Genomic DNA, 72,089 nt, shown 5'->3' on the forward strand with positions numbered 1-72,089 from the left:
ATCAACTGCTAGGAAATATTTCAATGGCAAAGTTTAATTCTGGTTCAGCAAGGCTGGCCCAAGACAATTTGAGGCAAAGAGCAAGATGGCACCCATTCCATGTACAAAAACTGTCTGGATTGGCAGTTGAAACTTTCTTCAACACTGGTGATGGGACAGCATCCTCCACCGTACCTGAAAGCAGCAGGCCAACTTAGGGGGTACAGGGCAGGTGGTGTGGAATATAGCGCTTTCCTCTAGCATCTTGCTATTGCCTCCCAGCACCTAAAGCCTGAGGTGACCACACCACTCTGCAAACTGTTTGAGCTAGCCCTGTGGTTCAGCATTTTTGTACACTTTAGATAGGGAAAATAATTCTTTGGATAAGGGGCAACTTGATACACATCTCTGCAGCATCTCAAAATGCCCAGCAATTGTCACGTTTGTCAAGAACCTCTTAATATCTAAAGATGTTTGTTTGTATGCAGAATTGGTTTTTACATTGCATAAGAGGAGCTGAAGAGAAGACATAGAGCCTTGCTAGACCAGGCGTTAGCGCTGTGTGAGGCCCGGTTTCCCTCCTGTGCATCCAGATGACGCACAGGGGAATCCGGGGTCAGGCCGCGCTGAAGCCTGCCTTAAGCCGGCATAAGTGAAGTCGCTTATGGCGTGGCTTTTCCACAGCCCCGGCCTGAGGCCGGGGCTGCGGAACGTCTAGCAGGTTCCGTGGCTTTTTGAGGCTACTCGCTTACTCGCGAGTAGCCGGGAAAAGCCACGGACTGGGCACAGCGCTCATTCGAGCGCTGTGCCCATCAGGCCGGGGGGGATCCTGGGGGGGGGGGAGAGAGGGGCAGGGGGAAGGCCAAACATCGGCGATGGCAAGGGGGGGAAAGCCGAAGATCGGGCCTGGCAAGGGGGGGAAGCCGAAGATCGGGCCTGACAAGGGAGGGAGCCGAAGATCAGGGATGGCAAGGTGGGGGGGAAGCCGAAGATCGGGGATGGCAAGCGGGGGAGAATATCGGGGACAGGATCGGGCCTGGCGGATGGGGGGAGGATGAGCGAGCAGGCAGGGGGGGAATCAGGGGCAGGGAGAGCGGGGGGGGGCTATATTTTTTTTTAAAAAAACCACCTTCCTTCTCCGGCAGGGCTCCGGCGCACATGGTGCCTTTTTTTAAAAAAAGAAAATGGCCGACGCTACGGGCTTCCCGTTGCCCCATTGCGTAGTGCGTGTGGAAGCCGGCGACGGCGCGTGCTAACTCTAGCGTGCCGTCGCCCCTCTTCCCTGCCGGCTTATCCTGCAGGTCTAGCAAGGACCATAGACACAAAGCAGAGTAGTTGTGGTGGAAGGGACTGTGTCTAGATATCACAAACATTGGAGAGAAATTGTAGTTTCCAAAAAACAAAGTAGGACATAGACTTCATTTCAGAGCCTTCTATGGCCTTCCCATGCTTATCTTTCTGGTCTTATATCCTGAGAAGTCCCTGGCTGTTACTATTGCTGCTCTAGCTCCACCACCTTCCATTATCAAAAGGTGGTGGAGCTAGATGACACTTTCTCCATTGCTGTTCTGTTTGCCTGGGCTTGCCTTCCAGGACACCTGTGTGATGTCAACTTTCTTACTCCCTTCAGATCCGTATCCAAGATGCACCTTTTTCGTGAAGCCTTTTATCAAGCTCTCTTTTATTTCATCCATACTCCTTCTGCAATGTTGCCTGGGTCAGGTATGCCAAGTAAAAACTTGGGACATACAGAGAAATTAGAAAGATGCATGCTGTAGCATGTTAATATTATGGTTCTTCATGGGTTAAAGGGAGAATAGGAAGGAGAAGTGTCCAATAAGTGTCATATCTCCTTTGGGAGAGGCCCTTCAGTTTCTACTTCAACATGGCTGCTTGTCCTTCTAGTGGGGGAACGAATGTAATTTTGTGACAGAATTTTTCAAAGAAATATGTGCTTGGTTTTATTTGATCAGAAACTACCTTTAGATACATAATTTCCATGGTATCACTCTACAGGATGTGGCGTGTAGTTTTGATGATGTCATCACAATGGCCCCCATCAAAATTCACTAAATCATCAATATCTCCATAAACTAGTGGACTGATTTTAATTTATAAGGTCTCATTTTAAAGATAAAACAGAGAGCTACTGAATAACAATATAATTTCCATGGTGTAACTGGTGTGTGACTCATAATATTGATGATGACATCAAGGTGGCCACCCTCAAAGTTCACTAAATCATCAATATCTCCATAACTAGTGGACGGATTTTAATTTATAAGGTCTCATTTTAAAAAAATAAATCAGAGAACTACAAAATAACATAAGTGTAGCCCCCAAATCAGTAATTTCTTTGTTATTTTATCAACAATTCTTGGTTTGTAAGCATATACAGAAGTGTCATACTGATTGTGTTGTAATTTTTTGTTTGTATGTTTCAGGTAAACAAATATAATTGAACTGTGGATGGAGTTATGTAGATTGATCAGCCTTCATCATCCAAATGCAAACGTGTTACTGGTATAGACTTTGAATTGTGTGTTGTGTCAAGAACAACAAAAGGAGACTGGCTGAAAACTCAAAAATCTACATATTAAGATGCTGTAAAACTTTGACATAAATGTTATGATGGTAATAACAAACTGTTGGCAGAACATTGTGAAAATACATCAGAAAAACTATTCCAATACAAAGCAGAGTGGCATCTGTCCTGTTACAAGAAGTGCACACACACAGGTAACCTGGAAAGATTGCAGGCTAGATATAATAAAATGTAGCAGGACGTTTGGCTGGTGAAAGCATGGTAAATAGGAATGACGCTCCCTGCATGAGGTCAAAAAGTACACAAGTACAAAAGAATGCCTGCCTCTTTCGTGATAGACCTGAAGCTCGAAGACATCCATTACACATTGTTTCCACAATGCATGCGGGTCAGATGATCTACAAGGCGGTTCAGTTAAGTGAGACTAGCTAATAGTAACTGAAGTTGATCCAAAAGATGCACAACTCCATCCATAGTGCTTTCACGGAAAAAGGTGAATGGTGAGTCCCAACAGGCTATCAAGGGTTTTGTTCATTGTGCTTTTCGAAGGAAGAATGGAATGAAAACCTAAGCAAATCCTAGCCAAAAACATCTGGGCATGTATTAGATATAAATAGTAAAATTAGTGCAATTATTGCCTTTTAACTTGCCCTTTAAAAATAACTGCACTGTGCTTAGAGCAGTATGTCTTTCATAAATTCTTGTTTTAAAACTGATTTTCCATAAAAAAAAATTTGGGGAAATATGTCTTGCATTTTTTTTAATGGGATATTAAATGGCTCAGTCAAAGTTTAAAGCACACCACAAAAGCACCTCTCCACTGTGCTTTCTTAATGCCACAAAACTTTTAAACTTCTTTTCATTCACTTTGACATTCCAAAAATGCACCTTGGGCAAGTTGCCAAGAGAGTAAATTTTGTGCCGAAATCTAATTTTTTCATCAAGAGGGCAACTGTTCTGTATTTTATAAATATAGAAACTTATATTTATTGGAAAAAACCGTGTAGCCTTTAATCTACCTATATTCATGTTCTTTATGGTACTGGGAAGTAAAATGATTGCATAAGTGTGCTCCATATTGCAAGACATAGTTCCAGATCCAAAGCTGGTTTTTTTTGGAACAAGAGAAAGACACACAAAATTGGGGTTTGGGGGCAAAGTTCAGGGGCAAAGATTTTTCTGAGACAGGGCACTACATACCCCACAAGTTTGTCAATGGATAAGCACAATCTTCTTCTGTCCTAGGCTATTTGTACAGTGGTTTTTAGCTGTCCTCTTTATGTGCTATTTGTTCTGGTGACTAATATATGGGCTGTATAAAAAGGAGACAGTTTGAAGCCCTGTTTCATCTTGGTGGAAAAGATGCTTTGCAGTCTCTCTCTCTCTCTCTCTCTCTCTCTCTCTGTGTGTGTGTGTGTGTGTGTGTGTGTGTGTGTGTGTGTGTGTGAATTATGTATTTCTTTGGCACTTGGGTGGTGTTGAGCAGTTCTTCACTGGGTGTATTTAAGCAGAGGCTGGATGGCCATCTGTCAGGGATGCCATAGTTGTACTGGGCATTGTAGATCCAGCATTAAGCAGGGATAAAATGATCTCCATTGCCCTTGCAATTAGGGTGGTTGTGTGCAGTGGAGGTTGGTGGCTCTGATGTCAATGGGGGCTATAAATCCACTCAGGTTTCAGTCAGAACCAGTCAGGACTGTAAAGGAGCTACCCAAGGTGCTGGGTAGTTAGTTCCTTTAGAATTCTGACCAAAACCTGCAATGGATCCACCACCCCACTGATAATGGAGCCACCAGTCTCCCCTGGCCATGTGTCTTACTTTACAGAGAACAGTCTTCTATTTCATGACTCGATGAAAGACGAGTAGAGTTGGAAGGGGCCTATAAGGCCATCAAGTCAGGTCTAAAGTCAGTTTCAAGATAAAGAACCGTAAGAAGGGGAAACAGTGGGGGCCTTGAAGCTACCTGTCAACTGTTACACCTTGATAGCAGACTGAGCAGGCACATAGGTCATATTCTCCCCCACTGTGGTGAGATAACAGTACTTATTCTGAATTTGCATCTATACATATAAATTAGCACATGCAGTTCTTATGTAAATCTGTGTCATCTTTTTGTCCTTTTTTGGGGTGATGAATTCCCTGTTCTTTGGAAACGCATAAGTGGCCACTCTACTTCCAATTCTATGATTCTATATTTTTATATCACCTACTAAATAAAGTTCTTCAGGCAGCTGTACTGTACATTTATAGTAAAAGAGGATGTCTGTCTGTCTGTCCATCTGTCGGCACCATAGCACCAAGACCATGAAATATAGACAGCTGAAATTTGGCTTGCACACTAAAGGGACCCTAGGGATGTGTGCTTTGTGGTTATTTTGCTTTTAAAATGCACCAGTTAATTTTAATTAATTTTAATATGTTCAAGTGGTTGAAGTCTTTAATAATCCCTTCAGACACTAGGGGCAGACTTCCCTAGCCAGCACATGGCTTTGCAGTCCATACAGTTTGAAGCCAATGGAGATTTGTAGACCTAGAATTTATCCTTATACATTTTCTTTATGTTTCTGGGAACTAAAATGATCTCAGAACTGCTCTGTAAAACTATCAAGGAACTTCAACTGATCTAGAACATAGCTGCCAGGATATTAAATGGAACTGGCCATCAGGAACATGCAATTCCTTTATGCACAGCTTCATTGGCTTCTGATACACTTCCCATTCAAAATCCTGGGTATAACATTTAAAGCCCTAAGTGGTTTTCGACCAGGACACCTTAAAGATTGTCTTCCCCCAAATGGGCTTGCCCACCCCTTGAGATCTTCTATGGATGCTTTCCACTGCCTCCCATCAACATCTGAGTTACATTTGGTTGGGACACAGGAATTTGACTTCTCTGTGGTCCCACTAGACTGTGAAACTTTCTGCCAAAGAAGGCTCATTTCCCCCCCTCTGGGATGGCCTACTGCTGTTAGGCCTTTCTTTTCTGGTACACATTTAGTCTGCTGAAATGTCAGTTTCCATGATTTCTTAACTGAAGTGCTTTATTGCTGCCTTTTCTTCCTTTAATTGTATTGCTGGTTTGAATACATTGATCAAATCAGCTTAACAGTGTAACTTTGGATGGAAAGGTAGGATAAAACATTTAAAAATAAATAAATACGAAAACATGAAGCTGTGCACCAGATTGTTGTTTTTATTAAACTGGATACATTTTGAGAATGCAACTATGATGACTCCCAACTCAACTACCACTGGGATTTCCTGTTATCTGTGGTGGGGGTGATGAAACAGTTGGGATTTTCCACTACATCAAGTGGAAGTTTGCATTATACACTGATCCTTAGTGGACTAGAACATCTCCTAATACAGTGTATGAGCATGCATGCACACCACTTTGTTTAAATACCATCCTAATGTTGGGTAAGTAAATAAAGAATGTTAAAGGCATCTGATCTTTAGTGTTTGCTGCCAGTGTCTCTGTGGGTAATAACATACATACTATACTATATACCTTTTTCATTCTAAATTTTCTTTTATTAACAAAGCTTCTTCCCCACACACAAGACTTGCCAGGAATTAGTTTAAATGGGTGACATTTGGTGTCACTTGTTTAATGGGGTGCAAATATACCCTAAAATTAAAGCCTAGTGCTCTGTTTATCCCTGCTGTTTGGGAAGCTGTCAACAAACTGCCAACAATATCATCCCTCTAGTAAGCTTCCAATGTCAGCGGCTCCTGTGGCCAACTTTAACCTACTGTGAAAGGATTTCTTTTAGTTTCCCCAGTCCTCCACGTACAGTAGGCTGACTATCCAGGAACCATATTTTATTTTCAGCTTCTTTTCCGCTGCAAACAAAAACAAAAACAGATTCATATCCCTGGGTCCCCACTGTTCTCAATCTTTATACTCTGGGATATATATATAGATAGTTGGGAAGAAGAGTGATTCCACCAAAAATTCATGAAACTGAGCAAGCAATTGAAGGAGAACTGATTTTGTGAAAGAGCCCTTCCTCCAGCTTTGTTTCTCTGAATCATTTTGCTAATTCTTCGGCACAAGGCCAGCCCTACTCTTAGGCAGCTGTCTCAGGTGGCAGATCCTGGGTGGAGGTGGGAGACAGTGACAGCAAGGTGCTGAAGGACAGAGCTATGTATGCCACACACACAGCCTACCCTGTGCCCCCTAAGCTAGCCTGCTGCCTTCAGGTGCAGTGGGGGATACTGTCCTGCGTCCAATGTTTAAGTAAGACTCAACTGCTAATCCAGTCAGCTTCTGTACATGAAATGGGACAGGAGAGAAGGAGCCATTGGCTCAGGCAGTCAAATGTCTTAAATCCACCCTGCTTCAGCATATTTTCTTAGGAGAAAGTCCCATTAAACTTATGTGGGCTTATGTCTTGACTGGATATACAGAGGATATTAATTTATGGTCCCCTGTGTGAATGGGACCTTTTAAACCTTTGGGACTGTTTTAAAGTAAAGCATCTCCTTCCTTCCTTCCTTCCTTTCTTCCTGGTGACTTCTTGTTAAAACTCATAGTGGAATGCCTTTCCCAGAGAAGTTTGCCAGGGCCTGACACTATACTTTTTTAGATACTAGGCCAAAAACTGACCCTTCCACAAAATGTTTGGTTGCTACCATGCTGTATGTTTTTGTTCTGTTTTTGTTGCTGATTTTTGTATGTGTGTGTGTTTATAATGAAAAGAAGGATTTTTTTTTTCAAATAAAGTAAACAAAAATAAATCTTAAATAGTGACCAGGAAGGAAAGATTTGCAGATGATATTCTTGCACCTTTTTTTTTTAATTGCATGGACTACCACGTTTCATGCAAAGGAGACTGAGAGGGGAGAATCACCAGGTATTATAACTTTTGATTATTTATTACATTAACATCCCATCTTTTTTCCTCTTGCAAGGAACCCAAGGTGGCTTGAATGATCTTCCCCATCTCAATTTTATCCACAGCAACCCTGTGACAGCAAACCTTCACCTTGAATTTCGTCCAGAAACATTCAGGCAGCCAGTGCAAGTGGACCAGAATCGGTGTTATATGTTTTGTCCTTCTTGTCCCTGTTATCAATCTGGCTGCCTCATTTTGTTTGGGATGAAGCTTCTGAACCATATTCAAAGGCAGCCCCATGTAGAGTGCACTGCTCTTGGAGGTTACCAGAGCATAGACAACCAAAGCCAAGTTATACCTGTATAGATAAGGTCATAGCTGGGCTACCAACTTAAGTTTGATTGTTTATTAGATTGTAAGCCTATGCGGCAGGGTCTTGCTATTTACTGTGAAATCTGTACAGCACCATGTACATTGATTGTGCTATATAAATAAATAAATAAATAAATAAATAAATAAATAAATAAATAAATAATAATGGTAGAAGGCACTCCATGCCACTGAGGCCACCTGAGCCTTGAGGGACAAAGATGGCTCCAGGAGAACCCCCAAACTACAAACTGCTCCTTTAGGGAAATTGCAACCCCATCCGATGATCATCTCTGACCATCAACAAGTTCTCTGTTTAACAAAGGATGGCCAATCAGCATTTCTAATACCAGTATTTGGATTCAAGGATGTAAAGTCCTGTTGTAGTCACTGTGCTAAAAGAACAGCACTTCATTTTATTCAGAAATGATTCCCACAGAGTTGAAGAGGTTTACTCTCAGGTAAGTGTGCAGAGGATTGCAGCCCCCACACCCACATCCACACATAATATCTCCCCCCCCTCTCTTTCTGTTCTGGTCATTCTCTCCAGGATGCACCTTGTTAAATCAATTCCTTATGCCAGTATGGAATTTGAAACTGGGTTTATTACATATTCTTGTTTGCCTGGGTAGAAAGTTCCTAAAATTTGTGGTTTACGAAATAAATTCCTCTACGTTGATACAGTTTTTTCAATTCCATTCTCCTTTCACTATCCATCCTTATTCTTTCCTAAAAACAACAGTGTGTGTGTGTGTGTGTGAAATGAGAGGTTTAACTAGAATGTTAAGTATTACAATAACACATAAAGAATGCTGAACTATATTTTATAATATATTTCCTTTTGGGGGGGGGACTTCTGAAAGCATACTTTGTGAAGGCATCACATCTCTGATGCTTCACTGCAATTCTGTTTTACAATGATAGATGTTTCATTCATTATTGAAAAATGTGCTTTTTTCTAGTACTGTGAATGGTGCTTTATACAGATTGTATTGGGACCAGGATATCTAGCCTGTCCCTACATATACCCAGCTGACCTTTAAGAACTTCAGAAGAGGTCTCACTAGTCATTCCACAACCAACAGAATATTGCCACGAAACATCTCAAAAGCGGGCCTTCTCAGTAGCGGTGTCCACTTTACCCTGTGTGGTTCAAGAGGCAGAAAATGTGGTTTGTTTTAAACTCCTCCTGAACACAAGCTTGTTTACACAGACTTTCTCTGGCTTGTAGTTAATCATGATTTAGTTGCCTTGAGTGCCATAGTTAATCATGCTGCTCCACTTTTACTTTTCATTGCTGTTTTTGTTGTTGTAGTTTTTGATAGTATTATATAGTGATTTTAACATTGTTAAACCACTTAGAGATTTTATATTAAGTTGTCTTTAAGTATTATTATTAATAATAAATGAATAAATAAGTCAATAATAATGAGTGAGACCTGCAACCAATTATTGTGGTGTAACCTCTAAACTAAATGTTCTGGTTCATGGTTCCAGCCTAGTTCCACCTGCATTGATCCACTAGTGCTATATGAGTTGCACTGGTCCCCATTTTTTTTCTGGACCCAATTCATGGTACAGGTTTTAACATATCAGCCCTAAAATATTGGGATATCTGAAGGGTCTCCTCCACATTCGTGAACTTACCTCAGTACTGAAATTTTTAAGGAAAGCCCTCTTGTGCATCCCAGAGCAATGTGAAGTGCAGGGGACAAAGAAGAAGAATATAGGTGTTCTCGAGAAGAAGCATCCAGACTGTACAATTCTTTACCTTTGGGGGTACAATTCTCTGTATCTCAGACCAGTAGCGGAAAACATGTGGCCTGCAGCCTGCATGCACACACCCCTCCATCCTCTGGTGTGTCCTGTCTGTGTCGTCAAAATTATATTTGGGGACGGGGAGGAACGGGCAATCTCCTGATGAATTTCATCAGCAAGCTGCTGTGGAGGCAGCAAACTGCCCATTGTTTGCTGCTACTACTAAGGGTAGCAGGAGTGACCCATAGTGGGGGTGGGGGTCTGGATGGTGGGAAATGCCCCCCACACACTTCCTGACATTGCCCAGCCCTGGATTAGACCAACCTATCTGAGGGTGTTTTTTTAATAATATTATTTAATGCTATACAGTTTTTGGTTGATTTTTGCTGTGGTTTTGCTGTTTGTTGGTTTGATTTGTACCTTGCCTTTCAACCAAGAAAAATGACACTCAAGGTAGTGATGGAAGTGTTGTTGGTAGTTACATTGATTGTATGTTTAAACATTTCATAATATGTTATTATAAACTGCTCTGGGAATCTTTATGGTCAAGTGGGGGATAAATATAATCTTAATAATAAATAAATAGTGGGGTTGAAGGTGTGCATGTCCAGAAGCTCAGTGAATAGTGGTTTGCCTTAAGGACATCCATATCCTCCTGGGTTTATGGCAGATCTGAGATTTAAACCAATAACATCCTAGCTAACAACTGAAATATTCATTAAACCAAGCAGTTCCTTTCTCTGACATAAAACCCCAGAGATGGGCTGTCTTTCAAAATTAAATCAAAGGGCTTTTTCACTGTGTTTTATTCTTTGATGGATACATCTACAAGTACCTATGAAGCAGTAATGCCACAATATTCTACTACAGCACAGTTCAACTGGTGTCAACTTGGTTCTAGTTACTGAGCTAAAGGCCAGTCAGCAACATACCATGGGAGTGACTCTATGTCTGTGTTTGGACAATCATGGAGGGAAAAGAAGCCATTGTGGCTTCACCCCCCACATACTGTCATTTACATAAATTGGATCTGTGGGACTACCTATAGCATTGGTCCACCATGGGGGGAAAGAAGCCAACTTGACTTCTTCCCCTGTCCCCATGATAAGTGTAAACTGCAGGTTGGAGTGTCACCCAAAACTGGCACATGACTCAGCAGGGGTGACTTCATACCCACCCTACAACCCACGACAAAGTCACCTCTTCTGTGCCATGTGCTGGGTTTGGGCAACATGCCAACCTGCACTACAGCTCAGGTAATTATGTAAATGATGGTATGCGTAGTGACTGGGTGGGGAAGCCCACAAGTAGGACATGAGTGTTCTCCAATGACTGGTATTGAGGCATCCTGCCTCTAATACTGGAGGTAATCTATAGCCATCATGTCTAGGACTTCACTCCACAGATGTGACTGAACAGATGTGAGGAAGAACTCTCCCCAATGCCCAATGAATCTCTGCTGTCCTAGCTCACAATGCAGTTTTTTTTTTATGTCCATGGACATTTTTCTATCTCAAATAGTCTCTTCATGACTTAAGTCCATTTCCTCTTAGTTCCTATTCTGTGAACATTATGGAACAATTAAGAGTGAAATTGGTAAAATTGGTTAGGTTGGTGAGTACAAGAGACAGGGCTTTCACAGTAGTGGCCTCCATAATGTACCCCTTCAATATAGGGCTTTAATAAAGCTTTGGAAACATATCTCTTCACTGCAGCCTTTCTGTAGGACAGTGAATGGCTTGTGTGAATCACTGTTCTCCTCTTAGTAACTGTTCACTCAATCTGATCTTATATCATTCTTTTTGTACATCACTTTGCAAGAGTGTGATCCTAAAAAGGGACTTATAAATACTTTGAGATGAAATTATGATGTCATCCACCTCCCCCGCCCCTGATATTCAATGGGAGCATTCTTTTGCATGAGTGTGTGGGGCTAGTGGTGGATCCTGGCAGCCCAGCGGCATGAACTAGTGAACAGTGATGAATCAATATAGTTTCACAAGCAGAAAGTGGTAACTTCAAGTACATAAAGACTATTGGAGTGTAGGTATTGCAGACTATTGAAAGCAGAGTTTTCTCTGGGACAAGACTCAGAAAAAAGATGAAATCCCAGCTAAACGAGGACAGTTGGAAATTAGGAAAGCAGGTAAAATATAATTAATAAGTAATTCAATATTTACATCCTTCTTGTTCACCTCTTCATACATAGACCTATCCTTGAATGCATTAGGTGCCCGTTTCAGTCTGTGTGAATTAAACTTCACCTATGTTAATATACAGCTTAGTTTCAGCAGTTCCTTGAATATGGTTATATGACTAATGTAACAAATGCAAATAAGAAGTGGTAAGTAAATATGGAATTTTACAGTGGCACTTCTCACATACTTTCAAGGGGAGATCTACAGTTTAATTAAAAGTAGGTGGGGAAAAATATTAGGCCTCAGATGGCACTGGTACAGTTTTAACAGGTCAATGGAACACAAGATATTGCTTCTCAGAGCCAAGAAGGTACCTGCCCAGTTCAATAGCTTAAATGTAATGTTCCTTGTGTTTGGAAGTGGGGGGTGCGGAGATTATTTATATATGGGCAAAGAGGACAGTGAGGAGTCATATAAAATATTGAATGGAAACCTTGTAACAGCTTCAGCTGTATACTTTGGCATATCAGTATAAGGTTAGCTTTTGCTTATTATGGTTGGCTCCTCATGTGGATTGGCAAACTGGTCTACCAGAGTTGGTGAAACATTAACTGTTTGCCTCATTAAATATTGAATTTTGGTGCATTTAGCTTTTATTGTTCAATTTTCCCTTATGATAAGAGGTTTTGATACTTTCAGTATTATTTATGTGTAGGACATAGGCACAGCTCACTACTCTTACATGAAATTCACTTAGAATTATTTTAAGATGGGGAAGAGGGGAAATGAAGTCTATTTTCACATACTAAAGCCAGGACAATCTAGTCAAGACGATTGCTGAGAGGGAGGGGAAGTGGGTAGCAGAAAATATCCATGCACTCACAGAGTCGGTCCTACCATTAGGCAGAGCAAGGCAGATGACTCAGGTGGAAGATGCTGGTGAGGGCGCAGGGAGTGGCTGTAAGGTGTTGGTCGATACAGCTGTGTGTGACACACAGCCAGCCTGCCTTGCACCCTCTAAGTGAGGCTGCTGCCTTCGTGGGCAGTGGAGGATGCCTTCCTGCGGCCAGTATGGATACAACTGCTAGTCTGCTTGTTCAAGCAAGCAAGTCATAGCAATGAGGAAAAGGATAGGAGCAATAGCAGCTGGTGACAATGGTGAGAAGGTAGACTCATTGAGGGAGGAGGTCCACTGAGGGCCCACAAAATCCTGAGGCCGGCCCTGGGAGTTAGTGCTCTATCCTACCAGCCTAACTCAACATTCTGGCAGTGAAATTTTTGGAATGGTTGAAATTTCTGGGCGCTTCTCAAGAGAAGCCTAAAAATTAACACATCTTCATTATGTCCTTTTAAAAAGAGGGGAGACGTTAGAAAAAAAAATTTACAGGAAAATTGGGGCACATCAAGCCCAAAAGGAAAATAGGGCAGATGAATGTGTGAAGCCTCCTGTTGTGGATCTAGGCTAATACTGGAAAGGCCTGTCCACCGAGAGAACTGTACTGCAAGAAACCCTTTGCTTGCTTGCTTGATTTCATGTAGCCTGGCAGGGACCCACAGCCACAGTTGGGTTCCCTCCAAGTTAACTCAAACAAAATAAGCTTTTGGTGCTAGACACTGTGCCAAGTGAAGAGCTACCCCAAATTACAGAGGCAGCGTTTACCAACATATGCCTCAGAAGCAGCTAGGAAAACAACAGAGATATAATGAAGACTTTATCACCAGAACTATAGAAAATATGGGCTGACCCACAGTTCTTTGAAACCACAAGGAAATATATTTATCTTCTGTGGGTTGTTTTAAACTAAAGCCTTGGATTTTTCGAAACAGACAGTGACGGTCTCAGAGTTTGGGAGGGGACAAACAAATTTCCTCCAGGAAGGGCACTTCAGGGCTGCAGTCACCTCTGAGCATTGATACTGGATCCACCAGGTAGAGTGTATAGGCCTTGCCTCAGAATGTCCTGGCTTGGTCTCTTCCCCTTTCACAATTGCCACCTTGGGCTGTCTGTCTGTTTATCTATCATCTATCTAGGCTACTTTTTGAGGTGGAACCCTCTCAAAGCAGCATACAAGATAGAAACTACACAAAGTGGATACAATTTTTAAAAACCAATAAACACCATAAAAAACAAGGTTGCTATTAAAAACAATAACAAAATTTACTAGTAAAAGCCAATGGCCAGAACTTAAGGGGAGACTGGTGACATCAAGTGGGTTTTTAGGGCTTTCCTGAAGACCTGCAAAGATGAGGCCTGATGAACTCCTTATGGAAGTTGATTTCAGAGGTGCAGGGTGAGCGCTGAGGTGGCTTTGCCCATTGTACTCACCAGCCTAACTGTCCTTGGCAGCAGGCTGGTGAGGAGGGCCTCTGGTGTTAGAGAGCCCTTTTATCTCTCCTGGAGATAGCATTGGGCAGCTCATTCCCTCCTGGCCATTGCTGGCAGCTGTGGCTATTCATTAATGAGCTCAGCTGGTCAGTGGGTGCTTGAGATACTATTTTCTGTTGGGTGTGGCAAACTCAGCAAACTCAAGTTTGGCTCAGAATTGTCTTACCCAGTACGCAAGATAAGCAGAAAGGACTGGATTGAAGGGGGAAAGTGGGCTTCTGAACCCTAGTATTAACTATGACAGAATAGAATTGGGTTTAGTTTAGAATAGTATTCCTATCCTTTATCCATGCATTTAGTAAAATGCGGTAGAAATAAATTTTGCACATTCTGCTTATCTCTAACACATATTCACACGTTAATCACAAGAAATGCTTTTCCTTTGTTTTTCAGTTATTTGAAATCCTTGTAACACTGTACATATTCTCAAGCAAATAAATTCTGCAATGCCATGTAATTTTCTGGAACAATGTACACGTATGTTTACTGTACATGCCTGTATAAAGGTAGGAGATGTGCTGCAGCACAAAAACATGTTTTATTAGCTTTCAGGGAGGCCACCCATGCTGAGACTGGCATGGGCAGTACGGAAAATAAAGCTTTCTTGTCCGTGACCTAATCTGCAACGAAAGTGAGCCATAAATTCATCTGAGGTTATAAAAAATTGCACCAACTTTACTAGTGTTTCCTTCTATAGCTATTCAAATCTTCCCCAACTCTTGGTCCACTGCAGGCATTTTTAGCTATATGGAGCTGATACTGTAAACAGCATCCTAAAAATACTGTAGGGCCCTTCACATCTGTCTAAATGTCCTGTTCTGATGGCTCCACTGCATGCCAAAAATACTTAAATGATACCATGCTGTCTGAAAAAGCCAGTTCTATAGTGGTTCATACATATCATTGCAGGGAATTAGTGTCAATGCTGAGCCATTGGTTGTCATCAGAGGTGAGTCTAGGGCAGGATCTGCAGTACTGCTTTAAAACTTTTTATAAGAGTAGCGACAACTGTTGGGGCCCAGGACACACTCTGTATACAGTTTTCAAAATGTTTTCAAAATGTCATATCCTGCTTGGTGTAGATCTGGCCTAGGAGTTGAACCAAAACGTCAGAGGCAAGAAACAAAGCCAGGAGTCAGATCCAAGGAATATATTAGCACCGGGAAGGCTTTGTTGCTCAGGCAAGGTCCAAGCCGAAACAGGAAGCCTTTTATGGCCCTTCCTGTCTAGGAATGCCCAGAAACCAGCTTGGGTGGGCAGAACCAGTTTAGAACCTAAGAATAATACTTCACTGCCAGGAAGGTGTTCTAAGCTTCAGTTCTGCTAACTCACCACACGAGGCAGCTGTCCACAGAACCAAAGGTTCAATGTTCTATATCAAACAGCTCCTGAAGAATAGCAGCACCGACGCAAGCTCCTTCTTCTATTAGTAAGGGAATATCTTATGGCCTGCTCAATGATTCTATGAACCTGTTGTACCAGAATAACAGGGTCTTTTTCATTTGAGGCCCTGGGATATGATCCCAGCTCAAGTTCTTTTTCAGCAACACCATTTGTGCGCTCAGGCCTAGTTGCCAAGTAATGGATGCTGCGTTAGCCGCAATAATGAATACTGCTTTTTGGTGCACGTTCGTTAAAACCAACCCATCGGACCTAGCTGCCTTGCCTGTGGGCTAGTGACACAAGCCTCAAACAGGGAGAGGTCCTTCCCATCCTATTCAAATTTCTTTCTGAAAAAAACCTGGCAGACTTCATAAAGTAAAAAAAAATAAAAAATGGGGGGGGGGGGCAACTTTTCAAGGTAAAACTCTGTGGGATTTTTTTATACTAATGTTTCAGAGTCAGAAAGATTTTTTCAAAGAGGCCTCTACATACTTCATAACATTTGTTAGGTAGAGTTCTTGGCCTTCTGATCATATAAACTCCACACGTACAAACCTTCCTGATAACGAAACATAAAACATTATCTGGGGGATCAATACGTATATATATTAAGGTCACAAAGTTCTCCATCTGCTAGAGCAGGGCTGGCATCAAGAGTAGGCGTAGTCAAGCAGCTGCTGAGGGGCCACACTGACAAGAGCTCCTTGGACTTGATCCTCTGCTTCACCATGGCAACCTGCTTGTTCACCTGCCTTTGGCCCAGACAACAGTGGTGGTGAAGAGGAGGAGAAGGAGATGCAATGGCCTACCTGGGGCATGTCTAAACCTCCTGGCAGAGGGGGCAGGATCTCATGATATGCTGATTGCGAGATCCTCCCCCTGTGTTCACATGCAGCGTGCGACGTACAGGGAGGAAGGAGGACATCACACCCACCGTTTTTAAAAAAAGAAAAGGAGCTGGAGCACAGGTAAGTTACTTACTTTTTAAAAGTAAGTTAAAAAAAAACCCGCTCCCCTCCCCACCCACAATGGGCATGCTTGAAGAGCTCCATGCCCTGTGCCTGGTTCCCGTCTCCTCACATTTACTTGTGAGGAGCTGGGACGAATCCCGGGGGAAATGGAGGGATCATCTCTCCCTGCCTAGGGATCCCCTGTGCGTCATGTAGACATACAGGGATGATCCTGGGGCAAGGCATGGTCTAGACATGTCCCTGCTTACTGGTTCTCTGCCTGTCAAGCAAAGCGGTAGCAATGATGAGAAAGATGAGGAAGAGTAATAGCAGCTGGTGACAGCTGCAGTGAGAAGGTTGACTCATTGTATGAAGGGGTCCATTGAGCATGCTTTGCCCAACAGCTCCCAAAAACCTGGAGCTGGCACTGTGCCAGAGAAACAAAATATATTCATGAGATAGCAAAATAAAAAAGGTTGTTAAATATTTGAAACACTAGTCTCTCTAACCACATAATAAAAGAAAAGAAATATTCCTTGTTAGATAAATGTAATACCACACATGAATATTTATTTTCTTTGCCTTCAATTATAGCTTAGCATAGTAAACCCAGCATTTCTTTAAAATATTAATTTCCTGATCTAGCCCATTGTATTTTATTGGAAGAAATTCAGATGTCTAATGGGCTTTTGGTTAGAAACCTAACAGCCATTCTCTGGTATTCAAGATCTAGAGTTCCAGTCACTGACGTTCTGTAAAACGTTTCTCTACTGTACCATTTGTTTCTGGGGTAAGGGAAATGGCCACCTTCCTGTGCAAACAGAACTTCTACTATTCCCTTAAAGTCAGTAATAGGGCTTCAAGGAATTGAAAAATGCCAAATTTTATTGTGTGTGGCCTCATTGGCTTGAGGTTCTGAATGAGTAAGTGGTTTTTGTTATATATAGAACATTTCACTGTAGGCATTTTAATGGAAAATAATTGAATAGGACACACAATTAAAACGTTGTACCTTTCCAACGGCACATTCTAATTAATGTTAATTGATAATTTATAAATGGTATTATTGACAGAATTCAATTGCTTTTATACAATGAGGACAGGGCATTCATCTCCTACTGTTGGATCAGTAACCACATGTACAAAGTAGGCTTTGTGTGTAGTTCCCACCATGTGATCTATTCTGTCTCTATAGCATCTGTTGCTGTATTATTCTGATTGGGGAGGAAGGGGGAAGGCTTGCAGGGCCCTAATATATTGGTGATAGCACCAATTATCTGCTGGGTCAGTCCTCCCCAACCTGGGGCCTTTGAGATGCTTTGGACATCAATTCCCATCAGGTTCAGCCAGCATGGGTAATGGTATGGAATGCTGGGAGCTGTATTCCAAAAGATCTGGAGGGTTCCAAGTTGGGGAAGCATGTGCTGAGTCATAAGGCAAATGCATGCAGCCCTCTACTGAACATGTATACCTCTTTAGCAAGTTCAGCAAGGCCACATTTCACAAAAGAAAATGTTCTCTTGAGAAGCCCTAAAGAAATAGCTGATACATTTTGAGGTTATCCAATACTATTGATTGGCAGGAATTTCGGGGCAGACAAAAGAAAGTGCTATTTCATACATAACACTTTATGTTCTCCAGTGATGTTCTCCAGCTGTCTGGCTCTTCAAAAAGTAGTATTCATGGAGACTAAGGCCTCATCTACACCTTGAGGCCTTCTGGGATGCTGTGGGGAGGATCTCGGGCTTTCTGGCTTCCAGGATCCTCCACCAGTGTCCAAACAGCAGCACAGTGTCCCAGAAGTAAGGAGGGACGTGGCAGGTGCCATTTTGTGTGTGGAACGGAGATGGGAGCACAATTGTGCTCCACCACAAAGTAAGTTAAAAAAATCAACATCCTTGAAGCTGTTCCCCACCCCCATCCCCAATGGGCATGGATTGGCCCTGCGCAGCTCCGTGCCTGGTTCCAGAGCCCCGCTACTTGTGGGGAAGACCTGTGATTGCTCGCCACACCGGCGGTCCCAGTTATCCTGGGGAAAGCCTCTGGGTGTCCCTGCTTGACCCCGGGGATGACTTAGAGATGACCCTGTGATATATGCATGGTGTAGACATGCCCATAGTCTATCAGTGACCAATACAGAGGCATTTTTCAGATGTTAGGGACAACCAGCAGTGGCCTCTATTGTCTCCATGTTGCTCTGATTGTGAGCTTTCCTGGGGCACCTGTTTAGGACTGAGCGCTGGTTAGACTAGATGAATCTTTAACAGTTCTTATAGTCTTAAGTGTGTGCACATGATACCAAAATGATCAAAGCATTCCTTTGGTGACTTCTTCAAATCAAAATCTCTACGGCTTATGACACTAATCTTTTTTTCTGAAGCAACGGAAGCAACTTTCTTCTTGTACTAAAGTGGCACTAAGCTCAGTCCTGCTTTGTTCTTTTTTAATTTTAAAAGAGGAGATGTGTGTCTTAGAATGAAATAATAATCAGAGCTTTTTTAAAAAAGCAAAATGAATGATGGCAGTACATGAGTGTTTATATGGTAAGACTGGAAAGCACTCACTTTTCCATATATTTCTAAACGACATAAATTCCAAAACTACACAGACACCTGGGGCAGTGGGGAAAATGTCTCATATCATCACTGATGGCCTTGTGAGTTACATTAAAACAGTCTTTCCCAAGTGGGTGCTATCCAGATGTTTTGGATTTCAATGCCATCAGTCCCAGCCAGCAGAGCCAGTGATCAGGAATGCTGGAAGCCCAAAACATCTGCAGCCAAAAACATCTGAAAGGTTGGGGAAGGTTGCATTAATAAATATATAGCTCTATCCCAATAGCACCAGATGAACATTGGGAGAAGAGGCTTTGGATTTTTATCTTCTGAAGCTCTATGAGAATCCAGGAAAACTGTTTCCGCCCCTCAGTGATGTAAAGGTAGAAACACAAGGCAGGAGCCTTCTTAAAAAGCTAAAACGATATAATCTCATAACAGTTCATACCCTTTTTGAGATTTAGTAGACATTTTCAAAACGTTCACTTCAACATTCAGCAGTTTTCTGATACAGCATCATCATCATCATCATCATCATCATCATCTATTTTTTACCCGCCTATCCACTTGGATCGATGCGGGGAACAACAATGAATATAAAACACATTAAAAATTGATTTATTAACACCACTAAGACTAACATGTAAGGCCTTGATCTGTAAAAGCTACGCAAGGGGAAGGGGAAAAGGGATGGTCGAGGAAAGGGAGTGAGGGAAAGGGAGTGAGGAAGAACTTGAGGAAAAAAGGCTAGCAATTACCCCAATAAAAACCATCAGTCATTCCACCACCCAGCCGCAGTGGCGGCTGACCTTGTCCACAATTCCCCAACACATTAAAACATAAGAAAAGCCTATCTAACCCCAAGCAGCCCCCCAGGACTACTCGGACCTGATCTTCCCCTCAACACGCATGCCGTCCAGCCAAGGAAGATGACGACTCCCTGACACTGGACTTTTTATCCCTTCCTCGGCCACCTGGCCCTATGACCTACACCAACCAACGAATGCCCTTCCCGAGACCCCTCCCAACAGGAGTGAGACCCACATCTTAGCAACATTCTTTCCCACAGCTGAAATGAGTTAACATCTAGGCACCCCCTGATAACCCCCAGGTGCTAGAGTGGGAGCTGGAAGCACCAGGCGAAGACGACCTTGACAGGCGCTCCCAGCTCTCTCCCTCTCACCTGGGCCTGGGACAGCGAAACTTGAAACAACATGAAATGCACTTCGCACATTCTTGGTAGACACAAAAAGCAACATTAGATCAAAGCAGAACCGTTTCAGACCCATTGTCCTTCACAAAAACATCCTAAAAGCAATCTAAAATTTCACTGGATAGGCCTGCCGGAATAGATCAGTCTTTATTGCTTTTTTAAATTCTAAAAGACTGTCAAGTTGCCGAATCTCCTCCGGCAGGCCATTCCACAGTCTTCGGGCACAATCTTACACATGTTTAGTCAGGAAAAACCCTACAACCCCCTGGATGTTCCAACTAGCCATGCTGGGGCATGCTGGGAGTTGTAGGACTTTTTTCTTTCTAAAAGGATTAGCATAGGATTACACCCTTAATGAATTTAAAAGTCTAGATATCCTGTTTCCAGATATTCAAATAATATGCATATAATATGCATATAATATGAATTCCAGAATGCATATCATATGCATTCCAGATAGGAATGCATATAAAAATCATTGGGGTATATCTGGATGAACCCATTATGCTTCCTTTCTTTAACACAATTAAATTCTCTTTCCAAAGTTTTGGAGACAAATATCACTTATTCTAATATTATTGAATATCTTTTTTTTTTTAAAGGATCACACATGTCAGTAAGATCGTTAAATATTTCTCATGAGTGGTCATCAGATTCTGGAGTTTTTCCAAATTGTAAAATGCACTCCAAGAATTTAGTCTTGATTTGGTTTATTCTAATAGTTGGCGATTTACAAATGTCTTTTTCTAGTATAGCTTATTTATCTGTTAATTTTTTTAAAAAAAACCCTGCTTTGGGGTTAATAAACAGTTTTCCATTCTAAAATGTTCTACTAGTAGTTCCTGTCCCTGATTGAGTCAGGTCACTTCACAAAGATTTCTGACATGAGTCTGTCTTTTTCTATAACAATTTCTGGTAATTTATCTTAGAAATTATCATGTTTTGATAGGCATTCAGGTTTTCAGTCTTGTCTTCAGCCTGCCAGTCATGTAAAATGGGGGTCCTTCACAAGATTTTTGTTTGTAGCATCTAGAGCATAGTGATTCCTCATACTGAAGGCAACAGAACTTAAATATACTTAGTTTTGGCTGGATCATGTTTACATTTCCCATTAAAACAGGTAGGATATTTCATATGGATTCGATACTTCTTAATCCTATGTATAGGACCCAGATCCTGTGAAGTTGAGGGAAGATAATGGCAACTGCAGAGGTAAAATATGCTAAAAGTGAAGGCAAGAAAAGACCAGTCTGTGTCAGCAAGCACAAGTGTCCTAGTTGCTCAGACCAGCAAACAAGCCTGATCTAGAATCCTTTATAGCAGCCTTTCCAGACCTGGTACCTTCCAATGCATTGGACTGCAATTCTTATCACTCCCAGCCAGCATAGCTATTATTTTATTTAAATTATAGTAATTATTTCCAAATTTGCCTCTCTATCTATAAATTAGCATATTCATTTTTATTGCAAATTAATATCCTCATTTGTCCTCTTGGTGGTGAATTTCCACTTTTTTTGATGATGCGTAAGTGGCCAGGAGAACAAAGCAAAATGTCCTTATAGCTACCAGAGTCCAGGAAAGTCTATATCATCTTTCCAAAGAGTGGCAAGAGCATCAAGTTTCTGTAAACTCCCTGGTTTTAGTCTGCTTAGGCTGATGACTTTGGTAAAGGCTTAGGGATTTGGTCATATGATTTATTCATTAAAGTTTGAGAGTATCCAATCAAATGATCTTATGGCAGGTTTGTGTCATTCAGAAACAAGCACAGGTAAGGAAAGGGCAGAAAAAGTCTGTAGGTGGCCACAGTTATATTCAACTCAACTCATAAGAACATAAGAAGAGCCATGCTGGATCAGACCAGGGGTTTATCTAGTCTAGCACTCTGTTCACACAGTGGCCAATCAGCTGTTGGCCAGGGACCAACAAAGCAGGACATGGTGTAACAGCACCCTCCCACCCATGTTCCCCAGCAACTGGTACACAGGGGCTTACTGCCTTGAATACTGGAGATAGCACTCTTTCAATTCTTCTGAGTCTTAGGGTGACCTAAGTTATTTTAAAGATACATACTACTATCACACTTTATTATGTCCCCAAACTATCGGTATTCATCAACACTATAGGCTTTATATATTCCAATATGCCAAATCTCTAGAAAACGTTCAGTACAAGCAAAAAAATCTGTTAATTCATGTAGCTGGAACACAGTTAGTATATCTGAAGGAAATATAAGCCTAGGCATTTTTGCAAACTACTAAAGAACTTCAGAGTGAAAATATTTTCTTTGGAAAATTTTGTACTTTCAATAAAGCTAACTTGTAAATTATCTTGAGTAACAAAGCTCAGTGCTGTAGTAAAAGGAACTGTTTTCATTTTTATTAACCCATTCAAAATTAGTGTTTTCCTCTAGTAAAAAATTAATGAGGAAGGAAATGTTTGAAATACAGGTTTTAAAAATAATTCCCTATTTCAGTTGGCACATTTTTTTTAATTAGCCAAATCTTATTCCAATACATAGTCTCTACTCCAATAATTTTAGTATGACTATCCTTAATATTCTTTAAGTGGGATCATCCTCTTAAAACATTGCTATTGTTTCTTAAGAACATATTAATTCATATGTCACAAGCAAACTAAGTCCCTAAGGAATAGAAGAGTGTATTTTACTTTTCCTTAGCTGAATCATGCAGAGCTTCAAGAGGTATCGGTTCCTACAGCTATGTCTTTAATGGAAGTTTGACCTGCTGCAATTAGGAGGTGATTGGGTTTATCGTCATGTCATAAAAAGCTTGAGCTGCTGATTTCTGTAGATCAAACAGCTGTTAAAGGCATAGCAGCAGGTTTAGCCATTTGTCTCCCTCAGCAGTTGGCAACTGTAGTTATAGGATGGGGTAGAACTTGGATTAAAGCCATAGTAGATTCAAATTCATAAGTCATGAGACAGTTTCAAGAGAGCATGAGGAGGAGATCAGCTTTATGCCATGAGTTCATAGTTTCCACATCACAGAATCGAATTCGTCCTCGCAGAGGTGATGTACGTTTTGTGACACACACAAACTGAATGTGACACACAATTCCATATTTAAAGCAGTCTGAGAAGCCTGTAGGTTTGAGTGGAGGAATGGGGAAGAGAGGTGCTGCTTCACTTGTGCTACTCAGACTGTTTTTCTGCCTAAAATATTTCTCCAGGCCAGCAGCCTTTCTCGCCACAGAGGAAAAGATTCAGGCGTGAGTAGCTTGGAATGATTTTGAAAGGGAAAATGCTAAGGAAAGGTTTAAGCAGGTTTTCTTCATGTAATTCCTAAGCTTAAACTCAGTTTCCTGAGATCACTTCTGATTATGGGAGTGGGAAGGTGGAAGGAACATGTAGGCCTCTCATGATCTAATTTAGGTCTACAAAATTACAGTTGTCAGTTAATGGAACTGGGAGATAAAGACCTTGACACAACTGGCCCAGTTGCTGCAGTCAGGTGCAAGACATGTTTGGACTTTGGACAGCCAGGGTGGTTATTCTGACAAACCAACCTGCCTGAATTCATGAACCTCAACTGCAGGCAGGCCTGTAAGGGAGGTGGTGGTGGGGTGTTGTTGTTGTTACTATTATTATTATTATTATTATTATTATTATTATTATTATTGAATAATTAAAAACTGTTTACAATTTTGCTTTTAATGGCCTGCAAACCAGATGAACGGCCCTCTTAGGGTTTTTTGGCACCTACCTTCCTCAATATTTTAGGCTGGCTCCTGGCCTGAGTACAGGAAACGTAAGTGAAGGCTTAGGACCCCAGAGAAGATGGGGGACTGGTTGACAAGGGTTTGGCTGTAAGTGGGTCAAGGCACGCACAGACCTCTGAGGCCTACTTCATACTAAGTAAAGAAACAGATCATTGTTGCTACAGGGATTAGGGCTTCAGGATTTCTGAGGCACTGTTCAGGCATTCAGCTGGCCCTAAAGCGAGTGGAAATCTTCTCATCCAGCTAGACTGTCCCCTCCCCTACACTTTCAGAACTGTAGTCAAAAAGCAAATAAATAGCTGCTGTCAGCAGAGCAGAGTTTTTATGAGGATGAGGATGTGATGAGAGAAATATTTTTATTTATTTTATTTTATTTATTACATTTTTATACCGCCCAATGAAGCTCTCTGGGCGGTTCACAAAAATTAAAACCACGAAGAACATAAAAACAACCAACAATTTAAAAACACAAATACAAAATACAATATAAAAAGCACAACCAGGATAAAACCACACAGCACAATTTGATATAGCTTAAAATAAGAGATTAAAACAGCAAAGTTTAAATTTAAGTTAAATTAAGTGTTAAAATACTGAGAAAATAAAAAGGTCTTCAGTTGTCAATGGAAGGAAAACTGTGTAGGCGCCAAGCGAACCTCTCTGGGGAGCTCGTTCTAAACCGGGGTGCCACAGCAGAGAAAGCCCTCCTCTTAGTAGCCGCCTGCCTCACTTCCTTCGGCAGGGGCTCACGGAGAAGGACCCCTGTAGATGATCTTAAGGTCCAGGCAGATCTTAAGGGGGCGTTATATAATATATAATTATATAATAGGTCATTATCAGAGAGGGAGTACAAGTGTTTGTTATGTTTCATTACATCATCTACTTAGGCAGATGTTCATTCTCACAAAGGCCACTTGGGGGCCTTCCTGGGGCTGTGGAGAGCCTCTCCTCTCCTACCTGGTCAAGGGGTGACACTGGGCACCAGAGTGCTGGCAAGCCTTTTGGGGCTCCTCCCCTCCCCATCTCCTTCCACATATGCCAGGCAAGGCCTCAGTTGCCAGTCAACAAGTCACCAGGCAGGCAAATTCTGACAGGCTCACTTGGTCCTTGGATGGGGGTGGACCTTTTTCTCATCAGTCTGCTCTGCTCTATGAAGTGCTGCAAATTTCCCCAACACTGGTTCATGTTGCTTTCTCTCTCACCCTCAGATCCAATTCCCCCTCCACTCCATCAGTGGCACAGCATGCATGCACCACTGCAGCCAACCAGTCCCATTGCTCATTGCATCTTGGGCTTCCCCATCGAATCGGTTGATTATCCTCTCCCCATTCACCTTACACCTAAGGAGCATCAAGTTTCTTGACTCCCCACCTCAAAAATCTCCAGATCACAGCAGCCGGCCTACCGTTAGAGCAAATAAGGCAAAGCTAGTCCCTGCTGAGAGTGATCCGCTACTGCAGATAGAGTGAGATAGAGTAGAGAGCCAGGACACACATGTGGTAATTGGGAGCCCCAAGTGGCCCTCAGATTTTGCAGTGAAGTACGCTGCTTTAAACTGATGTGTGTAAGTGCTAACAGGTGCTCCCTGCTGGCTTTCCCAAAACCCACACTCAACTGGGAGGTTGATGTGGAAGGAAAGTTAGGAGTAGCAAAACTACATTTCTGTTATGAGGTATGAATAGGTTTCTGTCCAAGAATAAAGATTTTGTGGATATTTTGAGCAGAACTTCCCCTGAGCACCATGAACTGTGGCATGACCTTTAAGGATGAGAGTTATTGGTAACAAATAATAAAGGACAGGGAACATTTGAGAACTACCCCTGGGTGAGAGGGATGCTAAGCAATCTGCAGACCAAATCGTTTCAAACTCACAGATCACACCAATCGCAAGGAAGTGCTTATTTTAAGGCAGACCATTCTTCTTTCCATTGTGGGAGAGATTGCAAGGGCTGGAGACTTCTAAAGATAGGCATTCATACTCCTTTCCCCCCAGAAAGGGCAAGCTTAGTGAATGCTTTCAAGGAGTGTTTGGGTCAGGAGTCGAGAACAAGAGTGAAAAGCTCAAGGATCTAATAGAGTTTCTCATGATCTGAGTGTTTGAAAAATGTCACAGTTGTTACAGGTGTGGCAGTAAAAGCAAGAACAGGACAAAGAAATGTGACACCGATGAAAACAGAAGCCATTTTTTCAGTTGTTTGTAGAAAGTGGGGATGGGGTGGGAATGGAAGGGTTATAGAAAAGTATGGATAGGTTGAGCGAACAAAATATTTTATTTATTTATTTGTTTATTTATTGCATTTTTATACCGCCGAATAGCCGAAGCTCTCTGGGCGGTTCACAAAAATTAAAACCATGAAGCGCATAAAAACAGCCAACAATTTAAAAACAAGAATACAAAATACAATATAAAAATACAATTCAAAATACAATATATAAAAGGGCTAAATATTTGCAAATAAAAAATATTTTAAAGGGAATATTATGATGCTACAGTGTGTCACTGATCACTGATTCCATAAAATGCAGAGACAAGATTGGGGTGGCCTTAAAGGGAGTCAAATCATCATGACTGAGCTAATTTAATAGCACTTCTTTAAAGCACTTTGATTATTAAGGAAGTGGCCGTCCTAGCAAAGGAGAAAATGACCAATGTCCAACTCTACTCAGCAATATGATATAATCAGTTTAAATAGGCACCCCACTGGGCAAAGTAATCAATAGTACCTGAGGTCACACTAGAAGGAAAAAACTCCGATCACTATGTGTCTCTAGGAACTTTTTATTATAATGGCCCCAATGAGACATGTATTCCAGCTTGGTCTACTTTTCATGTTACTTGGTTGACGTATGTCCTCAGTATATATGCATCTAGAATCACCTTTCCAAGCCACTTCCCCCCCCCCCCCAAAAAAACACCCAGCATATCATTATGGTCATACATGTGGTAATTGCAACTTGGAGACTCCTGGCCTAAGCCTCGAGAACAGCCCAATTACTGACAGATGAGGAAAATAATGAGCATCATAATCATGAACAAAATGACAAAATACAAACTGTCATGGGAAGGAAAGATATAATGGATACTGATGTTTCAAAGAAACTGTACTTTCATTTAGTCATACTGGAACAAATAGAGAATGGATTAATTAGCAATAGATATTTTGATTAAGAGATAAGTTAAATTGATATTAGACCTTTATGTAGGATTAAAAAATTTTGACTGCATGTAATTTTTTAATTAACTTTATTTTTGGGTGGTCAAAAAGTGTAATAAACAAATTAACGAACTGCCCCATGATAGCTGAAACATAGTACTGTAAAACTGCGCCAAGTAAGACTTTTGCTAAAATTAATTGGCTTTTTTTAATATCATGGTCACTTAATTTATTATTTACAAAATAATTAGAACAAGGAAAATAGTTGTCACTGAATACCTAAAGGTTAAATGTTTAATCCTTCCATCAAAACCATGTGCTCAACTAAGAAGAATTGCTCCTTTGAACTGGAAGCCACAGAAAGGCAATAGATCCCCTCAATCTTCTCTTCTCCAGGCTAAACATGCCCAGTTCTTTCTGTCTCTCTTCATAGGGCTTTGTTTCCCTGATCATCCTGGTTGCCCTCCTCTGAACACGCTCCAGTTTCTCTGTGTCCTTGAATTGTGGAGCCCAGAACTGGATGCAATACTCTAGATGAGGCCTAACCAGGGTCGAATAGAGAGGAACCAGTACCCACCTGATTTGGAAGCTATACTTCTATTAATGCAGCCCAAAATAGCATTTGCCTTTCTTGCAGCCATATCGCACTGTTGGCTCATATTCACCTTGCGATCTACAACAATTCCAAGATTCTCATTGCTGAGCCAAGTATCCCCCATCTTGTAACTGTGCTTTGGTTTCTATTTCCTAAATATAGAACTTGGCATTTATCCCTATTAAATTTCATTCTGTTGTTTTCAGCCCAGCACTCCAGCCTACCAAGATCACTTTGAAGTTTGTTTCTGTCTTCCAGGGTATTAGCTATCCCACCCAATTTTGTGTCATCTGCAAATTTGATCAGCGTCCCCTGCACCTCCTCGTCCAAATCATTAATAAAAACGTTGAAGAGCACTGGGCCCAGGACTGAGCCCTGCGGCACCCCACTCGTTGCCTCTCCCCAGTTTGAGAAGGTTCCATTGATAAGTACTCTTTGAGTCCGATTCTGTAGCCAACTGTGGATCCACCTAATAGTTGTTCCATCTAGCCCACTTTTAGCTAGTTTGTTAATCAGAATGTCATGTGGTACTTTGTCAAAAGCTTTGCTGAAGTCAAGATATATGACGTCCACAGCATTCCCACAGTCCACAAGGGAGGTTATCCTATCAAAAAATGAGATCAAATTAGTCTGACAGGATTTGTTCTAGTAATCACTGCATTGATTTCAAGGTGTTTACAGATTGACTTCTTTATAATCTGCTCCAGAATTTTCCCAGGGATGGATGTCAGACTGACTGGTCTGTAGTTCCCAGGTTCCTCCTTTTTGCCCTTTTTGAAGATAGGGACAACGTTAGCCCTCCTCCAGTCATCCGGCACCTCACCCGTCTTCCATGATTTTACAAAGATAATAGACAAAGGTTCTGAGAGTTCTTCCGCTAGCTCCTTCATTACTCTTGGATGCAGTTCATCGGGCCCTGGAGATTTGAACTCATTCAAGGAAATTAGGTGTTCTTTGACCATTTGTTTATCAATCTCAAACTGCAATCCTGCCCCCTCAACTTCTGCTTCACTTTTTCCAGGGGGGTCATAGGCCCGCTTTTGGGAGAAGACCGAGGCAAAGTAGGAATTGAGCACTTCAGCCTTTTCTTTGTCATCTGTTATCAATTTGCCATCCTCATTAAGCAGTTGAACCACCATTTCTTTCCTCTGTCTTTTACTACTCACGTATCTGAAGAAAGCCTTTTTATTGCTTTTAGCATCCCTCGCTAATCTCAGCTCATTCACAGCTTTAGCCTTCCTGACGCCATTTCGGCACTTCTGCGCCACTTGTCTGTACTCTTCTTTTGTAGCCTGGCCTTCCTTCCACTTCCTATATGTATCCCTTTTTGTTTTCAGTTCATCAATAAGCTTTTTGTGGAGCCACATTGGTTTCCTCTGTTGTCTTCTATCTTTTCTCCTTGTTGGAATTGTTTGTAACTGTGCCTTTAAAATTTCATTTTTTAGATACTCCCACCCATCCTGCACTCCTTTTCTCTTTAGGCTCCCTTGCCACGGGACCTTACTTATTATAGTTCTGAGTTTATTAAAATCAGCTTTCCTAAAATCCAGAGTACAGATTGTATGTATGGTAACATGTACTGTATTTTTGTTTAAATTATAGTAATTATTTCCAAATTTGCATGCATCTATGTATCATATATCTGTCTATCAATCTACCATTATTAGATTATGTAAATGTTATGCAAAATCTCTCTCGTCTTTTGGTGATGAATTTCTTCTTTTGGGGTGATTCATAAGTGTTCACCCTAACTGTCAATGGCACCCCAAGGTTACAGGCAGGGGTCTTCCTCAGACCTGTGCTGGAGATTGAACCTGGGACCTTGTGCATGCACACTATATGCTCTGCCACTGATCTATGGCTCTTACCCAAAGACCAAACCTCTGCTGGGAATAAAGAAACGAACAAAACTGCAGGCTTTCAAGAATGTTTTTTTAAAAATAAAAAAATCTGGCTTCCCCTCTCCCCACCTGCACTAAGAGGGAGAATTATCAGACAGAACCTTCCGTTTCTTTTTGAAGCTGGAGGGAGGGAGATGGGAAGTGAAACAGATTTTGTGTAGCTATGTGTTGGCATTCTTCCACATCACACTGGTTTATTGTCATAGTATCATGCTAGAATATGGACCTTGATAGTTGGAGGCTCTACACAAGTATTCCTTCCCTAAAGGAAGATCTCTGGACCCCAGAGTATGCCTGGATTTATGATACTGAGTTAGGAAGATAACTTAAGGGGAAGGGAACTAGAAGGGTGAAAGCAAAGGGAAACACTGAAACTTTGGAAAGAGAACTGAGCCTTTCAGTGTGCCTGGGGTAATTTTCCCTTGCAGTTTGAGAGGCCCCCATCCAGGAAGGACACAGGACAAATCAAGAATTGGAACGTCTTTCTGCAGCAAGAAGAGCCAAGCAAAGCCAGGGTAGTTAAGGTCACAGTGGGAGAAACGACTGTAAGTGATTGTTCCAGACTCACTGCAATAAAATCTATTTTCAATTAGAGTGAGTATTACAAAGTAGGTCTACAATGAAGATAATTAAAGTATTGCCTCTTAATGCCCTCCTTCGACTGATTTTGCAGGTTAGAAGAAAAGCTCTTTCTCTTCCCTGACCTTTTGATGGCATTGTTGAGTTTCCCTATTCATGATCTACTCTTCATCAATGGCATTGACTACTGGGGACAAGGAACCTTACAATGTGATGACCCCAACTCACACAATGAGTTGAAGTAGATGACATGGCTAGTGCGTAGCAAATTTACCATTTACCCTGTGGCCAGTGTACCATCTAGAATGGCTTTTAATTGACTACATACCTGAAGATATAATGGATTACATATTGACATCTCAACTGCCATCTTCCACATCAGTGTTGGGGAACCCATGGCCCTCGAGACGTTGTTGGCTAAGACTGATGGGACCACTGGCTAAGACTGATGGGACTTGCAGTCCAACAACATCTGGAGGGCCACATGTTCCCCAATACTGCTCTGAATAGTGTCTGCTATGACAGCTGTGAAATCTGCTACAAATGGCTGAAAAAGACTCATGGATGCTCACCGGCTTGCTTTTAATAGTCCTCAATAGCTGAGGTAAAACTCCATGCCTTAGTCCATCATTTTTAGGCTATGCTTCATCGTTTTTAGGCAAAGAGCATGAAACTGAGTGGATATTCTGACCAATTTTGGCTCTCTCACAACTGTTTTCACACATGCAAGTGGGCCTCAGTTACACCACAGCTAAAGCACATTAGTGCCAGTTTTGCCCTGGGGGTGAAAACTCAAAGACAGATTCAATAAACACAGGAGTTCTCTGACTTTGTTTGTGTTTCTTTGAATGACTTGTCAAAATGTTGCTGTCAAATCCCTACCGTTCCAAATGACAATTTGGTATGTGGTCCAAATGATGCATTATAATTAATGAACATGTACAATGAAAAGATTCTTATAATTTGATACAGTCATCCAATTAAATATTAGGTTGTGGCTAGTGGTTTTCATTTTGTTTAAAGAAGTTTTTTACTGACCTGGCATTTGACTTTTGAATAACATACAGTCATTTCCAATTCCTCTATGTCCTCTGTACTTAAGTGGAAATTTCACAAAGGAATCTAATTCAATATACACATGCAACAATACCTTTACATCCAGGGCGTTCGTTCTCTCTCTCTCTCTCTCTCTCTCTCTCTCTCTCTCTCTCTCTCTCTCTCTCTCTCTCTCTCTCGGCTGCAATTTGAATTCACAAAGTGAATTTACATTTTGTTTACATTTTGACTTACAGAATTCTTTGTTGTTTTGTGTTGGTTTGCTATGGATGAGTTGATAATTGGAACTTCTTAAAATTAACAGTGTACTAGCTAAGCTTTATTTGGGATACTGACTGTTTTAAGAAATAATATTTGTAATACCTAGTGTTAGAATAGCCTGACCTATTTTCTTTATTGAAAATGGAAAATCCCGACTAGCAGAGTGAAGCAATGATTAAAAGCACAAGCAGCTCCGTCTTATGAGCAGCTGTTTTGGCAAAGATGTGTTTAAGATGGAGCACACAACGACTATGTGCCAGTGCAATTTCACAGCTTGAGTTCTTGCACTTGTATTTTAAGAGGATTCAAGAACAGCAGAGTAATTTGGTTCCACACAAAGAACTGACAGGCTTTGGTCACTCACTTTTTACAAAAACTCTGTACAATCTCATATCCATCCGATTGCCTTTCCATATTTTCTTTTTCTTTTTTTGTTTCTTCTGGAGTTATAATTCTGTGTTTTCTTGATGTTGGATGGGTTTAATTAAAATACAGTTGCAGTGCTAACCTGTTAGACTGCCTCATAGGAGCAGGGACTTATCTTCTTGTACTTTGTAGAGTGTCATGTTCACTGATAAGACTATGTAAATGAATGCTTCTGCTTTGCATTGATGTGCCCCTGTGACATGCTATTGGCCACTTCTGAGCCTCAGAGCTTGAGGTTTTGTGTCTAGTTTTCAAAGTGTGCTGGCACCTTACCTTATTCCTTTCCTGAGTTTTATGGTTGCCTCCATTCTCTTCTATCTCTTTTCTTTCTGCAGTTGTTCCTCTTCATCTTGCTCCTTGTTCCATTGTTGCTTCTCAATTGGCTCTTTGGCTAGGAACCTTGGTTAATCCCCAACGGCAGTCCCGCTTCAATGCTCCAAGGTGGTTTCACAGTTGCTGACCTTGGATTATCCCTGACATCACCTTCACTGCTGAAGCCCGCTCATCCCAGCCCATGCCTTTCCCCCACTCACATCTTGGTCTAAATCCTATAATAACAAACAGCTATGGGCATTAGCTACATTGGACGAAGGAAAAATTATTGCCTAGTCAAGGACCATCACTAAACCAAAGGTACTGTGACCCTGCACAGTCACCATAAGTCATGGTGTATTTCAGACAGGGTGGCCACATAAGCTTCATCAAAAAAAGGAACTGTATCACCAAAAAGGGGACAGCAATTGATAAATAATAATAATAATAATAATAATAATAATAATAATTCTCTTTCTCATTCATGGTAACTTTTCTATATGAACATGATGGGCTTTGCAAAGTCATGCTGTCTTTTACAGATTCAGGAATTTCCTGACAATTGAGCATGTTTTAATTATGAGTGCTTTGTGGATGTTGGTGTGGATGTATTTTGGTAGGTTTCTGAAGGATTTCTATATAGGTTTTTGATGTGATATCGGTGACTGATGTGACTAATGGAATAATTGTGACCTTTTCCTGTTGCCATAGTTCTTTGACTTCCATTGCCAGTGTTGTATATTTTTCTCTCATTATTATTATTATTATTAGCATTTGTATACCGCCCCATAGCTGAAGCTCTCTGGGTGGTTTACATAATGCAAATTTAAAATCAATAAGTATAATTTAAACTGAAATACAAAAGATCTCATCATGGTGGAGATGACTGACTAGGTGTCCTGTGTGTCTGATCAGTCTGTTGTCCAGATACTGTAACTGCTGATGGACAACATCAAGGCCCCTGCTCTCCCCTTCTTATAGTTCCTTGACTACGAAATAGAGTTTATCTGGACAGCCCATCAAATAGAGGAGACCTTCAAATAGAGGAGAGTTCTCTGCCAGCTCTCCAAGATAGAGGACTGTTCTCTGTAAAGTAGTTCTCTGTAAACTTGACCACCAAGGTTTCAGAATTAATCATCTCTCAGGTCTCCTTCCTATTATCTTCAAATGAATCATTCATCTGGGGCATACCAATGAGCCTCTTGAACTAGACTTAAAGTTCAATCTCCAATTTGAGTCCAACTGTATTATTCCACAAATCCTCATATTTGTACTTTTTGAAAGCTAAGAGAAGCCCTTAGGCAAGGAGTGTTGTCATTATTGAATTCTACTCTCATGTGCCTCATTTATTACCATTTAGTTTTTCTTGCTTGGAAATCAGTTACTGAGGAGATTTTGTCAGGCTCAATTGCATGCATTTCTTTAATGTTTAAATTTCACCACACCAGTTGAAATTACAGGTATCATCACATCAAAATACATTGCTACAGAGATTTTTTTTTTTTTTAAAGGTGTCTTAAAGAAAATGAATTTATTTCAACTGACCTGGCACACTGAGAAAGTTTCTTTAACTTGCCCTTGTTAAACAAACCCAGAACAATGGCTATACAGTGTACACTGTCTGCCTGTACTATTGCATAGTGAAGGTCAGAGGTAGAGAATCAAAGGTTACACTACCACCTGGGACCTATCAAATAGCCAGAGTGATTGTTATGTGTGGTTAGAGTTTGGAAGTCAAAGGTCACATCAGCACCAAGCAATAACCTGGGCTCATAGTCAACAAATATACAAGACTCTGGCAGGCTGAATGACTGTGAACATAGGCTGTGTTCTAGAGACCATGATCTAGAGACCATGGACAGCACAAATGTCCTCCATGAAAACAAATAAGGTAGAAACAGAAGCAAGTTGGTGGAGTTAAAGGAATCCAGGCTCTAGCTTTTAGTCAATGGAGGCCTGATTGGTGAATGAAAAGGCAGAAATGGGTATAGTCATCACGAGGTGGGGAATGGAAAGTAGAACACAGTTCTCTCAAATCTTTTCAATTTCTCAATAATGATGATCATGATGATGATAATACTAATAATATAGTTGACAAAAGCTCAGAGGCTGTTTGTAGAAACAGCAAGAAACAAACTTTTATTTGTAGTTAAGTCAAGCCAGGATTCACAGTGTGATATACACAAGCTGCTGGTTGGGAATGACACAAGCCCTGCAGATATGTCTTGCATCAATTCAAAATTTCTTCTCTAATGTTATGACTCTGCAGAGTGCATTATCTAATAGATAGCCCATCTGTAATCAATATCTGGTAGCAGAAGTGTGTGTGTTTTGATATCTGCATGTATTTTGATAGCTGCTGATATTCCTAATAGTACTAGAAAGTTCACAGGGCCTATAATTGACTATAAAAAAACGTATTTGCACCCATTTAAATTATCTTTGCTGTTCTTTGCAAGAGAGGGATGTAAAAGCAACCTACAGGGTCCATTTTTTTTAAATGACTCTTCTTTTAACATGTCCTCAATTCCTCTGAAGAACCTTCTTATTAAGCACTGGTGGTTTCATCAAACAGAATTTTCTTCCCAGAAGCTTCTACAGACAGGACCTATTCAGGCATTCTGTACCCAAACAGAGTAAAAACATGAGAAGAAGGAGCACTCTAACCCCATCCCTCACTCTTTGAGCATTTCCATCACCATGTATTTCTGAAGGGTGATGGTCGGAAGAGAAGAGCCTCCTGTTTCCATAGAGGCTCTCTACGTGAGCCAGAATATAAATTCCAATTGTTGGGGGTTTTTTTGCTGCTATCCCTGTGGCAAAAATATAGTGGTGGTGGTGGCAGGCACCCCACAAAAATGGCCAACTGCTCTACATTGTGGCTTCCTACCTAGTTTCATGAGGTCGAAGGACCTGACGTAGTTCACCAGATGATTACCAAAGCATGTGAGAAGGAATGTATGGAAGAAAACAGTCCTTAAGGTACACAGGTCTCAGACCATGCCTTTGTTTCACATGCAAAGTAGTGTATGGGCAAACCAGTTTGGCAATCTCACTTACATAATTGCAGTAAACATCCAGAATAACAAGCCCATTCATGTATTTTTAGACCAAACTGCATTAAATGTATCTGCATTTCACAAGCAAATACTTAAAAATGCAAATTGCATCAGCAGTGGGGGCAGGGCTGCTTTCCCCCCAGTGCAAATAGCAGCTTCAATGAGGGATTTTCCTCAGCACTAGGGTAGAGTTAAATTCCCCCCTTCCCCTGCTGTGAACCCCAAAATGATCAGCCCCCGGATTATTTATTTATTTATTTATTTATTTATTTATTATATTTTTATACCTCCCAATAGCCGAAGCTCTCTGGGCGGTTCACAAAAATTAAAACCATGAAAAGCATGAAACAACCAACAATTTTAAAACAGAAATACAAAATACAATATAAAAAGCACAACCAGGAACCTCGTAGCTGAGGCTATTTGGATATCCCCATAGCTGAGGCTATTTGGATATTTGTTTGTTTTAAAAATCAAACATGTAGGTTAAAGGCTATGACACATTTAACTTCATGTGTAATTTGACCTTGAAAAAAGAAGGCATTTCTTCAGAAAGAATACACTAACAAAGCAAAAAGAGTCAGAGTGTCTCAGTCTTATAGTTGCCTAATACTACATAGTTGGGGTGCTGAACCTCTTTCAGCCCGAGGGCCAAATTCCATTTCAAAGAAGCTCTCAGGGGCCGCATTCTAATTGTGGTGGGGCTGAAGGCAAAAGGAGCAGAGTCCAAAGTAGCAGCATATTGTATCTTAAAGCTCTTACTGCCAGTAACTTCGCCATAGGAGAAGCATTTCAACCTTTTAGTATGGACTGTGCAAAAGCTGGGGAACTGCCAAATAACCTTTGGTCGGGGAAAAAAGATAGATCCAGAGGAAGGGGGCATAGCCACTGGGAACCCCAGAGGGCTGGATCGAGACCCCAGGCAACCCAGATTTGGCCCCTGAGCCTGAGGTTTGGCAATGATGAGTGAGGGAATTTTATGAAGATCCAAAATGTTGTGAAAGCAATGGTGGTGATATCTGAAACATGGTCTTTTTTCCTAAGCACATTAGCAAACTCTTTCATATTGCACATAGATTGGCATCTGTCAGACATGGACTGACCAATTGGCTATCCCTTCTACACAGCTGTGAAGGTTTGAGGCTGACAGGCGCAAGGTAAAAAGGCTCTGGGGTTTTCTTTTGGGAGAGGTTATCCCCGAGAAGAGTAGTTTCATTTTTCCAGCTAAGATTCATTTCTTCGAAGTTGGAACAGTACTTTCTGTTTCAGGGGAAGAGGGTATAAAACCAGCTAGGGTAAGAGCCAGGGAAGACCAGAGCATGAGGAAGGAGCAGAAAGAAGCAGCCTGAAGAAGTTTAGGTGCAGCTTAGGGTAAAAGAACTTGCATTTTTGAAACTTTTATTTTCTTTTAATACCTTTGTATCACTCAACTCTATTGATTAAATACCTTTAATTGTAATTTGCTTGTTTTAACATATTAATAAACTGTTATGTTAAACCTAAAGTGTCTGGTGTGCCAGTCACCCCACACTTACAGCTAATCTACATGTTACTGGGGAGAGGAAGTAAAAAAAAGTAAGGTGGGACTCTTAAGGAGGCAAGAGATCCTTAGAGACCTGCTCAAGGGGTCCAGGACATAGAAGAAACCTTGACAACAGCCTTTGTACTTTTCAGGTGGAATAATGACGCCTGTCCAAAAGTCCTGAGCCACCAGCTCCTCCAAGGACTCACTCATATTGCTGTGGGGGGGGGGAGGGATTGCTCCTTGTCGTCAACTATACAGCTTATCATTATTATAGTTGGTGAAGTGTCCGAGGAATCTATGGAAGACCAAACAAGAAAAACATAGCTATCTGGAGTTTCATGGCAGAGACTAGGTCTAGGGAAAGCTGCTAAGTATTGGTAGCAAAAAGGCTGGTGACCAGATGTTGAGGATTGCAAAGTAAAAGTTGATTCAAAACATCTAGCAAAATCCATTACTGCTTCTCTTCTGTACTGCTTCAAGCAGCACAACCTAAGCAAGTTTATTCGGAAGTCCCACTGAATTCCCTAGAATAGGTGCTTGATTATTTGTCAAAACTAAGCATACCACGATGTTTGGATAAGTCAGCGATATATTTAATAGACATAGGAGACAGATATGTTTCGAATGAGCCTATGTACACTTACCTGGGAATAAGTCCTATTGAAGGCAATTTTGCTTTTGAGTACGCATAGCATTGCACTATAAGACCCTTTGGACACAATGAGAACATGCATAGGATTATGCTGCCCATATGACAAATCATTCTAAGGAGAATAAATATCTCCAACCTCTACTATAATTGTCTGATGTGATCACTTAAGACAACTATGGAAGAGACAGGAAATATTACTACTTCAAAAAGCAATTTATCCTCTAAATAAAAAAGCAAAAGTATGCAATGAATTGAATTGAACCATAAGTTTTCTGTAACATTGATCTGGAATGCTATTCCAAGTTATGGCTTTGTTCTGAGAAAAAGACATGATCTACTCGCCTGTATCGTAAATGCTGCTGTTAGGTTCTATATCAGATACAGTGTTGCAGATGACAAGAAATACAATATTAATAAAAAAAGAAGATTGAAAGAGTTAATGGGAGAATTCAAGAGCAACAAAAGATCACAAGACCAGCAGTTTAGCCTCGCCAAAGAAAACTGTGGTAAATTATAACCAGGTGCTTTTATTTCCTGGTGCTTGAAGTACTGCAAACTCAGCCTTCTGGTTAGAAAAGACAGTATGTGGCTGTATCTGTGTATTGCATTTATCTGTTTCACTTGCCTTTTATAAAGCCAGGGAAACCTTACCAGGTCACATGCACCAAATTATTTTGAAATGATATGTGACAAAGCTGTAATATGGTATCATGGGCTTCAGTATGGTACTTGTTGTGAATTTGAACCCTTTCCCTTTTAATGCACAACAAGCTCTCTCTTGATACGTGATAAACCCAATGACTCTGCCTCTATGACTGCATCGAAAGCTGTTCTGCTTGGTAGCAATGTAGCATAGAATTCAACCCGAGTGCTGGCAAAGGGGGAACACGTGCCCTCTTCCGTTGGCTCCGGGCCATGTTTGTGTCCCTGTGAAGTAGTAACAGCTGTTGCGTTTTCCTCATCCCCAAGTGCCCTGGGCTAGTTATCACTTGTGGAAATGATAAAGCCAGTTTTCCCCAAACATCCTAATGCAACCCTGACACTCATAAATTGCCATCTTGTGACAACCCAGACGTGGGCTTCTACGTAGTGGCACCCTCCTTATGGAGTGCTCTCGGCCGTGGTATTTGGGAGACACCAACTGTGGCATGCTTTAGATTCACATGCTAAAGAGCAATCTCTTTACCCTCATTGATTGTGATGCCCAGTTTGCTTGCTGATTATGGCATTGTGAGTATATGGTTTTAATGATATTATAAATGTTCTATTTTAATGTATCTTAGTGTATTTTTTTGTACACTGTGGAAAGCGGTATATAATTCTCGTAATAAATAACACACCAAGAGCCCTGAACTTCCACCTAGCACTGAACACATTTATTATTTATTGCATTTGTATTGCGCCCCATAGCTGAAGCTCTCTGGGTGGTTCACATCCATCTGATGTACTGCCTCATGCAACTTTTGCCAACCTTATGGCCTCCAGATATGTTAGACTACAATTCCCATACTCCAATAGACACTTCCATCACAACCAGAGGGTTGGTGAAGGCTGTCTACTCCCCTGTCCCTTTTCAGAAGAGTAATCCTGGTTCCTTCATCCCTTCTGTTCTTCTAGAAAACCTCTTTCAGCAGACACACTGGTTTTTGTTTTACAATGCTAGAAACTGATTTTGGACCCCTAGACTAAGGCCTTTGCTAGACCTACCAGAAAATCCAGGGGAGAGGAGGAGAGACCTCGCGTGAGATCTCACCCTCATTTACACGTAAGGTGCAATGGCCTCAAGAAGAGAGGTGTCACACCCACCATTTTTTATTTTTTAAAGAGCCGGTTGCGCATGAGCGCTGGAGCGAATAAAGGTAGGGATTTATTTATTTTTTTGCCCTAACCCCGATGGGCACAGCTCCTGGCTCCCCACGAGTAATCGCGCGGAGCTGGGAAAAGCTGTGGAAACGCGGCTGAGCCCGAGACCACGGGTAAATCCGGGCCCAAAGTGTAGGGCTTTATCCTGGGGCCAGGGAGGCATGATCCCTCCCTGAGCCCAGGATCCTCTGTGCATCATCTGGATGCACAGGTGCAATCCCAGGTATCAGCCCGGAATAGCTGCTGGTCTAATTAAGGCCTAAGTCTGCAATTCTATGCGTGTTAGACAGAAAAACATGCATAGGATTGTGCCTTAAGTGTGCTTTTCAACAGTAGTCATAGGGAGAGTTGCCTTTGAAACTCCCAGCCACATGCCTATCTTGCATCTCATCCTCCACATTTCTGCCCAATGGAATTGTAACTCTGGCCTGGAAACACCAGATCAGCCTGTTTGGATTTAATCAGTCTCCTTTCTTTCAACCAGCTCAGCAGACTGAGGCTAGGTAAAACTCTTCCTCTTTCTTTTCTGTCCTGACTGATCTTTTGGCTCACTCTCTCTTCTTCCCTCTCCTTTTCATTACAGCTCTGCCTTTTCTCTTTCCGTCTCCCATCCAGGCACAGCTGGACCACTGCCCTTGGCTTATAGTTGTTTTTATTTGTTCTTCCTTCTTCCCTTTTGGGATAGCCTTCAGTAACTGGACAGTGATCTCGTCTGTTATTCCTTTTCAAAAATTATAATTTAAAAGAACTTTTCTTTTCAGAAGTCTTCGTTCTGTTTTTCTTTCTCTGAAACCTTATGGAAGACTCTCCACTACCCAGGCCAAAGACTCTTAAGTTACCATGCTATGATCTGAAATTTGGCAAATCCTGCTTGCTTCTGGGACAGCTGGGCTGGGCTGATAGCATCCTGCCCCCAGGCAGGATTAGAGACAGGAGCCAAAGAGAGAAGAGGTTTCCCTAGCATTTTACATTCATCCATTGATCTGGGAGTTTACTTCCAGAGTTTGGAAAATAGGTGTTTAGAGAGGCATATTCTGAGCACGCATAGTAACAGACTTAGTGTGGCTACGTAGAACTCGTTGAGGGTGGAGAAGAACTATTTAGGGAGGTGAAACTGGCAGACATCCTTGGCTTTGCATCCTTAGGGACCATCAGAGCGCACTCTGTGGTTCTTATCATCATAATACTCCAACATTCATAAGTCAAATACACTAAATTCTATTTTGCCACAGCTCTTGAGATCTATACAGTCTGACTTCTTAAGCCAAATGGCAGGCTGTCTTTTTGTATCCCAATTTTATATCTCTGTTGCACAGTTCACTATGAACTTAAAAACAAAACAAAACCAGACGCACAGAAGGCTTCTGGAACACAGCTGAAATAATAAGTGCTCCTTTCTTAGTAATATCAAAAACCCACATTGCAATTGATCCTTTGGAATTTGAATTTTATTAACTCAAGAATCCTGAACTATGGTTTCTCTCTTTCTAGGAAGCTGTAGGATGATGATGATGATGATGATGATGATGATGATAATATTTATTATTATTTTCTGACCACCACCCAACATCTTAGTTTAGTTTTAGTTATGTACTCTTTCACAGAGTTACTCCACTCACCCCACAAGGGGTTGCTTCCTGTGATAAAGTGCTTCCTGTCACTGGCTGAACCAGGAAATATGTAACCTTCCCATTTCACTGGGGGTGGAGTATGGCTTGTAAGATGTGTTTGATTTGAAGAACTGACAGCTGCACCTTCTTGTACTACCTATATGTCTCAGGCCAAATTCAACTGTGGAAAAGTTCTTGGGGGCTGCATTCCAGTGGTGGGCGGAGAGAGCCTTCTCTGCAACGGCATCCCACCTTTGGAGCAATCAGTGGTCCACCACACACCATCCTTGCAGGCTTTTATGAAGGCCTTGAAAACACTTTATTCTACCGTTGCCTTCTCACAACATGAATTCTGTTACTCCTCCTATTGCCATTGTTGTTCTTATTGGTTTTATTGCTGGCTTTTATTGTTTTCAATTGCTATTTTATTGTGTTTATGTTTTATTGCTTTTAATATTTTAACTGTTTTAATGTATTTATTGTTGTGAGCCACCGTGTGAGGGCTTTTGCCCTGAAAGGCAGCCAAGAAATGTTTTAAATAAATAAATAAGCCAGGGCCAAAGGCAAAAGAATTTGGGGCAAATATATATACACACAGATAATATTGTATCTCAAGGGCTTAATCCTATTGCAATGATTGCAAACCTCTGAGCTGTTGGAGTCTTCTGAGGATAAATTGGGGGAGAGGAAGAGCCGTGTATGCCATCTGAAAACTCCTTGTAGGAAAGGTGTGATGTAAATCTATAAATACCTAATTAAAATGAAATAAATACTTGTTCTCATTACTTTAGAGGAGATGCAAAGCCCAAGTTCTTTCAAATGTTCTTCCTTTTCCATCTAACCTCCAATTAAAAATATAGGATGATGAAATAGAATAATCAATGGACCACCCTAAAAGAAACTTGCTAGAATCCTCAGAAAAGGCAACCGACTGCTGGCCTTTGCAATCATCTGCACTGGGTACGGCATCAATAAATTGTTAACACAGAAGGTGGGCAGACAACCGCTAACATAAACTCAAATTAGGAAAAAAGAACAGTGTTCCATCGGCCATTATGTCAACTTCAGATGCTTCCCAAGTGTGATTTCACTTTGGAGAGGAAAGACACAGTTAAAACAGAAACAGCTGAAATGTTGGCTCACTCATATGGCAACATTTATAAAGGAAAACAGTTTTATTTCATTGTCTTCTCTCTCTCTCTCTCTCTCTTTTTATGACCCTGCTTAAATCAGTGGCAGCTGGTGCCCCACGTGAGTGGTGGTACACTATACTCCCAGTTGCCCTGCCCTGCCACCTAGCCTTTGTGTTTAGGGACTCAGTCTTTACTTGTGTTTAGGGACTCAGTCTTTACAGTCTTCTAGTCTTTACCTAGAAAAGGATAGATGTTGGAAAAAAAGATGGTAAAATATATCACATTTTAAAAATGTATGCATTACTTTTAGAAATATGCTGGATTAAAGAAAAAAAACTTTCCTGTCCTACAGTATAATCGATAATTCTTGTGTAAGGAATCCATAATTTAAGAGTTCCCACTAGCACACTCGAAGCATGCAGAATGCTTTTCCTGTCTGGTGCCCTACAGGTCTGTTGGATTACAACTCACATAATCCCTAGCCAGACTAGTTAATGGCTGGGAGTTGTAGGAGTTGAAGCCCAACAAACCTGGAAGGCACCAGATTGGGGGAAGACTGAGCAGGGAAACCCGTAGCCCTCCAGATGTCATTGGACTAAATTCCCATCATCCATGACCATTGGCCATGCTGGCTGGGGCTGGTGGGAGACTGTGGGCCTAATAACATCTGAAGGGGCATCCCTGCACTATTGTCACCATGCATGTAGCTCTGAGTCCAAGGAAGCTAATTATTATTATTATTATTATTATTATTATTATTATTATTATTTATTTATATAGCACCATCAATGTACATGGTGCTGTACAGAGTAAAACAGTAAATAGCAAGACTCTGCCGCATAGGCTTACAATCTAATAAAATCATAGTAAAACAATAAGGAGGGGAAGAGAATGCAAACAGGTACAGGGTAGGGTAAGCAGGCACAGGGTAGGGTAAAACTAACAGTAGAAAGTAACAGTAGAAGTCTGCACAACATAACTCGCAGAGCACTCCCGCTCCCCATGCAGTGCAAAACTCCCTGTAGGTAAAATTTTCTAGAGGGTAACAATATCTCTAGGCTGTGGAAGTCCCTTGCACAGCCAGTTGCATCAATAAAAAATTCATCACCCCACAGCTGATGTCAAATGTAGCACTTCACATCACCTTGCTCACTCCCTGATTGGCTGGGATCACCCATGTACAGTAACTAAATCAGAAAGGAGAAAGGATCAACTATGAGGGGAAAATGCTACTGAAGAAGCAATCGCAACCTGAGGTACAAAACAGGATTTGTTTTTGTTTTTAGAAAGTTAAACAAAAGCAGTAATCTAGATCTTTTTGGAATATCTACCCTGCCAAATTCACACATTCTAAGCTAAAAATCAAAGCTGGTTAATATTCATTAGGGCCTTACTACTAATAAGTATGAATTCTTCAGATTATAGTGTAAGAATCTATCCAGAGGCCAACTGTATTCTACCATCGTATTGAAATGGATGGCAATTACTCTGTGGAGGCCATCTATGAGAGTTATGTTTGGCACTCATAGTATCCCTATTTGAAAATACATGGAAGGTCATATGAAAAAGAATTGTTCCTTCCTTTGAAGGAACTTATTTTTGGAGAAGTTCTGACTGAAAGGGAGTGTCTTGTTTATAAGATTATCTTCAGGGGGAATAATAATAATAATAATAATAATAATAATAATAATAATTAATTGAACTGATTCAGACCCTGAGCTGGCAGTACTGAGTTTGCAAGTCTGGGCATGAAGAATTGGTTGGATGAAAATGCCTTTGCAGGCACTATGAGTACCGGTACTGTCACAAAGGCAATTACTTGCATCTCTGCTTGAAGAAAAACAGTTAAACAAACACCACTTGAAAATTCCAGTGACTATGATTTTATTAGATTGTAAGCCTATGCGGCAGGGTCTTGCTATTTACTGTTTTACTCTGTACAGCACCATGTACATTGATGGTGCTATATAAATAAATAATAATAATAATAATAATAATAATAAAAGCTCCTCTGAATAAACACCACCACACACACAAAAAGGACTGGATACAAAGACAGTTGTAGAAAATGCCTGCCTGCTATCTTTCTACATCACAACCTAGAAGAAAGCCACCATCTTCTTTGTCTACTTTTCTGCTTGGAACAATATCACTGATTATTTGTATTCTGACTGCTCTTCGCAAGAAAAAAGATTTTGTTAGATTATGGTCATTCAGTCAGATTATAGTTTAAGCAAAGCACCAATTAGCCCAGCCTGTTAGGACTTGGATTGCATTGAAACAGAAGGTAGACCTCTTTAGGATACAATACATGTGTTGCTTTCTTCCTTTTTTATGGAAGATGATCAAATCTTTTGTTTCACATTTCATATGTGCTCAGTAAATTAAATACTAGTTTTAAAACATGCAAATTGCTGTGTGACAGTAAATTTAACTTTCATATTTTAATTTTCTGCTTTTCTTTCTTTTGTTTAGTTTTCTTTTCTTTTTTCTTTTCTTCTTCCTTTCTTATGTGCTGTAGTGCTGTGAACATGACATTCCGTGGTATGGAACATATATAAATACAGATGGGCTTAATATTTCTGAAACCTGGTACTATAAATTGGAGTGATTTAGCAAATTTTGAAAACACATTCTTTTCATTAAATGGAACCTGAAACATTCTTCCAAGCCATCGGGCCTCAGTTGAATTATACTCTTGTTGAAACATGTTTCAAAATGCTGGCCTTACTCCAGCGCAATATACTGATTACCTTCCGGGTCATTTGATATTTTGGACATGATAGATGCTAGTATAGAGCAGGCCAAATGGAGTGGGCCTGGAGAAGGGAGTATGTTTCCTTACAGGTGTTGTGACACAGCTTCTTGGAAACAGACATTTTTCATTTTCATGCAACCCAGCCCCAAAATCTGAAGATTAGCTATTTCTGCTACTACTGTACATTTCTGTAAAGAATACTGAGAGTTCAGTATTCTTTACAGAATAAGTACTTCTGAAATGCAAAGACTGAAGTAGGTTCCATTGTACAAACTCAAACAGTGGTGAATTAATATGTTTTAAATTGATGAGGCAAGGGGAGAATCTCAGGTTTGATTAAGGGTGCAATCCTATGACAGAAAAAAAGTCCTAAAACTCCAAGCATTCCCCAGCCAGTATAGGGAATTCTGGGAGTTATAGGACTTTTATCTGTCTAAGCATGCATTGTGCCATAGAGTTTCAGTATAATTGGGAAGATTACAAAGAAGTTGCCATTTTTCCTGGGACTGTATAATTCATTACAGTCAAGGTCCACTTCAGAGTATGGCAGCATCACTTTGACTTTTTTTTACTTAAGGAGCTATTATTAATTAATAATAACATTATTATTAATTAATTAACAATATTATTAATCATAATAATATTGATGGAATTATAAACTGCTCCCCTGAACAGCTGCTCATGAGCAATGACGTGCTATGCAAATTGAGAAACTTTCTCCTCAGTTGTTGCCATTATCATCATCACCATTATTATTTATTATTAACATTTATATAGCAACTTTTACAAATATATATATATATATATATATATATATATATATATATATATAATATCAATCAAAGACCAATCTCCAAAGTCAAAGGATTCATAAGTCCTTTTTCTGAGGAGGTGGTGCATGGCTCTGATTCAGTGAGGAGGGGAACCAAGCTTGCTGTCATGTTTCTAGAGTCTGAGCCTAGCAGTTGCAGGTACAAGGGCAAGGTCTCAACAGTTCAGGTAAGTCACAGGTAACAAGGTCCCAAGGCAACAGAGCAGACAAGGAGGAGACAGAAGAGGATCAGAGTGCAGTCTGGAAGTTCTCAGACCAGCAATCAGTCAAGAAATGGTACCCTGGATTCAGGAAGTTATGCTTAAAATTGTTTCCAACAACTCTCTCAGCTTTAGACTGATGTTTTTATGTAGAGGTTGTCAAAGCCGCACCCAAGTTTTGGTGACTGCAACTGAAATGGTCCTCCTTCTGAACAAGCCCCATATGGATGAGTAGATGTTTCCTCAAAAGGAGGCCTCTGATTCTGTCTGGCACTCCTGATGTCCTATCTTTACAGGCAGCATCTCTCCCAAAGACTTGGGCTTTTTCTGTCTCAGTAGGTGGTACCTTCATGGTATTCATCCCAGAGAGCCCAAGTCCCTCCTGATAGATTGCTAGATCCTGGACATTACTGTTTGTGGGGGGTTCCTGGTCCTTCCATTTTTCCTCCAACTTTTCTTCCAGTGGGGACATGACACATGCAGGCATTGATTTCAGAGATCGAGCAAGGGAAATTCCGATGTCTGTGAATTTTGCAGTGGAGTTCTTCAATCAAATAATGCATACAAAAATTCATATATAATGTTTATATATAATGTTCAGAAATGTATTATGTTAAGAAAAATGCTTGCAAGATGTATATATGAGGCAAAAATGCATGTATTATGAAGAGATGTGCACATAAATACATACGAATGTTCATGCAAACTTTTACAAAAAATAAATAAATCTCAAAGTTTGGCACAAACCATACTGAATGGGTGTACGCTCTGCACCAAAAATCGGGGTGGGTTTGATGGACCCCCAATGGACCTCTGAACTCATGGTGTGGTTAGGTGGTGGTTCAAAACCCGACGGAAACTCATGGTGCAGGTACAGTAGATTATTGAGAGCCCCGAAGAGATCCATTTCCAAAGGTTTTTTAGGCGATGTGAGGGCTCGTTTCATGTTGATGGATGGCTAACTAAACACTTAAAAAGATGGCAAGGGGTTAATGGGGGGAGGAGTTTTGAGATTGGCATCTGTGGCTAACCAATAGCCACAATCTCCTCCCTGTCCCTCCTCCAGTCATGTGCTTAAGGGGAGGGAACTGCAAATGATAAAATACATTTTCCTTGCCCTGGAACTCATTCCTCATGGAGCACTGGGGAAGGGAGGAGGAGGAGGAGAGATTCAGAGAGAAAGAGAGCTCTCAGTCTATGCTAGCTTGCTCTGTCTGCTTCTTTTCTAGCTGCTAAGAGAGATAGCTCCTGCTTAGCGGTTGTTTTTTTGCTGGGTTGCTTTTCTCTCTGTGTGTCTGTCTGCTTTTATTTGCTAACCCAACACTCGCCCGGTATTGAGTGTGTGTGTGTTCTTGTTCTACTCTATTACCCCACTGAGAAATTTAAAAAGAAATTAAGAAAAAAATCATTTATCTTTTCAACTTTTCTTTACTGTAAATCCCAGTCTGTCTGTCTCAGTCAGTGTGTTTGAATCAAAGTTGCTTCAAAGCACCTCACCCCTGTGCATGTGTTTTACTGTTACCTTGGCAGGATCTACATTACTGCTTTAAAGCACTTTATAACAGTTTTGACAACTGTTGGGGTCCAGGACACACTCCATATACAGTTGTCAAAACTGTTATAAAGTGCTTTAAAGTGCTTTAAAGCAGTAGTGTAGATCCGGCCCTGGTCTACTCCCCACAAAACTATATAAAAATACAAAAAAACTCTTTATCTTTCTATTCCAATACTTTATCTTACATTTCATCCCCCAGTGCCTACTATTAGTTATATTGTGTGTGTACTCCTCTACTCAAAAATTAATCCATTGTGAGTTCTGTGTTGTTTTAGTGTGTGTTGCAGCACACATTTCTTTCAAAACTCATGCACAAGCAGCACACATTTCTTCTCGATTAACAAAGGTTTATTATTCCACCATGAGGCATGCAATAGGTGCTTCTGCTGTCTCTGGTCATGTTGGAAGAGGAAGCAGAAGGAGGGGGAAATGGGAGGGGGGAGGAACAGGATGTATGGGGTAGTGGTGGGCCCTCCTCCTGAATGTTTTGAGGGTGGAAATTTTAAAGAATTCTGATTTAAACTTGGCATGGCTAAAGCTCTACTTGCAAGCTACAAGGGTGCCAAGTTTCATCTCTTTATTGTTTAAAATGACAGAGATGTATGCAGTTTGTTAATTCCCATTGATGCTAGTAGTGCAGTTCTCAGAAAATGGAACGGTTTTCTGACGAGTAATCCAGTGGTGTTGAGAGATGGACCACCCCAGGAAATCAGATTAGTAAATTTGCTCAGCACAGCTCCACCCTGAATTTCAGGGCGGAGAAGAACCGCCCTGCACAGCCCTAAAACTGAAAATTAGAAAAATTCTCAAAGTTTGGGAGAAACTAAATTTAAATCTGTAAAAATGAGGAAGTGAAAGAAACCAAAACTGACAGATTCATCTATCCCTAATATACATTCATAGAGAAAATAGCTGTGCTGTGAAGGAAAGGTCTGTGTGGCATCACCAGCCTCTGTGACATTTATTATCAAACCTCTTCTTTGCTGAAACCACCCTATTCTTTATCTTCTAAAACAATGAGGGAATAATACACTTTTGTGAGTGTGCACCTGAAGTAAAGTATATGTCTGAGCAGACATGGGTGTTCAACAAAATAAGAGTAAAGTTCACATAGAAAAAGATTTTAAAAGACACTTCAAGATTATTCTACTTTATCCACATACATCTCCCTCCCTCAACCTCCAAGGGAATACTAACCACCTCCAAATCCTATAACCTCACTTTCTTAATACTATACTGAAACCAGCCTCTACTAAACCCCATTCACTCCTACCCTCACTAACTCTTTAACCCTGACTGACTTCTAACTCTGATTAACTCTTTTAACTGACTGACTTTAATTGGCCAGCTGCCTCTCACTCCCCCTCCTCTCTCGCCATTCAAATCAACCAACCAATCAGACGACACCATTCACACTTCTCACTATTCTAATTCCACCCTCCCACTTACTTACCATTTCCTGAAAATAAAAGAATTGGCCACAGCAAATACCAAACTGAATCAAACACTTAAATATATACATATAAACAATAACATAAATTATCATTTTGTCATAGTCTGTCTTTCACGCTGACTCGGTTTGAAACTTCACCTCAATATCCTTTTAACTGCTACCTTGATACACTTCTTTCATTGGCTCTCTACTGCTTACCGTCAGCCATTCCCCACTCTTCATAAAAGTTATTATAATCAGAGTCATTAACTCCTTCATTACTACTTCAGAGTTTGAGTAAAATGCCCAGGCTTCTCCCAGACGTTGCTGGCATGTGTGACCAAGGCAATAAATTATAGCTAGATAATTAAACAGGAAAGAACAAAAAATTCAAGAAACAGAGCCAGACATTCAAGCCCGCCATTTATTGAAATGTCTGTGTTACCTGGAAATGGAACTAAGGCAATGTTTATTCCCAAGGTAAATGCTGACAGATTGGAAATAAAATAAGCCAGAATGGTGATGAAAACCTTTTGATTTTTTTATCCTGATCTCTCTCTTTCTGCTTATAAAATGTCTCAGTTTGGACAATATTATTCTACTACAAAATGGGGACTCATATCATAAGCAGGATTCAAAACTGGTTGTGATAGACCCAGGGAGAGGTTTCATCTCTCTGATGAATGTAATGTGCCAAGGGTTAAAGATGGCTTCTCTGCCAAAGGGTGGCTACATGCCAGATTTGCATTCCTTAATAGTGGACATCATGTCCTAGCAGACAAAGGGAAAAACTTTCAACCAGTAGAGCATCGAATGTAACCTATGACTCATTGAGATTGTGTACCTTAACTTGAAAATTGAATGTAACTTAACTTGCTAATCCAGAACTGACCAATAGAAGGGTTAGAACAGAAGTACAATACATCTCATAATAGTGAGGAAGGCTGCGACCAAGTGTGTCTATTCAGTTTATTGTCCATGTGCAAACTGCTGATGGGCAACTTCAAGGCCCCTGCTGTTTCATCTTGGGGTTGTTGATTCTTTAATCTTTAAACTAGGCTTGGATTGGACAACCCTTCAAATACAGGATGTTTTTAAAGAGACAACTATCCTCTGTAAAGTAGGACATATGATCATCCTAACACAAATGGGGCAGCTAAGCAATAACTTCTGCATAACCAACTTCTGATTTTGGAAACCATAACATTCCTTAAGAGACTCATCCTAATACATGGAGTTAACACATCTGGCTGAGTTAAGAATCTTATCTTGTGTTGTTCTGAATTTCTGTTTTTTATATATATTGCTATAGCACTAAATTTATAGCCCTGAAATCTGCAATGCAACCATGACTTTTGATGTTGCCTTCATTCGTGCTACACAGGAGGAACCTGTTAATCAGTACTTAGAGTTCCCAGAATTGCTATTTGTGCATTTCATGCTTTATAGGGGTGGGGGGGGCAGCACTCCTTTTTTACTGTGGGTTTTCTCTTTAAGAAATTTAGTGCTTTGGCATCTTTGTAAGAGGAACTCTGGGGTGCCTCCAGGCTATATCCTTAGCCCACCCTACCCAAGAAATTAAATAAAATGAAGAAAATGATTTCTCTCAGCCAGTTTGTGCTATCTGGGAAAATGGGATTTTCACTTCCCCGCTGGTATAACAGATGAAAACAAAAGGTCAGCCAATATGAAGGCTGATGCTGAATGTATTTCCAGTCAAAGTCTTTCATGTTACAAAATGTCCTTCTGGACTTACCTCAATGTATTGACTTATAGAATAAACAACCCTTAGTTAAGAATGTAGAACACATGTCCTGTTTTGATAAGCGAATCCCCCATGATTTATGCTATTTAGTTTAAATGAAATGATGATGATGATGATGATGATGATGAAGAAGAAGAAGTTTTACCACAAATTTTGTGCCGCTTGTATTAACTTATGGAATACAAAGAATGTTTATGAGCTCTTTGGTCATAGCAGGCTGAAGGCAGACAATATTTTTTAACAAAAGCTGAAAGTAGTTGAGAGAGCCATTACTTCTCATAATTTAGTACGAGTGTTTGAGAACAGACACTTGCAAATTTAAGCACCTCTGCTTGAATGCTTACAGCAGGATCGAAGTGAGGAACAAAATGAGCAGGACCCATGGTTACCTTGATCCTGTGAGTCCTTCATCCCCCCACCCCAAGGCTCAGCAATCTATCTAGGGAAATGGCAGGGGAAATGTAGCAGAGAGAAGAAGAGCTCCCCAGGTGAAGTGTCTTTTTTCCTACCAGGGATGGGACTATGATAACAACACTTCTGCTAAGAAGAATGTGCCGCTTGTATTTTTGTGAACCGCCCAGAGAGCTTCGGCTATTGGGCGGTATAAAAATGTAATAAATAAATAAATAAATAAATAAATAAATAAGAATGTCCTCTGAAGGCCTTGTAGGGCCTTCTCCCCACGCTCTTCTGGTTTTGGGACAAGAGAAGGGTGAAGCAATGGTGGAGAGTGCTTTGTGAGAAGCACCCTCCAAGCTTTTGGAGAGTATTTGATTTGTATGCTCAACCACTTTTGAAATAAGTAGCAGAATGCTCATGTATTCCTATAGGGCAGTGGTCTTCAACTGGTCCAGAACTGATCCACCTCGGACTCCCAACTTGCAACATGGGACCCACTTTCACAACTTTCTCCATGCCCAACATGGCAGCAACAGCTTTGCTGCAACCCATCTGGACTGATCTTGTGTCCAACTTTGGGGTCATGACCCACCAGTTGAAGACCACTGCTATAGGGTACATACATGTTTCTGATGTCCCCCAGTCACCACAAGGGGGACAGGCTTTGGAAGTTTAGGAAGCAGCACCACAAAAAACTGCAAGGTCTGTTTATCATGGGTGAATGTGAAATGTGTGTCGATATATAGGGTGGCCAGGTGCTCTCGTTTACAATCCTCTAGTTGAAAAGACCAACTTTTATCTGCCAAAGGACCAACTTCTATTTGAAAGCATCCTCTATTTAAAGAGCTGTCCTGTCTAATTCCAGGGTTAAGGCAAAGAACCTTAAGAACTCTTGCTGATCAGCACCTGAACAGCAGACTGAAAAGGCAGGCACACAGGTCACCTTACCATAGTCTCTTACACTAGGGTGAGATGTACTGCATTTCTATTATTATTATTATTATTATTATTATTATTATTATTATTATCATCAATTTGTATCTATAAATATGAATTAGAACATCTACATTTTATGCAAACCACTGTCCTTTTTTGGAGGCAATTCATAAGTGGCCATCGGGACACCATGAACAGGGGCATTGATCCTTCTTCCAAACTGCTTTGAACTCTCAGAAGCAAGTGTTTGCAGCCACTGTTGAAACTAAAACCCCACATACTATGGTTTTGAAAGAGTTGCTAGACCAGTATTGCTCAAACAGCGAAAATCTGTTTCCAGTTAAAAAAGTGGGTGTCTGATCCCATCTTCAGTATGTTGCTATTTCTAGTCAAAATGGCCAAGTGAGACCAAATGCAGAAGAAGGGATGGGGATGAAGTTCAATCAGCTCGCATTTTAATGTGAACTTCTCTTACTTGGGCCAGATCTACACCAAGCAAGATTTCTAAAGTGGTTTGAAAACAATATATGGACTGTGTCCAGGGCCCTAACAGTTGTCAATACTGTTATAAACTGTTAGAAAGCAGTAGTGGAGATCCTGTCTTGCTCTTCCTGAACCAATTTGTGACCTGAAACACACTTTGATATACTTTTCTAGATGTTGCAACACATTTCTCCAGTCTAAACATGTGTTCAAAAATGTGTATATTTGGGGAAAGTTCATTTTTTAAAAATGTGAATATTTGTAAAAATATATATACAAAAATGCATTATATTAGGAGAAATAGTTTTCAAAAGATATGTATATTAGGCAATGTTTTATACAGAAATGGCTATATTAGGAGAAATGCACACAAAATTGTACAGATTCATGATGAGGACTCTCCCCTCCACCAAATTTGGCAACTGATGCAGAAATGAATGAAAACCAACATAAGACTAGAGAAATGAAAAACTGAGCAAAACCAAAATTGACAGACTTGTCTATCCCTGTGCAAGAGATCTGTGAACAGGAATTCCCACGTTTGTTTGTTTTTAGCTTAAAACAGCTGTTGTGGGTAGAACTAAATCGGAAGTAGAAAGGGGAATTTGAACCCATCCCCTGCACCATTTCTCCAGTCTAAATCCTATATTTTCATCCATGAGGCAATGGGAATTACGGCGATGTGATTTAGATCTGGAAAATAGGATGAGCAAGAGATTAAATCCCATATCTTCCAACACCATAGCCCTGATCTGATTCAAGCTCCCATCACTTGCAACTGCAAAACCCACAGGAGATACTGTGCATGGATCTCCAACATCACATCTAGTTTGACCAAAGTATTGTAAAGCTGGGCTCAGATACGTAATTATTCGTGTTTTACCTGACCCACTCCTTCATTTGTTACCTTTTGGCACTCAAAGAGAAGGGCAATACAGGCCTCAGCAAGCACATCAAATCATCCCATAGAGGAGTTATCCCAAGTATTTTGATCAACAAGGGAGTCCTGCTTTGAGTACCAAGTCTCTGCAAAGGAGGCAAAGGTAAGGAGCAGAGCCTTTTGTGGAATTCCATCCACAGAGAAGCAACAGTTCACATAGCTACTTCTTGGGCTCAGAGTACACCATTGGGCAGCAGATTTGCTTGTTTTATGCTAGATCTGTCCCAATCGTATATAATAAGGATGTGTCCAATAGTTTTGTTTAAGGAAGGGGGTGCATAGATGACTATAAACCACCTGTCTCTCTGTCCCCTTGTTTGTTTAAGACAGGGATAGGCAATCTTTCAGGATGGTTTGGACTACAATTCCCATAATCCTTCATCACTGCCCATGTTTTAGTCCAAAACGTCTATGGGGCACCAGTTTGTCTACCCTTGGATATCTAAACAGACAGAGAAACCTTTTCTTCAGGCTAATTTCATAGTGAAAAAATAATGATTTCAAAACCTTTAACATTTCCCCATGAAATCAAAAGTTGTGAAGAGCTCGAATGCGCTAGAATATGAGCAGTACAATTTCCAAATAAAAATAAAAGCAGAGCCGTGTTGTGACTGGTAATAAGAATTTGCATGCAAAATATTATCTGCTGAGCTTTGCAGGGATATGGATTTTGAGAGCCCTTCTGTTTGAAAATGATAAAATGGGACATTCCTTTTTAAAAGTAACCACAGAGCCTAGCCTACTCAAAATTGTGCAGCTGTGTATTGGGATTTTATCTGAGAAATAGATGTCACCATTTAAGCCAATGCATGGTGGGTTGTATTTGTGTAGCTCCTAATGAGATGTTAGCCTCCCCCCATGTGTACAAACCACAGTTTCAGCAGCAGAGAAGTTGTGCCAAATAGATCCAAGCTGTGCTCCTACTCCTTGCTACACATCAGAGAGGTAGAGAAATATCCTTCAGTCTGGTCCATATTATAGGTAATGGTGTTGTCCCCCCCCCCCTGCATATCTTGAACAGTAAACATCCCTGGCTGTTAAATTGGTGGAATACAGGCATTTCCAGAGTAAAACCTAAAGGCTGGAAATAGGGTAGAAGTGGGAGAGGATGCTTCATGGTATGAACATTGGCATATTACCAGTGTGTCCCTGTTTCAGTCTGTGAAGCATCAGGAGGTATGGACATGCAATTTCTGCACGTTTCAGTCGGCTCAAAATAAGGGCCAATTCAAATGTTACTTTTTCCACATATGAGTTCAGTCTTGGCACATGGCTCAGTGCCTAGATCCACACAAAAATATAAACATGCGAACATTTTATGATGTGCTTCACTTTCCTACCAGCTAATGTACAGTCCTCCATAGCCCAGGGATTATGGGCCATAAGGAATCAACAAATAACGTGCACCAATAATTGATGGTTGTAGAATTGCTTTGGGAAGAATGACATGTAAATAGTGACCTGTGTCACTCTTTGTGATGGGGAAAGACAGAGAGATTAGCTGTTCACAAGATCATGGAGTAATTTATCACTGATCAGAAATCTGGGTAAGAAGTGAAGTATTACAGGGAATGACAGACTGACTGGGTTTGCATGACATGACAATGGTTAATAAGCTATGGCGGCTAGTTAACCGCTCCTGCATGTGCCAGCTTATTTCCATGATTATTATTTATTTATGACATTTTTATACTGCCCCATAGCTGAAGCTCTCTGGGCAGTTTACAAAAGATTAAAACATTAAGCGTTAAGCATTAATTATGTTTACCTGGTACAGTTTGTCGTGATGTGTAAATCCAATGAGGCTGGCTGGCTGGAGTAATTAACAAACCACCCAGCAACCCTATCTCAGTGCATGGATTCTGGGTGATTTGTTAACCATCCCACCCACCCACCCTTGCTGGTTCACACATCACAACAACCTGTGCCCTACGAGGGTAATTAGCAGAATGAGCTGGCATGCAACTGGCCCATGGAGGGCAATTTACTCATTACTTAATAGCCATCTGATTTCATCCACCATTATTTATTTATTTATTTATTTAAAACGTTTATATCCCACCCTATATCATTACAATCTCAGAGCGGCGTACAGATAAAAACACACAGTATAAAACAATAAATATGCACAGTTAAAAACAAATTAAACCATGATCCAAGTTAAACCAATATATAATTTAAAAGCAGTAAAAACAGTTAAAACAATGTGCCAGTGAGTTTAACCATCAAAGGCTTTGTTAAAAAGCTTTGTTTTTACTTGGCGTTGAAATGAAATCAACGTTGGCGCCAATCGGGCCTCCAAGAGGAGGGCATTCCACAGTCGGGGTGCCACAACAGAGAAAGCCCTCTCCCTTGTCCCATCATAGCGTATATGTTGCATTGGTAGGATGAGGAGAAAGGCTCCTCCAACAGATCTAAGGTCTCGGGCAGGCATATATAAGGAGAGGCGCTCTCTCAAGTATCGAGGTCCCAAGCCGTTTAGGGCTTTAAATGTCATTACCAACACCTTGAATTCCGACTGGAAGTGTATAGGCAGCCAGTGCAGTTCCTTTAAGACCGGTGTTATGTGGTCTCTGTAAGATGTACCCGCCAGCAGTCTAGCTGCTGCATTTTGCACTAGCTGCAACTTCCAAGTCGTCTTCAAGGGCAGCCCCATGTAGAGTGTGCTGCAGTAGTCTAATCGGGAAGTTACCAGTGCATGCACTACTGTGGCTAGGTTGTCCAGGAAAGGCCGTAGCTGGTGGATCAGCCGAAGCTGACCCCAAGAACTCTGTGCCACAGAGTCACCTGGGCCTCCAGTGACAATGATGGGTCTAGGAGTACTCCCAAGCTACGTACCTGCTCCTTCAGAGGGACTTGAGTCATAACATTGTTGCTCATATAATCAGCCTGAAGAATGAGAAATCCAACAGATTATTTTCCACTCTTACAACTGTTTTCAAAGCAACATTATTTTAATTTACGTCCATAATTAGGGGAAAACTCTTTGGGGATTGATCTTAACATAAATGCTCATAGTTACTGTGGATTGTAGGCATCACCCATCAATAACTTACTAAGAGAGCAATCTAAGGGCCCCTAGATGGTGTGTGAGGCACCATATTATGCTGAGTGTTTCTCCTTCTAAGGCTGTAGAAGGTGTGGTATATCTGGTTGATGCACAAGCCTCTTGGTTCCCAGCCCCACTCACAGCAAAGTAAAAGAGCTAGATGGGCTCAGAGGCCTGTCCAGCAAAGCCAGCACAAAGGGAGGATGGAGAGGGTTGAAAGCCTTCTGCTGTTCCCAGCAAAGGCTGGTGGCTCTGATGTCAGTGTGGTGGCAAACCCACTCTGGGGGCATGTCTACACCACAAGGGTGTAGGGGGAGGATTGCAGACTTACTGCCTTCCACGATCCTCTCTGGATGTCACGGCTGCCATTTTTTAAAAAAAATGAGGAGAGAAGCACACGGGTGCTCCTCTGCCAAAGGTAAGAAGAAGAAACATACACACCCCAATCCCATTCCTCCCCACCCCTGATAGCCACAGAGTGCCTGAAGAGCTCAGTGCCCTGTGCCCGCCTGCTTGCATTTACTCATGAGGAGCTGGGATGAAACCAGGATGGCTGCCCACACCTCCTGCAGTCTTGGGATGATCCCAAGACCGCAGGAAAAAATGGGCTAAAAGCCATCCCAGTTATTCCAGGGAAATGGAGGGATCTTTGCCTCTGGGATCCCCTGTGTGTCATGTGGATGCCCAGGGATGATCCTGGGACAATCCCCAGGATAAGGCATGGTATAGACATGCCCTGGGTTTCAGTCAGAACTCTAAAGGAGCTATGAAGTTCTTACTGGTACTGACTGAAACCCAGGAAGGATTCACCACCCCACTGACATCAGAGCCACCAGCCTCCACAGGCCCTTTGTCCTCCCCTGCATCGCTCTTGTGGGCAAGGCTTAGGATGGAGAGGGGGCTCTGGTCTCAGAACCCACCAGCTAATGAGTGCCAAGCCTATAGGACTGCATTGTAATACGTATTTTGTAGGATAGATAGATTTTGCTATGTATTTGTGGCACAGCTGCATTTTCATTGCAGAATTATTAGTACCCAAAATGAAAATACTAAGGTCCATTTATATTTAATAGTTTCATAAACAACAGGGATTGAGAAGCAACATTGTGCCAAAGGTTGTGCCAAATATCTGTTATTTGTGTGGGGTGAAAGGACTTGAAACAAAGGCATCTCATCTTTGCAGCATTAATACTAACTGAAAAGTGGAAGAAGATGGCAAGGACATCTTTGTGCAAGAATTCCAAGTTTCATGCTTGGTTCACAGCAGTTTTAATAAACTGTTTTTCTTCCATATGCTGTGTTCTTGTCTTCCTACTGTGAGAGACAATAGACATTTGGGGTCGAAATGAACACTAAGCGGCAGGTCAGCTTGTATATGCTGATTCGTGGGATTATAACAAGAGCTCGTCCTGAATTTCAGATTGAGATGCCCACTGAGATCTCATAAAGAACTATTTAAAGCTTCCACGATAACGTTGTGATGAAAAGGTCAAATAAGAATGGCCAACAGCGAAACCTGCTGGAGATCTGCAGCGAGATTGAAATGAAAGAAGGGGGGGAAAGCCAGAGACAACAAGCATGTTATCAGCCTCCCCATCTACTTGGGGAGATTTGATAACAACTTTGAACGTCCTTCTGCTCTCAGGCTGTAATTCTGTTCCTTAACACCCATAGCCTGTTTACCTTCACAAAGTGGTGACTAACTTGAAGGTTAATTCCAGGACATGCAATGTAAAGGGCAACTTTCTTTTGCAGTCTGCATCATTAACGGGTTGAATTATGGCTTGCACCCCAGACCGGGAGAAATGATTAATACCTTGAGAATGCTGTAGGCTTAGACCTTATACCCGTTGGGTGGTATTCCAGTTCCTGTGGTGAAGGTTTGATAGAGTGAAAATGTCATTATCCATTTCACTGGAAGGGGAATTAACTGTATGGAGAACAACGTCCTTTGTAAGTAGTACATCAGTGCTTCACAACTTGTATAAGTTTCGTACATAATATTAGTTGCTTCAAGCAACTCTGCTTGGAGAGGGGAAAGGATACAAATTGTTTTATGAAAAGAATAGTATACATCATATATATTATAAACTAGCTGTACCCTGCCATGCGTTGCTGTGGCTCAGTCTGGTTAAACTGAAAAGAAAGAAAAGACAAAGCGTATATTTCTAATATGTTTAATTTCACAATGCTTGTGGATATACAATATTTTTAGTTGTTCCATTGTCTGTGTAGATATAGAGATTGTCTGGTTTGCCGACTCTAGAACACGCAACATATAATTGTCCATGTGAGAAGCAATCTGTGTCTAGATCTAAACCGCACAATTCTAAAGATTGGCCCTGAGCTTTGTTGATGGTGATTGCAAACGCCAGTCGAATTGGGAATTGCAATCTCTTAAATTGAAATGGCATATCTGTTGGAATCCTAGGAATGCGAGGAATGAGGACATCTTCACCTTTGAAAGGTCCTGTCAAGATTGTTCCTTCTATGACGTTGCTCAGTAATTTTTTTACTGCAAGCCGCGTGCCGTTGCAAAGTTTTGGCTGGTTGATATTTCGCAACATGATAATTGGCAGGCCGATTTTCAATTGCAGTATGTGCGGTGGCATCCCTGGCAGATCGAGTGAATTCAAAAATTCTGTTGGATAATTAACCGCTTCATCTGCTTCCACAACAGTGTCGATGGACTTGTATGTGACTGCCTCGCTTTGAATGTTAGATTGAATAATATTGTTAAGTTCGTAGACGTTTTTGTTCTTGGCCGCAAGAATAGCTCGTTCACTCAGCCAATCATGATTCTTATAATTGGTGTGAATATTTGGAAATACTTTTTCAACCAATTCTTCTTTTGATGTCACTAAATTACAGAAGTTATGAGGTAATAAAATTCGTCCTGAGGTCAGATCAACCAGCACCTTTCCATTCCCAATTTCCAGCAATTGACATGAGAATATCTCGGCTGATCGATCATTTTGCAGCTGGACACGCATATTTGTAGTTAATTTTAACGTCTTTACGTGTCGCCACAAAGTAGAGTATTTCAGGCAAGCATTTATTTCGTCCGCTGGTGTCAATCGAGGAATTACAGGTAATGTTTGTTTCAAATCTCCTGCAAGCAATATTAATGCGTTCCCAAATGGTCTGTTGTTTCCACGCAAATCTTGCAATGATCAATCAAGAGCCTCGAGTGATTTTTTGTGTGCCATTGTGGATTCATCCCAAACAATAAGTTTGCATTTTTGTAATATTTTTCCCTTGCCGGATGCTTTGGAAATGTTGTACGTGGGAGTTTCAATGAATTGTAAAAGGATGTTTTTACGGTGAGGAGGTTAGTGGAAACTCCTGGCAGTTACCTTTCTTCAGAACGTGTAACTGTCACAGGTGTGACATCTATATTCACTCAGCCAATTGTGAGAGAACATGCAAATAGAAGAGGAGGCAGAGGCAGTGGATTGGCCTACTGGTTGGCAATGTCACAATGACCTATAAGAGCAAATAGGAGAGAACATGCAAATAGGAGAGAAAGCAGTGGATTGGCCTACTGTTGGCGATGTCACAATGACCTATAAGACCAAATAGGAGAGAACATGCAAAGAGGAGAGGAGGCAGAGGCAGTGGATTGGCCTACTGGTTGGTGATGTCACAATGATCAGCAGGACTGGTTTTGAGGAGGCCTATTTCTTCGATTTTAAGACAAACTTTTGTCCCCATATAGAACATAGTTACATAACAACGCTCGCGTATTTGAATGCAACGTTGTGTCAAAATTTCAAAGCAATCAGTGAAGAACTTTCGGAGATATAACGTCTGTTTCGAACGAACATTTACATTTTTATTTATATAGATAAGCCACTTGCAGGGGGCAATGGTGGTTTAGAATAGGGCTGGGAAGACCTCAGGTTTGGAGGATCTACTTTGTTTTGTACTAGATCCTAAAGATCCCCATAACCAGTGCAAACTTGTGGCAGATATAAACTAAGATTTCAGGAACTTGGGGGCTTTGAGCACATGCCAGGAGATCGATGCCCAAACTAAGCTCTCAAGTTCCTTCACATAAAAGGAAAGGAAAGGAACCTCTCATGCAAGCACTTGAGTCATTGCTGACGTTTTCTTAGCAGACTTTGTAGTGGGGTGGTTTGCCATTGCCTTCCTCAGTCGTGGTTGCCTTTCCCCCAGCTAGCTGGGTACTCATTTTACCGACCTTGGAAGAATGGAAGGCTGAGTCGACCTGAGCCGGCTGCCTGAGAACCAGCTTCCGCTGGGATCGAACTCAGGCCATGGGGAGAGTTTTGGCTGCAGTAACTGCCACTTACCACTCTGCGCCACACGAGGCATTCACATAAAAACCCACCCCAAATTTCTTCCCAATAATTCTTTTTCAGCCACCTAATTTGGATATGAGATGGCTAACTCCTTCATGCTCCATCCAACTAGATTGTTTCTCAAACTTGAACGGGTGCATCTGAGATTCACCAGATCAAGAGAGAATACAACGGCTTTAAAAGACAGAGCCCACTCAGTGATAGAGTCATGAATCCAGCTGGGTGTTCTGGGCATCAAGAATGAAGATATGGTTTTTTGGTTTTTGAAACTTCTCTCAAGCCAAGTAGCACAAAGTGGTACCACAAAATATATATTTATTGCTCAAACAGAATCAGAGAACAACAAATTATGCAATGACAAAACAAGCAAAACACATTACTGCATACGAATGCAATTAGGGACGATTGTAAGCATAATAGAAATTGTGGCTAGCATATTTCTTAGTAAAACTAAACTTCTATTCTTCTTAACCAACAAAGCAGTCATTCTTAAGATCTTATAGTTACCTATCTTTCAGGCATGGTTTGCAGAGTTTAGGTAATCATGTTTGGTAGGCATCTCGTTCTCCCAGGATCTCTCTGGGCAATCAGATCTAACTCTTGCTTTTATAACTCTTTTGTGGATGACCTCATCTTAAGTTTTAGAGGTAAGTCATACTACTATTCTGATTTCTCTCAATCTAACCAGGTCTGCCACTGATACAGAAACTCCTACATGAAGGTATCCCTGCTAAGTTATGTGCTGCTTCCAGTAATTGACCGACCTATTCGTGGTGGCTTCCTTTCATTTCCAGGAATACATTCTATTGCTCATAGTTATCTCACAACACACACAGAACTCATCACATCTGTTACTGGTCACCATACACAGATAATTAGGAATAGCTCTCCTATGAAATACAATGAATACTTATCAACAATACACATTACATTCATATTCTGTGACAGGTGGGGGGATGACTTTCTAGTTCTTGCTATTATTAGATAACTGGGAGTCAGAAACCCCTGGAAATCTACTGAAAATCAGCCAGAGATGTACCAGTGGATTCAAATTTACCTTCATTCCACCCTTGGTTTTGAGCATGTCTATACAAGGCTAGCTTGTCTCTCAAGAGATGAATAGATTGTGTTAAGAAGGAATTGTTTGAGGTGTCTGTGCTGGACTGATTCCCCCCCCCCCATCAGTCTCCTTGGGGATGTATGTATAACCCTTGCACTGTTGTGCTTTTTGTATGTGTGTATGTGCTTATGAGCAAATAAAAGACTGAAGATATAAAGCACTGATTTAAGGGCCCAAATCCCATCTGGCCATCCTGTGATAGGGGAAGCATATTCAAGAAATAATGAACGATGACATAGATAATTTATAGTCTATAAATGATCTGGAATTAGGAGTGAGCAGTGAAGTGGTCAAGTTTGCCAGTATCACCAAATATTGTGAGAAGCGCCAAAAGGCTCTCTCTAAACTGGGAGAACGGGCATCCAAATGGCAAATGTGGTTCATTGTAAGCAAGTATGAAGTGATATACTTTGGGGTGAAAAATCCCAACTTCAACTATAAGCTGATGGGATTTGACCTATTCGTGACTGACCTAGAAAGAGATTTTGGGGTTGTGGTGGACAAGTCAATGAAAATGTCCATCCATTGTGCAGCTGCTGTAAAAAAGACAACCCCCATTTTAGGCATAACTAGGAAAATAATAGAGAATAAAACTGCCTCTGTCATACTGCCCTTATATAAATCTATGGGGAGACTACACATAGAATAATGTGTACAATTCTGGTCATGACACCTAAAAAAAGACATTGTAGTGCTAGAAAAAGAGCAGGAAAGGGCAACTAAAATGATCAAGGGGTTGGAGCATCTCTCCTATGAAGGAAGGTTACAACAGCTGGCATTGCTTAGCTTGGGGAAAAGGAGGGTAATTGGAGACCTCATAGAGGTGTACAGAATTATGTATGTTGTGGAGAATGTGGAGAGGGAGACATTTTTCTCTTTCTGTCATAATACTAGAACCCGGGGTCATCCCATGAAGCTGATCTGTGGGAGATTCAGGACAGATTAAAAGAAGTACTTCTTCTAAAAGGGCATAGCTAAACTGTGGAATTCACGGCCACAAGATGTGGTGAAGGCCTCCAGCTTAAAAGAGGGTTAGACAAATTCCTGGAGGAGAAGGCTATCAATGGGTACTAGTCCTGATTGCTATATGCTACCTCCAGTGTAAGGGGCAGTACACCTATTTACACAAGTTGCCTGGGAGCATGGGCTGGAGTGTGCTGTTGCACTCGTGTCCTGCTTGTGGGTCAACAGCTGGTTGAACTATACCACAAGCAAATACTAATTATGGGAAATAAATAGTCCAAATGGTTGTCATCTGTTTGCAGGAAAAAATGTTTAAACCCATCCAAAAATCTTTGTTTTCCTTTATTCTTCCCTTGAAATTAGGCATGAATGGGCATATAAATCTGATTTGCGTTCTGATACATTCATCATGACAGTGGCTTTCTTGTGTTCATGAGCACACTGGAGTGATTATGTAATGTTGTTAGACTGTCACCTTGCTAAAGCAAGAGAGATTAATTGCTCGTTCTCAAAATCTACCCAAAGAACATTAACTTGGAAGCACATTCAACTGAAATCAGTGGGAAACATTTCTGCTTATATGTGCTTAGTCTTAGGGTGTTTGAGCTTTGTCTGTGCCAACTGATAATGAATTGTCATGCATTTCCCTAGATTTTCAAAACTCTGAGCCCATTCAATCACTCTGTGGTGATGGTGGTAAAATCCAGCTCTTTTACAACAAAAATAAGATCCAGTATTCATTTGGAACATTCTATCCAGATTTTGAGTCTGATGGAAAGTCACTTGATTTATTGTACCTGTATCCTTATACAATCCAAACAGCAAGAAATTTAAAGCCATGTGACCTTCCCCCCTCCTTTTTAAGACTTCTTTTTCTGTCTCAACATACATAGGACTACACCTCAAGTGACTACCAATCTGGTAATTTGTATATCAGCACTCAGATGAACAGCTGGAAAAACAGCTGGATTGTTGATTACTCCCACTGTGTGGAAGTGTGGAAGAGTTTATATGACAACTCACTCATGCAAAGACATGAATGCATAATCTTACAAAATTTCTGTTAAAATACTACCTTGGTTTCCAAAGGCATTCCTAATATTAATATCTAAGCCAGTGGTTTTCTCATGGTGTTCCAAGGGTGCCTTAGGAGGTTATCCATAGCTGAATAATAGAGCAGTCAAGATGGGTGTGGTCTCATGATAGACAAATTGACCTTCAATACCAACCTTCCCTTACAACGCACAGTCAAATACAAAGGAGAATTTAACTCATCCTTTGTGCGAATTGGGAATGAATCTATGTATCCGGAAATATACCTCACAATCCTCTGAGATGCACAGAAGTCCTCAGTAAAGGAACTGACATGACAAGCATTCTCTGTGGCCAGTAAGTTTGCGATCTACTTTCCTTGTCTATTTCTTTCCCCAAATGCTGATTAAGTTACTCGAGGTTTTAAAAACAAGTGCTTCCACAAGTCATTTTCATATGTTGACATTTCAATTTGAGATCCAAAGTCCAAATATTAAAAGATCCCATCGAAGAGAAATCCTGGTGGGGGTGGGGAGATGTTATTTTTCTCAGTACAGGAGAGAGGATCTGTATATTCAGGAGAAGATGCTTAATACAGTTTCAGTGGTGGGAGGTATTTCAATCTTTGCCAGAACAGCTTGCCACACTGAGTTCATAAGGGATTCTCGAGTGCTGGCTGCAGTGTGCAGTGCCCTTTCCCATACACCAGAGGAGTGGGGGCGTCAATCATTTCTGTCTCATGCTGACACCTTCACCGTTACACAAGACTATACAGCTTCAAAGCAAGAGGTTTGCACTACGCTCTTTTTTGAGGGTTTGACTTGGAGAGGTACAAAGACAATTCAGCTAGCTCAGAATATCATTTCCCTTCTCAGCACAGGAGGGGGAAAAACAGCCTCAGAATTCAAGGCTCTTCCCTAGACATACGGGGCTCTGTGTAGCTGCCCTACATCACATTTGACTGGGAAGGCAACAGTCGGGAATTATGATGCCAAGATGCCCAAATGCTTATTCTGGTTGGCACAGATAGGAAGCTCCGTGTTTGACTGTACTGAAAGCCAGGAGCCATCATCTTGTACACACAAAGCTGGTGTTGGACAACTAGCACTTTGTATGAATTCTACAGTCACTTATTTGTCTTAGCCGGTTGCTCCCAGTCTCATTCCCCATGCATAACTGATGGCAGCCCATGCATAGAATTGCACCCTTAGACAGAACAAAGTCCTACAACTCCCAGCAATCCCCAGCCAGCTATTCTAAACATGCCTAGAATTGCACCTTTAGCTAACCATTGTTTGGTTTCTGTATTACAGTAATTGTGGCCTACATTGAAACTGTCCACATGGCTTTTTTCTTTCTGAACTTCATGGATTTTGCCCAGATTTGCTTGTTTCAAACTGTGTTGAATTGTTCTTGATCTTCAATTTTGATATTATTCTTGCTGTCGGTTGTATGGTGTTTTATTACTGGTATTTTTATGCTGTGGATTTAGAATTCCATTAGGGTTGTCTTTGATGACTTAGTGTTTTGTTTGGGTCACCTGGAGATATTTACTTTGTGTGTATTTTGAGGGTGCATCAATCCTCAGGTTCGACACTGTGTAGGTTGTTTTGTAGTGGGCCTCTGAAAAGAACATAAGAACTACCATGCTGGATCAGACTTCGCCAGTATACCTAGTGCAGAATTTAGATTCCAACAACAATGAATTAAATCCCACTGGAACGTTCACAAACTAGACATGATAGAAATAACCCAATGCCATCCCTTGTTATTTGTTCCCAACATCTGGTACAGGTGTATTGACTTTGAACTTGGAGGTTCTAGTTTTGGTTATCATAGCCATTCATAGACCTTTCCTAAATGTCTAATTCCCCCCACCCATTTTAAAAGGTCATCTAAACTGTATCCATTGACATGGTGTGTCATTTAATTCCATAATATTTCAGAGCCGATTGCCAATGAATTGCTTTTGCTGACACAGGCGCATCCTTACCATTAGCTAAAGCAGCCAGCTCTTGCAGCTGATTTTGGGTGCAACAAAAGGGCAGCACATTGTTAATTATTTAATTTATTATTACTGTATTTTTCTACCAAGGATGGGAAGAGGTTCTTGCAGGATTTTCCGCTTTAGGTACTCCCAGCACAAGCAAAACCCCTTATCCAGCCTTGGGTACTTTGACTTAGGAATATGAGAACTGGCCTTATACTGAGTCAGACCATTGGTCCATCTAGCCCAGTATTGTCAACACTGATAGGCAGTGGTCTCCCAAGGTTTCAAGCCAGATCTCTGAGGGGATAGCTACACATTGCATGCAAAGGTATGTAACAATATGCAAAAGCAGCAGGATAGCTTTTGGGAGGGTGAGCTGGGCAGGCCACATGGGGCACACCACTCTACCTTCCAATACGTTATCATCACTTCCTACCCTCCAACTTCTACAGCTTGAGGTGGCTGCCTCCCTCTGCCTAATGGTAGGGCCAGCCCTGAACACTTGTTAATATAAACTTTTATGGAAGCATAGGAATAAAACAACACTAAAGATCCTTTTGTCTCTGTTCTCATAAGGAATCAATTTCAGAATGCTGCAGACAGAAGATTAAAAAAAATACAATTCTGGTGTAAAATATTGAGTTTCCTTAAATACATTCAAACATAATCCAGTTTCATACCAGACAGTGTAAGATGAATGTAACACCCCTAACAAATCATCTATCCTTCTTCCCCTTACATAAAATCATTTTAACACATGTGACAAGTGATAACAGATTATTGCATCAAATCAAAACAAATGATGTGTTACTGAATTTTTCATGAAACATATTTCATTGAGATTCTCTGTGTCCCTTCAATTCTACTTTTTTGTGGTCTGAACAGGCAGCTTTATGGAAGAAAATACAGTTGAAATCAAAGGAAAATCTGATTCCTGGTAACTTGGTCTTTGCGGCTGACATCATATCTGGCATAGAAAAATACCATAAGGTGTGCCAATGTTTAACCATAACAATATTTAAAGAAGAAGAAAAAACCTATACAGCAAGGAGTTTATGGGGAAAGGACAAGGGGAAGGAAGCAATTTTCTTAATTGTTACAATGATGCTTCTAAACAATTGCTATGTATGACCTTATATTGACCCCTAGTGGCAGCCATAGGCGTAATTATTACTAATGTGCAGAATCCAATCCACTCTGTTCGCCCACTCTCTTCTCTAAAAAAATGCACCCAATAGTAGATCTGCAGAACACCTGCCAACAGAGGAAATAAATAATCAGAGCTGTTAGGATGACTGTTCTCTGACACTGAAGCTAGGGTGGCTACTTAACCTATGACCAAAAAAGAGGAAATGCATCCCTCCCCCCCAAAAAAAAAGTATGCATAAAATTTGCATACATTAACAATTTAGACATAATTACTCTCTACATTGTAAAGAGAAATACAGTGCATTTACTCTAGTGGGGATGACTATGACCAGGGGTCCTGGGTGTGCCTGCTCTGTCTGTTGCCCAGGTGCTAACTGTTCATTAGAACTTTAAGGCATCTGGTTTCCCGTCTTGTGATACTTTGGCTGTTTCTAGACTTGCCTTTTTTCCAGGGATCGTCCCGGGCTTATCCCTGTGCATGCAAATGACACACAGGGGATCCCGGGAGCAGGCAGGGACGATCCCTCCATTTTCCTGGGATAATCCCTAGGTGTAGAAAGGGCCTTTATCTTTAAAACAGACTGGGGCCTTAGCTAGACCTAAGGTTTATCCCGGGATTGTCCTGGGGTCATCCCTATTCATGTAAATGACACACGGGATCCCGGGAGCAGGCAGGGACGACCCCGGGACGATCCTGGGATAAACCTTAGGTCTAGCTAAGGCCTTGGTCTAGACTGTCATTCAGATAGGGGAAGCATTGAAATATAGGACTGTCCTCTCTAAAGTTGGACACATGGGCAACCTAACATTGGCCTTGTTCAGAAGACACCAGAAACCATGGCTTTAACTGCAGTTAAAGCTGCCATTTAAGGTGTCTTCTGAACAGGGCCTGTAGCTCAATCCCCAACCACTGAGCAGAGCTGCTGATTGTACAATGGTTGACAGCTAAATAGGAGGTTGCAATAGAATTATCCAGGCCCAGCTGAGCCTCCATATTTGAGTCTGGATATTGCACTAATTTGGGATATAATCTCCTTGAAATCAAATGGCCACTCACTGGAATACTTTGATTTATTGAAGTATTGCCAGGGTCCATTGGAGTTAGTCCTTAAGAAGTCAGGTTTCTGTGTCAAGAGGGAGCCAGCTTTCTGTCTGGTGGAGCCAGGGATGAGTAGCACGGTCCAGGGCAGGTAATGGTCAAATTCCAAAGCAAAATCTGGAAATCTCAGAGAACCAGGTAGCAAAATTCAAGACAGGGAGAGGTCAAGGCAACACTGTGGGGAACAGATCAGGAGGTTAACCTGGCAGGATTCTTCCATAGTAAGACAAATTGCAACAGCTGTGCTGCCATCTTAGAGCTTACTTATATAGATGGAGCTGGATTGATCCTTAGAGTCAGGTCAAGCGGTAATCTTGTAATAATTCGGTTGTTTTTACCCCCTACATTTGTGCAAACTAGTTAATTTTTTCTCTTTTATACTGATTAGAGAGAGAGAGAGAGAGAGAGAGAGAGGCTACAATGAGAGGAAGGCTCTGGACTTTTCCATAGAATCTAATGAGGCTTCAAGTGCTTCACTATGGCTGGAACACTGTTACAGAGTTTTGCTGGTAACAAAGCTAATATAAAACCTACCAGAGCATTTCACCAAGGTGATCATTTATTTTAAATGGAGAAAGTCAATTATTAGTATTACAGGGGGGAAATGAAAACAGTCAATGTATTAAAAGACAAAATAGGACATAATTATTTTTGATATTTGTTCTAGTTAAACATAATCTTGGCCACAGGACATTCATGTGCTTATTTTGATATAACAATTATTAATGTATACCACCTGTTTCCAATATTTTCAGGAATTGTTTCTTTCAGCAGAATCTTCTCCCTTGCTTTAAGTTTCTTATTTATTTATTTGTTTATTTTCTTTTAAAACCCACTTTCAGGACATATTGCTCACAGAAGGCAGCTTACAATATTAGAAAACATACACACATAAATTACAGTTACATTCACACACACACACACACACACACACGTAGCACCAGCTAAAGAATCAAGTTTTTAAGAATCAAATTCAGTCTGGGGGAAAAATTGTTCATTTTTTGGAGTTTTTTTAAAGCCAAGAGTGATGAGGCTGTATGTATCTCTCTGCAGAGGGAATTTCAAAAGTGTGGGGCCACCACGGAGGAAGTCCTATTCCTAGCCTTATTATTATTTCAATTTATATTTCACCCATATACAAAATACCCCAGGCAGCACTAACTGGTGGCAGGAGAGTACAGTCTCTGATTATGATGTTAATGGTTGGGCAGGCTCATGCAGGTCCTTCAAATAACATGGTCCAAAACCATTTATATTGGTCTCATTTCGTGGGACCAATGTGGATGCTATCTGTTGGGAAGCATGGCCGGCCAGCATCAACATACTAAATGTCCAGCCTGCCCCTTAAATGTGCTATTATCTGAAGGTCACCTTTCACATGGTACTCACAAACATCAAACATTACTTTTCTGCAAATATGGTCTATAAAGTTGAAAGTGAAGTAAAAAGAGAACCATAAAGTTCCTCTAAACTTAAGCTAGAATCCAGATCTTCCTGAATGAAGTCACTTCCAACGGGCTGCAAGTAAACCATCAGAAACCCATCCTCAAGGTGTTCCACCAGGCCATGCCTTCTTGGGATGAACGGAGCTTGCATTAACAGAGTAGTCAGAGGATTGGAAGTGGAGCTTTTATTTTCACAGTTCATCCTTATTTTGGCCAGGAGTGAAGTAGCCACCTCCACAGTTTTGGCAGGAAAAGTTTCTTTACTGGAAGAACAGTCCGCCTCTTCAACTGGGTTTTTGGCGAGAGATCAGGAAAAAGTAATATCTGATTTCCTTGACACTTGACTTTCCTCTTTCTTTTGAGCTTTTGAAAGAACGCTGTTTTTATCCTTCAAATCTGCCAGCCAAAATAGAATAGCTCTGCTAGCTCTTTTTATTCCTTCATTCATTCACACAGCCAACCATTTATTATGCCTGCCCTACAAACAGGGTGGTATATATTTTATCATGCTGAAACGGAGAAACCTTATATCTCTTTGGAAGTCATTCATTGTCCTTTATCTTGACCTTACAGACATTTTCCTCTGCAAAAACAAACAATACAAAACAAAAGCCTATCAAATAGTATTCGAAGCCTGAATTTGGTTATTCAGGGTGCCTAGCATTCCCCACCCATTTTCTTAATATTTTCCGCATTGCTTTAGGTTTGGTATAGGTGGCCCATAATTTCTCTTTGCTACTACCCTATTTCAAGTCTTTTCTCTGGCTGCTGTAACATAGAGTTACTGAGGAGTTAATTTTACCCTGTAACACGTGGCAAGATGGCAGTCAAGTTGGGATGGATGGCAACGAATGCCAGCGATCACTTATGACCCAGTTGTCAGTAAACACTTACTGACCACATATTTAGGGAATACCAACACACAGCGTCCACCTTCTGAAAGGTCCCTTTTTTGCATTAGTGGGTCTCTAATTTTCTGGTTACTTTCTTGTTTTCTTTCTCAAAGGTTTTTATTTGACTTTCTAAAAATGGAATTTTATGTTGAAATAAAGTTTAAAACACAGGCAACAAAAAGGAAGAATACCATATAGCAATACAGCAAAATTAATAATTAAGTGGAAACTATGAGGACCCTCACTCATTACTGAGAAAGTTTGGACATGTAAGTTATGTAGCTGAATAATAGACAGGAAAAAAATACATGTATGTATTTGATTGGAGTATGTTCAGAGGCTTGTATGTCTTTCACATGAGAGATATACAGAAACCATATTTTTATTCTTGTTGCTTCCTGCTTGCTTCCTAAAGGTTATACCAAAGGTCCTTCATTCTTTCAACCACTTTCACTAGTCTACTGGCAATATGAGTGAAAGAAGAATACAGGGTGTTTTTTAAAAAGTTGTTAGCAAACATGACATTAGGATGGATCCAGATTAAAGTAGTTGAATTTAGTCCCCATTGAAATCAATAGGACAAGTTAGACATGATTCGATGCAAGTCCCATTGCTTTCAATGGAAACTAACTGTAATTAATACATTTTGGATCCAGACCAATATGTTGCTGGCAGTATAAGGAACCATGTCATTTGCCTCGCCTATGTGGCTCTCTCCTTCAGATACTACTAGAGAACAATATAATCCACAGTGTAGGAACATATGAACATAAGAAGAGCTGTGCTGAAGCAAATCAAAGGCTGACCAAGTCCAGTATTTTGTTCACAGAGTGGCCAGCCAACTGTCCATGGGGAAGTCCACAAGTAGGAACTGTGTACAACAGCATTCTCCTGCTCGTATTAAGCATAAATACAATGCTTATTCATCAGTCTTTGCTCCCACTGAAAGCAATTGAGTTGGACTTAGAATAATCTAAGTTACACAGAAATCAATTGGACATGTGACTAGTTTTTGCTGGATGGTTTCTTTAATTCCTATAATGTCCTCTCCCCATCAATACTTACATCCTTCCAAGGGGGATTCTGGGAGAAAATAGCAGCCTCCACTGGCAGCTCATGGGAAAAGCCAAAGCGTGTCCCAGCCTCTCATCACTCATGACGGCAATGCTACTGCTACTGAACTGAACACAGGGAAGATGTTGTCTCCGGGATGCAGTGGGACTTCGAACTGTCCTGCTCCATCTCATTTTTACACACCTTTCTCTGCCCTTTGCAGGCAGGCCCTCTCTCCCTGGGTCCGGTGAAATCATCTTGCCCACAAGCAAGCTTTGGTTAAGGGGAGGTGATGACAGTGTGTACATTGGAGACTCGATGGTGCTTTAGATCAGAGTGTGAAAGTTATACGATTTCAGTGGCAGCAAGATCTGGCACACTGAAAATCTCACCTCTAATATTTTCACTCATATATTTTTCGGCCAGCTTCTTATATTGTGCTCTTGGTTTATTATATCTTGAGCTGTATATTTTAAAACATCCCAGCCTTGATCCAAATCTTTAGTGCCACCTCTCAAAATAAATGATGCTCCATACAGAGAACAGACATCAAATGACTTTCGTCTCATTTCCATTTTTGGTTGATAGTGCCTTGTCACACAATGCTTCTCTGTGTCTCTAGACCTGAAGGAGTTTAAACTGTAAAACCTCTGTAAACACAAAGTTCAGATGTGTGCCATATGTAGAA

Source organism: Elgaria multicarinata, chromosome 7, assembly GCF_023053635.1.
Source record: "Elgaria multicarinata webbii isolate HBS135686 ecotype San Diego chromosome 7, rElgMul1.1.pri, whole genome shotgun sequence".
In the NCBI taxonomy this organism is placed as follows: domain Eukaryota; kingdom Metazoa; phylum Chordata; class Lepidosauria; order Squamata; family Anguidae; genus Elgaria; species Elgaria multicarinata.